Source organism: Neoarius graeffei, chromosome 10, assembly GCF_027579695.1.
Source record: "Neoarius graeffei isolate fNeoGra1 chromosome 10, fNeoGra1.pri, whole genome shotgun sequence".
NCBI lineage: Eukaryota > Metazoa > Chordata > Actinopteri > Siluriformes > Ariidae > Neoarius > Neoarius graeffei.
This window is the reverse complement of record NC_083578.1, coordinates 14,471,525-14,543,613: the sequence shown is the minus strand read 5'-3', so window position 1 is coordinate 14,543,613 and position 72,089 is coordinate 14,471,525. Positions and strand designations below refer to the sequence as shown.

Here is a 72,089-nt window from a genome sequence, read left to right as displayed (position 1 = left end):
AGTTATAGATTGATCCTTTCTTATGCTTTGGGTCCATTGTCTGTCTCTCTCTCTCTTTTTTTGTTTCAGAAAGATGCAGTTGTGGGGCGGCACGGCGGTGTAGTGGTTAGCGCTGTCGCCTCACAGCAAGAAGGTCCGGGTTCGAGCCCCGTGGCCGGTGAGGGCCTTTCTGTGCGGAGTTTGCATGTTCTCCCCGTGTCCGCGTGGGTTTCCTCCGGGTGCTCCGGTTTCCCCCACAGTCCAAAGACATGCAGGTTAGGTTAACTGGTGACTCTAAATTGACCGTAGGTGTGAATGTGAGTGTGAAGGGTTGTCTGTGTCTATGTGTCAGCCCTGTGATGACCTGGCGACTTGTCCAGGGTGTACCCCGCCTTTCGCCTGTAGTCAGCTGGGATAGGCTCCAGCTTGCCTGCGACCCTGTAGAACAGCTAAAGCGGCTACAGATAATGAGATGCGATGAGATGCAGTTGTGTAAAGGATAGTCCAAACGCCATAAGATGATATTTTTATGACTCATAAGATGTTGAAGATAGGATTACAAACATCAGTTTTTTTTAAGATTGCATCATATTCTGATGAAACGAAAGTACATGTCCAACACTGTTGCATGGTGTTGGAGTCAAGACCACCTTAACCAAGACCAAGTAATGACCAAGACCAAAGTGTATCGAGACCAAGACTTTGAGGGGTTGAGATCAAATCAAGACCAAAACCAAGGTATGGCGAGATCGAGTCAAGACCAGGACCAGACCAGTATGTGTGAAGGGGGGTGGGGGAGGGGTGACAGTCATTAACAGGACAAAAAATTTCAAAATTAGCAATGAGTCACGTTATTGGTCGCATTTGAAGCAGGAACTTTTACATCCAATCACAGTAAGGATGTTAATGAATAAATCAGACAATACACAGGCAATTTAGTGAAATCCCTGCAGTTGTGGTTTTGACCAGTCTTGAAATAAAATCCAGAGTCCTCTATGTCTGAGACTGAGATGAGACCAAGTATAAATACTCTCGATTCCAAGATGAGACTGAGACCTTCAAAAAGTGGTCTTGAGACTATTGACACTATTATTATACCATAGAAAGATCATAAAGGGAGGTTAAAATGGGATCTGGGGCGGCACGGTGGTGTAGTGGTTAGCTCTGTCGCCTCACAGCAAGACGGTCCGGGTTCGAGCCCCGTGGCCGGCGAGGGCCTTTCTGTGTGGAGTTTGCATGTTGTGTCCGTGTGGGTTTCCTCCGGGTGCTCCGGTTTCCCCCACAGTCCAAAGACATGCAGGTTAGGTTAACTGGTGACTCTAAATTGACCGTAGGTGTGAATGTGAGTGTGAATGGTTGTCTGTGTCTATGTGTCAGCCCTGTGATGACCTGGCGACTTGTCCAGGGTGAACCCTGCCTTTCGCCCGTAGTCAGCTGGGATAGGCTCCAGCTTGCCTGCGACCCTGTAGTACAGGATAAAGCGGCTAGAAATGTTAAATGGGAACTCAGAAGCAGAGCGAGTTGCTCCTTTGTCTCTAAAAGTCTCTTCTTTTAGACACTTACAGTATCATACTTAGAAAAACAGGTGAGACAAAGGTAGAAGAATAATTAGCCTTTGTTTATGGTTACACCCATCTGCAATTTGTCTTATCTGATAATCAAAGCAATTCTTAGGCAAATTTGTATTTGCGTCATCATTCCAACGAAATGTCACATCAGACTTATTTTAATATGCGAGAACAAGTTGTTAATTGTTTGCAAATCACATACCTTCCTATTACCGTAAGTGTCCTTGATGACCATTCTGAGTTGGCTTGTGCAATATCTTTTGGATTAGCAATGTTGATTATTCAGTTAAACAGATACAGACTAGTGTATACATTTTAAAAAAGGTGTTACTCAACTAAAGAACCTGAATCACCAGATTCAAAGCCAGGAAGCTGCATTGCACTTTATTCATCGACATGTATCTGTTCGTCCAGTCATATCATCATAGACAGTCCAAATTTCAACTTTCATTTCCTGATATTTACATTTAGATGTGATAAATAATGTAGAACATGGCACCTTTGCTGTCAGACAACCCGATTTTTAAGTGAGTAAAAGTATAGGATCAGATTGTCTTAAAATAATTAGCACTTAATATTTGGTTGCATATCCCTTGCAATAACTGCATGAAGCCGATGACATCACGAAACTGTTTTATTCTTCTTCTGTGATGCTTTTGGGTGGCACGGTGGTGTAGTGGTTAGCACAGTCGCCTCACAGCAAGAAGGTTCTGGGTTTGAGCCCAGCGGCCGGCGGGGGCCTTTCTGTATGGAGTTTGCATGTTCTCCCTGTGTCTGCATGGGTTTCCTCCGGGTGCTCCAGTTTCCCTCACAGTTCAAAGACGTGGTTAGGTTAATATGGGACGGCCTTGAGCGAGGCACCTAAATCCCAACTGCTTCCCGGGCACTGTTAGTATGGCTGCCCACTGCTCTGGGTATGTGTGTGTGCTCATTGCTCATGTGTGTGTGTTCACTGCTTCAGATGGGTGAAATGCAGAGAGGAATTTCATAAGTGTGTGATGAATTAAGTTGTTGTTCTTCTTTACCAGGTTTGTAGCACAGCCTCTTTCAGTTGTTGCTTGTTTTGAAGGGAGGTTTCTCCCTCCAGTCTCCTCTTCAGGAGCTGAAATGCTGCTCGGTTGGGTTAAGATCTGGCGATTGACTTGGCCAGTCGAAAACCTTCCATGTCCCCCCGATGAAGTTCTTTGTTGTGTTGGCAGTGTGTTTTGGGTCATTGGCTTGGACCTGCCAGTCACATTTCCATATTTTTGATCACTTGATGTGGTGTAGTAGGTAGCACTATTGCCTCAAAGCAAGAAGGTTCTGGGTTCAAGCAGCTGACGGGGGCCTTCCTGTGTGGAGTTTGCATGTTCTCCCTATGTCTGTGTGGGTTTCCTCCAGGTGCTCCAGGTTTCCCCCACAGTTCAAAGACATGCAGTTAAAGTTAAGGTTAACGTGGAGTGGTGCTGTTAGCATGGCTACCTGCTACTCTGGGTATGTGTGTGTGAAAGCACAACTTTATTCATCACACACTTGTGAAATTCCTCTCTGTATTTAACCCATCTGAAACACATACTTGCCAACCCTCCCGATTTCGGCGGGAGGCTCCTGATTTTAGCCTCCGTCTCCCGCCTCCTGATAGTATTTGTTAAAAACTGGATAATCTCCTGGTTTTGGGAAATCCCTACCGCCAAGTTAAAAATACTCCCGATTATGTCCAATCAGAATCATATGAGAAACACTGCCAACGTCAACTGATTTTTAACCAATCACCGAACAGGACGACAGTCACTTCCGTAATGTAGGATTCACCCAGGCTGTCCAACATTTTTTACAAGCAGTCATTCATCATGGCCACTAAACCCAATACCAAACGGCAAAAATATGAATGCAAATACCAGGTTGCATGGGAGAATGAATTTCCATGGATAAGCAAATGTTCGACCAGCCAGTTACACATTTTAAGGTAAAGATACTGCACCTTAAATCAGAATATAATGGACATTTGAGTGTGAAATTAAACTCGTCTTCCATACCATTTCAGAAACAAACTGTACAACTTCTAAAGTGTTTAGTGAAATTCTGCATGACAGAGAATTTGTTTGGTGAGTGTATTTGAATAGTGTGGTCGTGTCTTAGTGCTATTTTGAATTTATGTTTGAAAGTTTGAAGTGAAAGTTTACAAGTGAATTATCTGGAAAGTGAGTGATTTTGATCGAGTTTTGAGGTTTTAAGTGAAAGATTACTAGTGAGTGTATTTTGGTCGTATTAAAATTTTGCATTTGAGTGAATTTCTTTGCGGAGTATATTTTGATAGTATGGTAGTATTTATAGCGCCATTTTAAAATTTTGTCTGAAAACTTTCAAAGTTTGCAAATGAGCAAATTCCTTTGATGCATTCCGATAGGATTTTGATAGTATTTCTAGTGCTTTTTAAAAATTCTGTTGGAAAGTGTTTAGTGAGAGAGATGCATTTTAGTAGTATTAAGACAGTGCAGTATGTATTTAATTGAGTTGTTACGATTTTGGTTAAATCTTATTAAAATTGTCTCATCTCATTCTCATCTCATTATCTCTAGCCGCTTTATCCTTCTACAGGGTCGCAGGCAAGCTGGAGCCTATCCCAGCTGACTACGGGCGAAAGGCGGGGTACACCCTGGACAAGTCGCCAGGTCATCACAGGGCTGACACATAGACACAGACAACCATTCACACTCACATTCACACCTACGCTCAATTTAGAGTCACCAGTTAACCTAACCTGCATGTCTTTGGACTGTGGGGGAAACCGGAGCACCCGGAGGAAACCCATGCGGACACGGGGAGAACATGCAAACTCCACACAGAAAGGCCCCCATCGGCCACGGGGCTCGAACCTGGACCTTCTTGCTGTGAGGCGACAGCGCTAACCACTACACCACCGTGCCGCCCTTCTTAAATTGTATTTAATTTATATATGATATTATAGTTCTCTGTATTTTTACATGAGCTTACAGAAGGAAAACACATTTGATGCAATCCAATAATACTTTCATTCACTGTGACTATTTTAAGAAATGATAAACATTCTTCTAAAGCATCACTTGTGTTATTTTCTGTGGGTCTCTGTATGGATACGATATTCAGGCATGAGATTTTTCAGCTCAAAATCTGATTTAAGACTTCCCTTTCATTGTTATTATATTAAAATTCAAGACGAGTATTATTTCAGAGCTCTCTCATGCCTGATACATGAATCCCATAACCTATAGTAATTGATAGAACAATATCAACAATTCAAAAACTCTTTAATTGTATAAATTTCAAATGGTTTGCAATTAATTGGGATCCACTGTTTTTATCGTTTCAACCGCGCATCATACCCTCATCCAATTGAAAATGTTGTTCACGCACTTTTCTCCCCCATGAGAATTTTTAAAAGTTGGCAAGTATGGAAACAGTGAGCACACACACATACCCAGAGCAGTGGGCAGCCATACTAACAGTGCCTGGGGAGCAATTGGAAGTTAAGGGCACCTCAGCCCAAAGCTGTCCCATATTAACCTAACCGCATGTCTTTGGGGGAAACCGGAGTACCCGGAGGAAACCTATGCAGACACAGGGAGAACATGCAAACTCCATACAGGAAGGCCCCTGCCGGCCGCTGGGCTCGAACCCAGAACCTTCTTGCTGTGAGGCAACCATGCTAACCACTACACCACCGTGCCACCAGCCATGCTGCCACCGTGTGTGCTCATTGCTCACATGTGTGTTCGCTGCTTTAGACAGGTTAAATGCAGAGAGGAATTTCACAAGTGTACGTGTGATGAATAAAGTACTTCTTGTTCTTCTTGATAAATGGGTGGGTTCAAATAAGAGGTGGCATGTTCTAAACTGTCTAACACATCTAGATGTAAATGTCAGAAAACAAAAGCTGAAATTCCAGTCTATCATCTTGTATTCATCTTTTGATCTCAAACCCAAATGTCTTTATTGTATTGCAAAAACAAAAGTATTGGCCTTGCTGTTCCGAGTCTCTTCTAAAATGGAAATGATCATTTGATTGCTGTGAACGTTCTACTGCTGTATTGCTAGTGCAAATTCTTGCACGGTAACCTTTGCACACATCTCTGCCTTAATGATACTGTGCTATTGCTTTGATTGTCATACACCTAAGGATAGGCCAAAGGCATTTTGCTATACTGAACAATTATGTACAATGTGTAGAATACCAACAAATTATAAGTTTGGCAACAAACCTGAATGACTGATGCTGTTGGTTTGAGTGCAGGTTCTGTTCTTGGTTGCCTGTACACTGTGAGCCTTTCAATTGACTTGAACTCATCTCATCTCATTATCTCTAGCCGCTTTATCTTGTTCTACAGGGTCGCAGGTAAGCTGGAGCCTATCCCAGCTGACTACGGGCGAAAGGCGGGGTACACCCTGGACAAGTCGCAAGGTCATCACAGGGCTGACACATAGACACAGACAACCATTCACACTCACATTCACACCTACGGTCAATTTAGAGTCACCAGTTAACCTAACCTGCATGTCTTTGGACTGTGGGGGAAACCGGAGCACCCGGAGGAAACCCACGCGGACACGGGGAGAACATGCAGACTCCGCACAGAAAGGCCCTCGCTGGCCACGGGGCTCGAACCCGGACCTTCTTGCTGTGAGGCGACAGCGCTAACCACTACACCACCGTGCCGTCCCTGACTTGAACTGATAATTAAAATATTTAACATGGGTTAGGTATGGGGAAGAATTGCTGATAAGGTTCCTTTTTCAAGCCTGAGTTTGGGTTGCCAAAACACTTTTGGGAGGTGGGAGGAAGCTAGAGAACACTGAGTGGCATTTCATATGTTCTGTATGTGCCTATGTGGGTTTCCTCAGTGTCCTCTGGCTTCCTCCCACCTCCCAAAAGTATTTTGGTTGGTGGATTGAACACAGAATTGTGAAAGAGTGTGTGAATGGACTGATGCCATCCAGGGTGTGTTTCCTCGTCACGCCTAGTGTTCCCAGGATAGGCTTAAATTTAAATGTCAAAAAAGTCTTTATTTCAGCACATATATTCCTTCCAGTGGTTTGCTCAAGACTCTCAGTCTTTTTCCATCCACCACTCTCTACTCTCTCGGCTTCCTGATGAATCTCCTTGTCATATCTGTCTTGTTGAAAGGCCCGTAGCAAGACCTGGCTTGTAGACATGGACACAAATTAGTCATGATAAAGTTGACAGTCGAGGTTGTTCAGCAGTCTGTGTGTGTAGCCCTCATTATCTGGTTCTGCCCTCATGTAATTGGTCACTCGTGATGGGGTGAAAGGTCAGTACAGCTGGGATCCTGTCCATGCTCTTCTCTGAGAGGTTCAGCCAGGGTGCATGCTCACACCTCAGCAAACCAGCACAAGTCTGCTTACCTTCACGTGCATGCCACTTTATTGTATTTATGATCGCTCAGTGGTAAGATGTGGAATTTCTATGTTCCTCATCAAAGCTGGGAGAAAATGAATAATGGATGGTTAAAAATGTGTTCATCCTAAGTGCATGTGGGTGCTCTCAGCTCCTATTGTTCACAAGCAATGAGGCAAACAAAGAACTTGTTAGGTGGAGAGGTTAAATAAAATGTTTTGATAAAGTATATTTTTCATAACTTGTCTCCAAGGCATGCAGTAATGTATTTTGGCCAAGTCTAGCATATAAAGGCATTTGCCTTGCAGCATTTCCTGATATGTCAGTCATCCAGGGAGCACTTTCATCAGTCGCCAAAAAGCCCTAGTAGCATTAAGAAGTTGTAATACATTTAGGGCCATTACATATTTAAATGTGTCAGCCCTGTGATGACCTGGCGACTTGTCCAGGGTGTACCCCGCCTTTCGCCTATACACATACTACCATTCAAAAGTTTGGGGTCACTTTGAAATGTCCTTATTTTTGAAAGAAAAGCACTGTTCTTTTCAATGAAGATCACTTTAAACTAATCAGAAATACACTCTATACATTGCTAATATGGTAAATGACTATTCTAGCTGCAAATGTCTGGTTTTTGGTGCAATATCTACATAGGTGTATAGAGGCCCATTTCCAGCAACTATCACTCCAGTGTTCTAATGGTACAATGTGTTTGCTCATTGCCTCAGAAGGCTAATGGATGATTAGAAAACCCTTGTACAATCATGTTAGCACAGCTGAAAACAGTTTAGCTCTTTAGAGAAGCTATAAAACTGACCTTCCTTTGAGCAGATTGAGTTTCTGGAGCATCACATTTGTGGGGTCGATTAAATGCTCAAAATGGCCAGAAAAATGTCTTGACTATATTTTCTATTCATTTTACAACTTATGGTGGTAAATAAAAGTGTGACTTTTCATGGAAAACACAAAATTGTCTGGGTGACCCCAAACTTTTGAACGGTGGTGCCTTGAGCAAGCACTAGCAACCCCTTGCTCCCCCTGGTCAGGGTTATGACCGAAGACTGGACTTGGCAGACTGCATGAAGGAGAGCACCACCTGGTGGTTCAACAGGCAGGAAGGCGGACCTGGCAAAGCATTTGTGGAATGCGATCAAGGCACAGTGCAATACGTAGAACACTGTTAGCCATCCACTGCGTCTCAACCTAGCTCCAGCCATCTTGATTCTGTCTTGACCCTGGACACAGTTAGGTTGGGACGAGAGAGAGTAAGGCTGATGGCTGCGCAACTCTCCCTCATTGTAATCCAAGTCACGCACAAGTCATGACTTCAAATTCAAGTCCTGTGGCGATGGGCAAGTGGCAAAGCAGCAGGTGCAGAAACACTGGAAGCTATAGTTATGAACCTGCACACAGGCGACCCAGAGCATAGGGTCATTCTCTGCTGGAACGAAGCAGCAGTGGAGTTCGGCAGCACCCTGGGTGTCTGAGCAGCCCTGTTTAGCATTTGCTCTGCTCACCTCCCTGGAGGAAGGGGATAGAAAAAGTGTGCCAAACATAGCCTGTTTCACCTCACCCTGGCCAGCACTCAGCGGTCAAAATGCAACAAAAAGATAGTGAAGGCACTCAACCTTGGCACATGGAACGTTGACATGGGCATACCTTCAAAGCCCAGATTGGCCTCATCAGTCACCTCAGGACCCACAACCACCACCGACCAAATTGAAGTCATGGTCATCTTTGACCCCAAAGGAGGAACATCATCATATATAATGAAAGCTTGTTTGTGAACCCTTTAGACTTTTCCATATTTCTGCATAAATATGAACTAAAAACATAATCAGATTTCCCTAAAATTAGATAAAGAGAAACACAATTAAATGGGACAAAATTATACTTGGTCATTAATTTATTGAGGAAAATATTCTCATATTACACATCAGTGACTGGTAAAAGTATGTGAACCTCTAGGATTAGCAGTTAATTTGAAGGTGAAATTCAAGTCAGATGTTTTCAGTCAACGGGGTAACAATCAGGTTTGAGTATTTTCCCTATTTTATTTAAAGAACAGGGTTCTATCTAAGTCTAATCTTCACAACACTTTTGTGGGAATGTAAGGAGTTTTCTAATTCTAATTCTAAGGAGTTCTAAAGAGTTGTTGTTACTCATCAGGCTGGAAAAGATTACAAAACAGTCTAAAGAGTTTGGACTCCACCAATCCACAGTCAGACAGATGGAGGAAATTTAAGATCACTGTTAGTCAAATCAAGTCAAGTCAAGTTTATTTGTACAGCGCTTTTAACAATAAACATTGTCGCAAAGCAGCTTTACAGAATTTGAACGACTTAAAACATGAGCTAATTTTATCCCTAATCTATTCCCAATGAGCAAGCCTGTGGTGACGGTGACAAGGAAAAACTCCCTCAGATGACATGAGGAAGAAACCTCGAGAGGAACCAGACTCAAAAGGGAACCCATCCTCATTTGGGCAACAACAGACAGCATGACTATAACATTAATAGTTTTAACAAGAAGTCAGTTTTGTTGATGTTGTAACTCTTCATTGATGGAAACTTGAGTGCAAAACTGTTCATGACAACTGCAGTCCTAAAGTTAGCAAGTCAACTGTAGTCCTCAGCCATAAAAGCATTACTGTAAGAGTCCAGAGCATCTTCCAAGTGTGACTTTCAACTGTCCTTATGGGGCCGTCCTCCACAGGAGCGATGCGATAAGACTCCAACCAGACACAGGGCACCAGGATGGATCAGGCAGGTCCGAGGAGCAGAAGAGTTCAGCATCTCGATCCCAGGACCGACATGTAACTCAGAGGGACAGATTTGGGGGGAGGGGGAGGGAGGGAGAGAGGGAGAGAAAACACAGGTTGTTAGGTATGGCCAATGTCACCTGAATAAGTAGGAACATTATACATATTACACTGAGTACAAGCAGGGACTCCGGCAACTAACTATGACAGCATAACTAAAAAGGGAGAGCCAGAAGGTAACACAGGCATGAGGGAGCCCCGGGACATAAAGCAGCAGCCACTACACCGTCAACAAACTCGAGTGAGCAAGCGAGTGGGGACTGACAGCATCCATACATCCCCGTTTACCAAAACACTCTATGTCTGAGGACCGTCCAGATCTACACCTTTACCTCAAACACCATTGACTAAACAGATATGTTTTCAGCCTAGACTTAAACACTGAGACTGTGTCTGTTACCCTCCTCAAGAGAGGACGACCAACAATGATCAGTCCAAGAGCAAGGTGTGTGATAGTCCTTGTGGTCACAAAGGAGCCTAGGGTAACTTCTAGGAAACTAAAGGCCTTTCTTACATTGGCTAATGTTTGAGTCCACCATCAGGAGAACACTGAACAATAGCGGTGTGTGTAGCAGGGTTGCAAAGGAAAATCTATTGCTCTCTCCTCTCCAAAAAGTACATTGCTGCCTGTCTACAGTTTGCTAAAGATCACGAGGATAAGCCAGAAGGTTACTGGAAAAATTTTGTGTACAGATGAGACCAAAATACAATTTTTTTTGGTTTAAATCAGAAGTGTTATGTTTGGCGCAAGGAAAACACTGAATTCCAGTAAAAGAACCTTATCTCATCTGTGAAACATGGTGGTGGTAGTATCATGATTTGGGCCTGTTTTGCTGTATCTGGGTCAGCTGGGCCAGGACGGTTTGCCATCATTGATGGAACAATGAATTCTGAATTATTCCAGCGAATTCTAAAGGAAAATGTCAGGACATTTGTACGTGAACTGAATCTCAAGACCTGAAGCACACAAGTCGTTCTACCAAAGAATGGTTAAAGAAGAATAAAGGTAATGATTTGGAATGGCCAAGTCAAAGTCCTGACCTTAAACCAATAGAAATGTTGTGTGAGCAGCTCACGTGAGGAAACACACCAATATCACAGAGCTGAAGCTGTTCTGTTCAGAGGAACGGGCTAAAATTCCTCCAAACCAATGTGCACGATCATCTAATCAACAGTTACTGGAAATGTTTAGTTGCTGTTATTATTGTACAAGGGGATCACAACAGATACGGAAAGCTAAACTTCACACACTTTTGCCACTCACTGATATGCGATACTGGATCATTTTTCTCAATAAATAAATGACAAAGTATAATATTTTTGTTTCACTCATTTAATTGGTTTCTCTTTATCCACTTGTAGGACTTGTGTAAAAATCTGACAAGGTTATATTTATGCAGAAATATAAAACATTCTAAAGGGTTCACAAACTTTCATTTCAAGTACCATTGTATATTTACAGAAGGAGAAATCCTGCATATTTGCCAGAAATTCATCTGCAAAAATGCAATAAGAAAGCATAAAGTGAATAAAGCCGGGATGTCAAATGAACTTCACAGGATTTTTCCCCTACACAATTATTTTTTAGACTAGATTTCATATTTTAATGTATTAAGGGAAACTTCCTGATGAAGGTTCTAGATTTAACTTGTGCCTCGGAGCTACACGTCTCATCGGCTCTCAGCTCATGTACGACTCGATTTCATGGAACAACTGTTTAATATACAGTACTGTGCAAAAGTCTTAGGCACATGTCAAGAAATGCTGTAGTTGTAGACCAAAAATATCTCATCTCCTCTAGCCGCTTTATCCTTCTACAGGGTCGCAGGCAAGCTGGAGCCTATCCCAGCTGACTACGGGCGAAAGGCGGGGTACACCCTGGACAAGTCGCCAGGTCATCACAGGGCTGACACATAGACACAGACAACCATTCACACTCACATTCACACCTATGGTCAATTTAGAGTCACCAGTTAACCTAACCTGCATGTCTTTGGACTGTGGGGGAAACCGGAGCACCCGGAGGAAACCCACGCGGACACGGGGAGAACATGCAAACTCCGCACAGAAAGGCCCTCACCGGCCACGGGGCTCGAACCCAGGACCTTCTTGCTGTGAGGCGACAGCGCTAACCACTACACCACCGTGCCGCCCCTAGACCAAAAATATATCATGCTGAATATAATTCAGTGTTTAATCTTCATTTTGTAAAGAGATTAAACACTGAATTATATTCAGCATGATAAATTTTTTATAAAGATATTGAATTACATTTGTGACCTTTTTTTAAAGGGGAAGAAAGGGCAATATATACGGTTGCTGATGTGACAAAGTAACGTATTCTTAAGTATTCTATCAAATTTATGTACTAGAAAACAACGAAATATCTTGGTAATTGTAAATATACAGTAATAGTCGGTACGCTAAACCGCACAAGAGTCGCCATTTTTAAAAGACCATGACGTCAGCCCTACCCACTGCACTAGGAGAGAAGCGTGTAATTATGCTGTCGGGCGCATCAACTGAAAGCGACAGCTCTGTCGAATCGTACGAAGAGATCCCGCAAGACACACTGCAAGCAGGCTATGGCTTAGAAGGGTACCAGTTTGAACCTAGGAGAGGTACTCTCGACTCCGGTGATGACGAAAGAAGAGAAGAAAGCTCGAACTCGCTTGGTGTTTTTCAGCGGAAACGAGTGAAAAGACATGTCTGGAGGATCGTTATGCTTTCCATCGGTCCTGTTATTACACCTGAAAGCAACACACTGTGGCATTGTGTAGCCGATCACTTACAATTCATCCTACTTTCCGATTCACACGTGCTATTCCCAACCTCAATGAGCCAACACAACTGGGCACATACATACGTCATGAGTGTTACGCAGAGAAAATGAACGTGCATTCTGATTGGATAAAATTAATATCATTGCGGGCTGTTCAAACTGCGAAAATAGTTTGCTCGAGCTACTTTCAAAACACTATAACTTTCCAACCTTAGAACAAAAAACTTTTGTAAGTCTTGATTAAGGTTTGTCAATGTGTGTTTTATTGTTATATTTACTCTATATATTGCCCTTTCTTCCCCTTTAAAGAAAAGCAGTAAAACACCACATTGTGTTCAACATGGTTATTAAAAAACACGGATTTGCATTCAACATGGTCATTTTTATAAAAGAAATTAAACATTATTTAAACTGTTATATATATATATATATATATATATATATATATATATATATATATATATATATATGACAGTTTAAATAGTGTGTGTGTGTGTGTGTGTGTGTGTATATATATATATAGTCTCGTCTTCTTCCGCTTATCCGGAGGCAGCAGTCTGAGCATGGAAGCCCAAATTTCCCTTTCTCCAGATTATATATATATATATATATATATATATATATATATATATATATATATATAAAAAAACAAATCTCCTTCTCACCCCCGGCGGGGGGGTGGTATCCATGTCATCCTCAAGCTCGGGTCCTCTACCAGAGGCCTGGGAGTTTGAGGGTTCTGCGCAGTATCTTCGATGTTCCTAGGACTGGGCTCTTCTGGACTGAGGCTTCAGATGTTGTTCCTGGGATTTGCTGGAGCCACTCTCCCAGTTTGGGGGTTACTGCCCCAAGTGCCCCCACTACCACGGGGACCACGCAACCCTTGACCTTCCACATCCATTCCAGCTGGTCTTTCAACCCTTGATACTTCTCAAGTTTCTCATGTTCCTTCTTCCTGATGTTGGCGTCAGCTGGGATCGCCACATCTATCACCACCACCCTCTTCTGCTCTTTGTCCACCACCACTATGTCCGATTGGTTAGCCAGGATCTGTTTGTCAGTCTGGAAGCTGAAGTCCCACAGAACCTTGGCCCTGTTGTTCTCAGCCACCTTCTGTGGTATGGCCCATTGGGACTTGGGTACTTCTATTCCATACTGGTTGCAAATGTTCCTGTATACTATCCCAGCCACTTGGTTGTGCCTCTCCATGTACGCTGATCCAGCTAGCATCTTACACCCTGCTACTATGTGCTGGACTGTTTCAGGGGCTTCTTTGCACAGTCTGCATCTTGGGTCTGATCTACTCTGGTAGATCCTGGCCTCTATGGCTCTTGTGCTTATGGCCTGTTCTTGTGCTGCCATGATTAGTGCCTCTGTGCTGTCTGCCAGTCCTGCATTATCCAGCCACTGGTAGGATTTCTTGATATCAGCCACTTCCTCTATCTGACGGTGGTACATGCCATGTAGGGGTTTGTCTCTCCAGGTTGTCTGTTCCTCCTCCTCCTCTGCACTCTCATCAGGGTTCTGCTGCCTGAGACATTCACTTAGCAGTTCATCCTTTGGGACCATCTTTCTGATGTATTGTCGGATTTTCGATGTTTCATCCTGGACCGTGGTCTTGACGCTCACTAGCCCTCGGCCTCCCTCTTTCCGCTTAGTGTATAGTCTCAGGGTGCTGGACTTGGGGTGGAACCCTCCATGCATGGTGAGGAGCTTTCTAGTCTTGATATCTGTGGCTTCTATCTCCTCCTTTGGCCAGTTTATGATACCAGCGGGGTATCTGATGACTGGTAGTGCGTACATGTTGATGGCTCGGACCTTGTTCTTACCATTCAGCTGACTTTTCAGGACCTGCCTTACTCTCTGGAGGTATTTGGCTGTGGTTGACTTCCTTGTGGCTTCTTCATGGTTTCCATTAGCCTGTGGGATGCCAAGGTACTTGTAGCTGTCTTGGATATCACCTATGTTGCCCTCTGGTAGGTCAATCCCCTCAGTCCGGATCATCTTGCCTCTCTTTGAGACCATCCGGCCACACTTGTCCAAACCGAATGACATCCCTACGTCATTGCTGTAGGTCCGGGTGGTGTGGATCAGCGAGTCTATTTCTCGCTCGTTCCTGGCATACAGCTTGATGTCATCCATGTAGAGCAGGTGGCTGATTGTTGCCCCACTATGGAATCGGTACCCGTAGCCGCTCTTCGTGATGATCCAACTGAGAGGGTTCAGGCCTATGCAGAACAGCAGTGGTAATAGCGCATCTCCTTGGTATATGCCGCACTCGATGTTGACTTGGGCAATGGGTTTTGAGTTGGCCTCTAGGGTTGTCTTCCACATTTCCATTGAGTTCTGGATGAAGGTCCTTAGGTTCCTGTTGATCTTATACAGTTCCAGACATTCCAGTATCCATGTGTGTGGCATTGAGTCGTAGGCTTTCTTGTAGTCAATCCAGGCAGTGCACAGGTTGGTCTGTCTCTTCTTACAGTCTCGGGCAACTGTTCTATCGACCAGTAGCTGGTGCTTGGCTCCTCTGGTGTTACTGCCAATCCCTTTCTGTGCCTCGCTCATGTATTGAGCCACATGCTTACTCATTTTTGCCGCAATGATGCCTGACAGGGCCTTCCATGTTGTGCAGAGACAGGTAATTGGCCGGTAGTTGGATGGGATGGGTCCCTTCTGGGGGTCCTTCATGATTAGGACTGTCCTGCCTTGGGTTAGCCATTCTGGGTGGGTTCCATCCCTCAGCAGCTGGTTCATCTGTGCTGCTAGGCGTTCATGGAGTGCAGTTAGCTTCTTCAGCCAGTACGTATGGATCATATCGGGGCCTGGTGCTGTCCAGCTCTTCATCTTTGACATTCTTTCTTGGACGTCTGCCATTGAGATGGTTACTGGTTCTTGTTCTGGGAGGTTGCTGTGGTCAGCTCTTAGGTCCACTAACCATTGGTCATCGGTGTTGTGTGATGCCTTTCTTTCACATATGTCTTTCCAGTATTTTTCCACCTCAGCTCTTGGTGGGTGTGACCGGTTGTTGTTCCCCTGCCACTGAGAGTACACCTTGGCTGGTTCAGTGGAGAACAGCTTGTTTATTCTTCTGGCCTCTCCCTCCTTGGTGTATCTCTTCAACCGGGTGGCCAGAGCTGTTAGTCGCTGTTTGGCAGTTTCGAGTGCCTCTGGTATGGAGAGTGAGTTGTACTTCCTGGGTTCCTCTTTATTCACCATGTTCCCTTTCTGTAGTTCAGCTAGCTGGCTAACTTCTCTCCGTGCTGCCTTTATCTTGGCCTCTAATCGTCTCTTCCATGGTGGATACTGTTTATGTCCCGAGCCCACCTTGTGTCCAAGCATCTCCATGATTACTGTTGCTGTACTGTGTATCAGCTTGTTGGTCTCAGTGATGGTTCTTGTGGAGATTGTCTTAAGAGCAGCATTCACATCTACTAGTAGATCTTCTGAAGGTACTTGGCAACTCAGCTTCGGTATTCGTCGGGGGCTCCAGGTTTCCAGTTGGGTCACGATCTTCCTTCTCAGGTCAGCAGCTCTTGTGTTGAACTCGTGTTTTATATATATATATATATATATATATATATATATATATATATATATATAGTGATTATTTTTTAAGAATTAAACACTGGTTTGTGTTTGAGAAGATGTTTTCAAAGAAATTAAACATGAATGATTCTGAACATAATAATTTTTAAAAGAAAATAAGAGTGACTGATTATTTTATACAGTATTGTGCAAACATGTTAGGCCCTCTATTTTTTTTTAAATACAAACTTTGTGATAGATTTCTATTTTATGACTTCTACATTATCGAGTCGGTACAAAAACATTTTAGTGTTCTAAACGTTCATTTTCCAGCACAAAATTAAATGCCACAGAAAAAAAACGCTTGTATCCGAGAAGCATATTACATCACAAGAGAGCACTTTTCAGATTAAAAAAGAAAACGTAATGAAGGTTACTGGGTTTTGCGGCAAAATGAAGAAGCGAGTGTGACAGTCAAAGTGTCCAGAAGAACTGTGGCTGGTTCTGTAAGACGCTCAGTAAAACCTACAGCTCATTTCCGCATAAAACTGCACTCATTGGACCTGAGACTACTTTTTTCTTTTTTTTTTTTTTTTTTAAAGCAAAGGGTCATCTCACACCAAATATTGACTTTGTTTCATTTATTATGGCTTACTGCGTACTGTTTATAGTATTTTTTTTTAATGTTGAAACATTTCATTTAATTATTTTTAAGCCATTGTTGCTCTACAGCATTTCTTTACATGTGCCTAAGACTTTTGCACAGAACTGTATATTAAACAGTTATTTCATGAAATCGAGTCGTACATGAGCTGATAGCCAATGAGGCGCATAGCTCCAAGTTGTCTATAAGCCATGTATGATGAGATTGAGTGTAATAACTGTTTGATTCTCTCCACATTCACTGGATTTTAAGAAATAGAGCATTTTTATTTTTTGCAAATTCAATAAATAAATACTTTATCCAAAACGTCCAACAAAATAATTTCCGCTGAGAATGTAAACAAACCGGCGAAATGACAGGAGCAATTTGTGAAAAATGCTGTAATAATAATAATAATAATAATAATAATTCTTGAAAAATTAAAAGATACATTCTTACCATCAAATACTTTCATTCCATATTAAGTTGCTTTTATTTTTGTATTTTTTGGGGTTTTGTTTTTGAGTAGAGTTTTTATTTCGTCCTTGGTTGGTTCAGCAACACGCTCCGACATTTTGTTTCTCTCTACTCATGGTATATGAGCTGATATCCTAGAATAGTCAATCAGGGCGCACGATTGCTCATATCCAGTGAATGTGGATAGAATAATACTATACTATTTTGATGTGCAACATGACATTTTTTTTTAATTTACAAATTAAACATTATTTCAGTTGTTGAAAATGATTATTTAAAAAAAATTAAACACTGAATTATATTCAACATGATAATTTTTCATGAAAAAGTGTTCAACACTATAATTTGTTTAAAAAGAAATTAAACTCCGGTTTATTTTCAACACGATCATTTTTGAATCTATTAAGCTCTGATTTGTGTTCAAGAAAATCATTTTTCAAAAATCATTCACTGTATTACTCTCAAAATGAACCGTTTTCATCAAGTCATTATCTCGTAATCTTAGCATTTCCTATCACAGCCCTGTCGTTAGTCACTTACAAACAAATGCCAAACTGGTTCTAGACGATCACCTGTTTTACACTTTATGCTGCCACTGAAGAGAACAGAATCAAAGGCCTGGCTGTGATTCCGTCACTTCTGCTCCAATAAACACACCCATTACCTCAATGCCGTTTTTGTCATGCTGAGGTGAGGCATCCCTTCATTTTTTCCTATGCTGTAAATCAGATATCAGGACCTGATTGTCTGCATACTGTCACCAGCCCACACACTACTGTCTATGGTACTCAGTGTCCAAGTTTGCATGCAGATAATTTGAGATAAAACCCTTATGACACTTGACATGCTCACGACCATATATTAGACACATGATTTCTTACTTGAGTTCATTTGAGTGTGCTTGTTTACTCTTTTCATTTTTCCAGAAGGGTATTTATCCTCCATTTGCTTGATGGCCTCGACCCGTGGCACTGTCTTGTTCCTCTGACCTGCTCCTACACTCATATCAATCAATGGATTTACAGGATTCGGTGTTCATTCTTCAGTCTGAACATGTACACTGTCTCTCCTGCTACGGGTATTCAAACACACACACACACACACACACACACACACACACACACACACACACACTCGCCTGTGAATGAGACTGACGTTTTATTTTACGCAGAATAATTTACAGAGTACTGAGAAATATGTAACATGACATAAAAATCTTTCTTTCTTTAATAAACCGTGCCTTGCATACAGTAAGTATTGGCTCCGCCGACCTTTTCCACACTGCCTATCATGATACCGTATTTACAGTTATAATGTCTATCATTAATCTACACAAAAGAGCCCATAATACTGAAATGGGATTGCATAAGTATTATAATTACATTGCATTGCATAAATACCCCCCTCCCCTTTTTTTTTTTGGTGCTATTAAACAACAAAGGGAGATCTGGAGCAACTAGTTGCTATCATAATTAATTTAATTGGCTCACTTGTATGCAAATAAAATGTGATATCATATGTTGTCACGTATAACTGCACTTGCCCTACTGAGTTTGTTGGATAACATACAACATGGAGAACAAAACAAGTCAAAGTGCTGGAACAGTATCAGTCAGAGTTTGGTTTAAAAAAAAAAAACTATGAAAAATTCCTGTGGCACTGCATTCAATCTGTTATGAAAATACAGAAATAATCAATTTTACTTTATCTTTTAGGTGGCACAATGGTGTAGTGGTTAGCGCTGTTGCCTCACAGCAAGAAGGTCCGGGTTCGAGCCCCGTGGCCGGCGAGGGCCTTTCTGTGCAGAGTTTGCATGTTCTCCCCGTGTCGGCGTGGGTTTCCTCTGGGTGCTCCGGTTTCCCCCACAGTCCAAAGACATGCAGGTTAGGTTAACTGGTGACTCTAAATTGACCGTAGGTGTGAATGTGAGTGTGAATGGTTGTCTGTGTCTATGTGTCAGCCCTGTAATGACCTGGCGACTTGTCCAGGGTGTACCCTGCCTTTCGCCCGTAGTCAGCTGGGATTGGCTCCAGCTTGCCTGCGGCCCTGTAGAACAGGATAAACGGCTACAGATAATGAGATGAGACTCTATCTTTTAAGCCAGGATTACAAAGTCTTTTACAATTAATATTTTGATGATTGATTTGACATTAAAATGTGATGAAGGGTGCAGTAGTTAGCACTGTCGCCTCACAGCAAGCAGGTTCTAGGTTTGAGCCTGCTGCTCAACCATGACCTTTCTGTGTGGAGTTTGTGTTCTCATCATGCCTATGTGGGTTTCCTCTGGGTGCTCTGGTTTCCTCCGACAGTCCAAAGACATGTGGATTTGGTCACCTGGTGACTCTAAATTGCAGAGGGGAACTGTCAGGGCCTTCTAGGCCTTCAGAGATGGCCCAGACATATCAGCATTTCAAATGTTATATTTAATTTCTTTCATTCTTTAATTTCTTTCATAATTTCATTATAATTATTCTCTTCCAATTTTCATGTGGCCTCATTTTCTATCAAAGTTGCTTCAGAAATGAAAGGGTTACTGTCCTGAAAACATTAAAATAGAGTTATCCACTTAGATTTTTTGTTTGTTGTGTCTATGCTGAGAAGGGTTTAGAGCTGGCTCACTCGTTGGTTAGGACTTCATTGCCGGGACAGAAGGCCATGGCAGTGTATGTTTATGTAGGAAGTGACAGATGAATTAACCAATCAGATTTTGATTTATAGTGGGAGGGACCAAAAATTTATTGCCCTAGACCTTCTGGAAGGCCAATGCTAGCTTAGCCGTGAGTCGGCACTGTCGGCGCAGCAATGAAGTCACCTTCCAGCCGGTGTAGCGGTCATCAGTAGTGTTAGCAAATGCTAATAAAGCAGTCAAGCCAGTGCTATCGATCGAGAGCAAGTAGCACAGGCTAATGACCGAGAAACTAATATTTCTATCTTCAGACTCTTCTTCCATGCACACATGCTCGCCACAATATTTTTCACTCATACTTAAATATTCATTTTCCTGTGTAATTTACTTTTAAAATCAACATCGACAGCTACACACAATGGAGCAACCTGGTAGCCTGTCGCTAATCCCTTGCAAAATCCTTTGCCCTGTTGCTGTTTTGGTGTGTCTGGCTAAGTTTTGGCTAAGCTCAAGTCCCAGTTTGCCAGTGCTAAATTGCTCATAGGTGTGAATGTGAGTGTAACTGTCTGTCTGTCTGTATTAGCCCTGTGATAGATTGGCGACCTGTCCAGGGTGAACCCCACCTCTCGCCCACTGTGAGCTATGATTGGCTCACCCATGACCTGCAATGGATAAACGGTATAGAAAATGAATGAACGAATGTTATAAAGAGCTATGAAGTAATACTGGTAAAGACAGCAACATCACAAATATAGACTCAAACCTGTTGAATTCTCATACCATCATTTTTCATATTATTACAACCCTAATGTACACCTTCAGTCAGCAGGATCACTTCATTAAAAAAAAAGATGGCTTTGATTTTTTTGAATTTTTGGATTTCATTTTTAACACCAGACAAGGGACATCACTCAAAGCTGAAATGGCTGGATATTAAGGACTTTGGTAACAACGACAACAACAACAAAAGATGTTCTATTCCCCTCTTGGAACTCATTTCATTGCTCAGATAATGACTCTATGTAAAAGTCCACTTGATTCAAACAGGAGCTGTCTCTCTATCAGTGATTTGGACTCTGCTAATCCTTTAATGATGGAGCCAAAGTGGCTGAGACGCCGTATCAGTTAGAGCTGGCAGCTTTAATCTTCTTTTGGGCTAAACTCAAGACTCCAGCAAACTGCCCTCTGGGATCTGTCTCAAAGAACATTGCAAGGAAAAATAATTGGGCTTCATATCGTAAACATATGCAGAGGGCAATAGTGGAATGGTCTGTACAGAGCCATGAAGTGTCCTTGAGTTTAAAAAAACCTTGCTTTTGTTTGCTAATAAATGTAGTTTTCAACATTTGAGTAATTAACATTAATTTAAAATTGGCAAAATGGGTTGATAGACTGAATTGTTCCATAAGAAATACCAAATTCCTTGTCTCTTCTGATTTTGGGACAACAGAGACGTTAGTAGGTTTGAATGAAGTAAATTGCACTGATTTCTCATAGAAAGGTAATAATTAGTGTTTTTACATAAAAAGATCCATCAATTATCCTTAACCGCTCATCTTGTGCAGGATCATGGGCAAGCTGGAGCCTAGCCCAGCTGACTATGGGCGAGAGGTGGGGTACACCCTGGACAAGTTACCAGGTCATCACAGGGCTGACACATAGAGATAAACAACTGTTCACACTCACATTTAAAGCCACCAATTAGCCTAACCTGCATGTCTTTGGACTGTGGGGGAAAACGGAGCACCCAGAGGAAACCCACACAGACACGGGGAGAACATGCAAACTCCACACAGAAAGGCCCCCATTGGCCACTGGGCTCGAACCCAGAACCTTCTTGCTGTAAGGCAACAGTGCTAACCACCGTGCCGCCCCACACCGAAACAAGATATCGTGATATTGCATCATCACCAGAAATGGTCTTTTTTCCTTTAGGCATTATCTTTTGGCCTGAAACTTTGATGACCAGAAAATAGCATGAATAACTGCTGAATAATTCTTGCAACACTTGAACATCATTCCACTGACTTTGTCTCACTGCTTTTGTTGTTTTTATAGCTGTGTTTGCATGAGAGTGAAGTTTAGATTGCAAACAGGTGTGAAGAGGTGTTCGGTGAGTTTTTTTTTCCTCAGGATAACCTGTTCTACCATGTGGCACATTGCATATATAGAGCGTGGAAACACTAGAGTTGTAGCAGAGGGTAATAAATTTCACAGAGACCCTTGTCGAGCTTCATCCTGAGTTCACATGACTCAGTTCAATCAGTAAAACAAATAACCATTCTAGATTTACAGAAGTATCATTAAATAAAGATTGGATTAGTTTTTTCCCCAAAATAATTCTGAGAAATTTGGCAAAACTCTTGTCTATTTAAGTGTATCTCAACATTTTTGGAATGCAAACACAAACCCTATTTCAGACTAAGATTAGTTCTTCAAAAGCTGCTTTGACATTATGGGAGTCCAATAATAAATTGACTTGTCCTTAGAAACAAAATGCCTGAAGGTAACATCTATTTTGGAAAATATTTGACCCAATCATGTAATGCAATGTATTTGTAAGAAGATCATTAATTCAATACTGGATGCCATTAGAAGCTAAGAGTAGGCTAATCTTTATTCTGATTGGTCAGAAGGCGTGGATAAATTTTCACAAATTTACGGTTCTTTGCAAAAGTCTTAGGCATCCTATTTTTTTCATACAAACTTTGTTAGATTTCTATTTTATGATTTCTACATTATCGAGTCAGTACAAAGACATTTTAGAGTTCCAAACGTTCGTTCATTTTCCAGGACAAAATTAAATGTTACAGAAAAAAGGTTTGCATCTGATCAGCATATTACATTACAAGACACCACTTTTCAGATTAAAAAGAAAACATAATGAAGGCTACTGGGTTTTGGTGCAAAAGGGTAATTCCGCCCCAAATCACCAGATTTAGAAAAATGTTCACCACTGACCATCTCAGATTTGCTTCATACTTTCTGAAAATATTGTCAGTGTGCCCAATAAATAGTGTACAAAATTTTAAGCTTGTACCTTCATTAGTTTCTGAGATATAAGGGCTTTAAAAAAGGGGCGTGGCCCCAATTTCATTGTTGAAACGTGTGCTACAGAAAACGGACCTAACTTCCATAAGTCATTACTTTTAAATTATTCATGCAAGATACATGAAATTTTCAAGGATTGTTCTTCAGAACGAGACACCTTTAAATACTAAAACAGAAATTTCACAGTTCAATATTTGCCAAGTTATGGCTTGCTGAAAATCATAAAAAAATGTCTTCTATCGTGCTTTGGAGCAAATTTGAAGCCCCATATCTCCACATTAAAGCAATCCAGATCATTCAATTTTTTTTATTTATCACTCATGTTATAATACTCTTTAGACAACTAGGTATGTGTTCAAAAGAAATCAAACTTTCTGATTTATTAGGCTTTAAAAAAAAACATTTTGTGCCTATAATTCAAATGCAAATTACAAATGTATGACAAGGTCTACCATAAAAACAATCATACCAATGGAAAGAGCTTCTTTTGATTAGCAAATGCACAAAATATGAAGTTGGTACCCTAAATCAAACTATAAATATTAAGTTATCAATTACGGCATGTTTTACGATAGACGGAAATGCTGTTTTAAGGCATATTACAATACAATTACAAACCTACAGTGTAGAAAAAATAACAACCTTAAAAATACTTTATTTGAAGAGCTTAAACAGTGTATTGATTTGCTTTTCCACATCAGATGGAAGTTTATACTGCCTGCCAGTTGATGTAAGTGGGGCATCAATGATTTTCATGACATGCACCAGAGGGACCCAACAGTTATCCTCTCTCCTGGGCCAGCTGTAAGTCTGAGAGGGACCATGAGGATGCATAAATGTTACTTGTACATCTTGTCCCTCCTCTGATGATGCACGAATGTTGCCTATCCACCACTGTCTGTCATACAAGCATACAACATATTTACCTGGAATTGTATCTGCCAGAGAGACTGCTGATTTAACAGGGGTTTTATGCATTACTTGTGGCCAATTCCCACTCATATCCACAATGAAGCTAGGACCACCTGACACCCTGCTGACCTGCAGCTGGTTGGGCATGATTGGAACGAATGAGTGGTTGTCTCTTGTTCCAGGAATAGTAGCTGATCTTGAAAATCTTGTCTCCAATGCTTTTTCACTCTCATTAACTTCCCCTGTACCAACCCAGATGAAATGGATGTTCTTGATATGTTTTTCTGCCCACAAAAACAGATCAGATGGGGTTAGTATGTGATCACTCGTGACTGCCTGTAAGCTAACATTTGCTGACCACTTTACAGTGCCTCCAATACCATCACAGGGTGATTTACCATGAGAAGTGGCAAAGAAATGTCATTCTGCCAAAAGTCCAAAATCGTCTGCATGCTTTATTAGATTTGTGAAATTTTTATAGTTTTTGTATTGGGCTGCTGATCCGTCACTGAAGTAAATGACCTTTTTCAGCTGGGGATGTACAACCCCGATTCCAAAAAAGTTGGGACAAAGTACAAATTGTAAATAAAAATGGAATGCAATTATGTGGAAGTTTCAAAATTCCATATTTTATTCAGAATAGAACATAGATGACATATCAAATGTTTAAACTGAGAAAATTTATAATATAAAGAGAAAAATTAGGTGATTTTAAATTTCATGACAACAACACATCTGAAAAAAGTTGGGACAAGGCCATGTTCACCACTGTGAGACTTCCCCTTTTCTCTTTACAACAGTCTGTAAATGTCTGGGGACTGAGGAGACAAGTTGCTCAAGTTTAGGGATAGGAATGTTAACCCATTCTTGTCTAATGTAGGATTCTAGTTGCTCAACTGTCTTAGGTCTTTTTTGTCGTATCTTCCGTTTTATGATGCGCCAAATGTTTTCAATGGGTGAAAGATCTGGACTGCAGGCTGGCCAGTTCAGTACCCAGACCCTTCTTCTACGCAGCCATGATGCTGTAATTGATGCAGTATGTGGTTTGGCATTGTCATGTTGGAAAATGCAAGGTCTTCCCTGAAAGAGATGTCGTCTGGATGGTAGCATATGTTGGTCTAGAACCTGGATATACCTTTCAGCATTGATGGTGTCTTTCCAGATGTGTAAGCTGCCCATGCCACACGCACTAATGCAACCCCATACCATCAGAGATGCAGGCTTCTGAACTGAGTGCTGATAACAACTTGGGTTGTCCTTCTCCTCTTTAGTCCGAATGACATGGCGTCCCTGATTTCCATAAAGAACTTCAAATTTTGATTCGTCTGACCACAGAACAGTTTTCCACTTTGCCACAGTCCATTTTAAATGAGCCTTGGCCCAGAGAAGACGTCTGCGCTTCTGGATCATGTTTAGATACGGCTTCTTCTTTGAACTATAGCGTTTTAGCTGGCAACGGCGGATGGCACGGTGAATTGTGTTCACAGATAATGTTCTCTGGAAATATTCCTGAGCCCATTTTGTGATTTCCAATACAGAAGCATGCCTGTATGTGATGCAGTGCCGTTTAAGGGCTCGAAGATCATGGGCACCCAGTATGGTTTTCTGGCCTTGACCCTTACGCACAGAGATTCTTCCAGATTCTCTGAATCTTTTGATGATATTATGCACTGTAAATGATATGTTCAAACTCTTTGCAATTTTACACTGTCGAACTCCTTTCTGATATTGCTCCACTATTTGTCGGCGCAGAATTAGGGGGATTGGTGATCCTCTTCCCATCTTTACTTCTGAGAGCCGCTGCCACTCCAAGATGCTCTTTTTATACCCAGTCATGTTAATGACCTATTGCCAATTGACCTAATGAGTTGCAATTTGGTCCTCCAGCTGTTCCTTTTTTGTACCTTTAACTTTTCCAGCCTCTTATTGCCCCTGTCCCAACTTTTTTGAGATGTGTTGCTGTCATGAAATTTCAAATGAGCCAATATTTGGCATGAAATTTCAAAATGTCTCACTGTCGACATTTGATATGTTGTCTATGTTCTATTGTGAATACAATATCAGTTTTTGAGATTTGTAAATTATTGCATTCCGTTTTTATTTACAATTTGTACTTTGTCCCAACTTTTTTGGAATCGGGGTTGTAAATGGCATACATATGGTAAAGCCTTTTTTAAGAATGCATGCACGGCCACTGTATCAGGCTTAAGGCAGTCACTTATTATGCAGATAGAGATGTATTTTGTTACTTTTGTACCATCTTCATTCTTTGCTCTAATGTACACTGCAAATGGATGAAGAGTGCATTGGCTGTTGTCCCAGTGGTATCCCTGGGCAGAATCCTGTACACAGAATGAATAGTTTTTGGCAAAATCCAAAAGCATAATACATTCATCCTCTGACAGATTTTCCTCCAAATTCTTCAAATATCCACTCTGGTTTTTGGCAATGAAATGATGTTCTGCTAGTTTGTCTGCTTTTTCAGTTAGAGTTTCAATAAATTCCCGTGGAGTTGCAATATGATCTGTCAATGTAGTTCTATCTGTAGATACTCACTGCTTGTACTTGATGTGATCGACCTCATCACTGATTTTACTCTCAAGGAACTCTTCTAGACTGGCTGTACCTGGGCAATTCTCACATCTGTGTAGCATGCATGCACTACTATCTGTAGAACAAACCAGCTGTTTCAAAAGATCATGACAAGTCAAGTCAAGTGACGGCTCAGCAGCCCAATACAAAAACTATAACAATTTCACAAATCTAATAAAGCATGCAGATGATTTTGGACTTTTGGCAGAATGGCATTTCTTTGCCACTTCTCATGGTAAATCACCCTGTGATCCAGTGGCGGCTGGTAGTCTTTCAAACAGGGGAGGCTGGTCGGTTACGATATTTCCAGATTTTAAAAGAAAAAAGAAAAAACACATCAATTTTGCCCATCCTCTTGCCTCTGATCTGGCTGATTGTTGGCAGGGTCACAAACTGTGAAATAACAGGTTCTTTTGGCCCATTAGCCTACTGTCCAATATACATGATGGTGGTGTTGGGGGGTATATTTTAACATTTTATATTTTAAAATTGTGGCATGTTGTTTAAAAATTGATCATTATTGAAAGCAGCTCTTTGTCAGGAACCTCAGCAGTAACAGCAGAGTGTTCTGGAATAGGCACAAGCACTGACTTTGGGGAGCCAAACATAGAGCTGGGTGCCACACATTTCATTCAATGACACTTTCCCTATATTTTACTTATTTTGACTGAGAAATGTTTTATTGACAATTTTGATAACCCTTCACTTTTAATCCAGGTCTGTAGTGTGAAATGTTCTCGGCTGTGTTTTTGTTTAAAAATGTTTTCCAAATTGTAGCTGTGTTTAATTCATATCCAGAAAAATATATATTCCAATATAATATACTCAGCATAAACATTTTAAGTAGATTCTATATTTTTGGTCCATCCATGACATATTACTAAAGTAGCCTATTTACTGTTGTTGATGTGGGTCACTTGCTGTTAGCCAATTCACTTTCTCGTACCAGGAGAGCTGAAAGGAACGAGGAGTATTCCCTACCTTTTTCACCAAGTCAATTTGAGGCGTTGGTCTACCCTGCTCTTTAATTTTAATTTTTTCTTCGAAAGGAAGACTGGCAAATGGCTTCGCCAAAATTAAATCAGCAATGCTTGGCATCCATGCGCAGCTTTCTTGCTAGCTGACTAGCCCCCTCAAGTTCAAGTTCAGTCACTCAAATAAACGAAATTTCTGGAACTAAGATAGCAAACTTGACAAGACTATATTTACACTTTATTTACAATGAAAATATATACAAACTAAAAAAGCTGGTAGAAACCATATGTAATGAATGAAATCGAAATGTAAGCTGATCTCTTACAATACACCACAGCACTTGCGAATCTGCATGGGACTGAACTGAGATTCACTGCTGCCTGTCTATATTTGAAACGAGCTGTCAATCAAAGAAAATATCCGGCCGCTTTCAACAATCACTAGTCTCCTCGCGGAAAGCTTTGCCATGTCCCTCCCACTGTGAGTCTGGGAGTCCGTGGGCGGGCATTTTCGCAGTATTTGTCCAATAACCATCTTGCATTTTGATATTGAAAAGCGCATAGCTCCCAAATGCCATTGAAGTCCACTGAGGCTGGGAGTCAGGTGGGCGGGCGTTTTCGCAGTATTTGTCCAATAATTGTCTTTCATTTTGATATTGAAAAGTGCATAGCTCCCAAATTCCATTGAAGTCCACTGAGGCTGGGCTGCATCGCATTGTCATGAGGGGGAAAAACTCACGCACGCATTAGGCAAACTGGGGAAAGTTATAACGGAATGATTTCGCACTGTAGTTGGGTTGAGCACATATATATTTCTATGATTCTGGATCTGAAATAGCAATGTTATAAGGCCGGCTATAACATAAGCCTAGCGCAATTCACCCTACACGATGTTCGTCATTTTTAGAGGAGGCTGAGCCTCCCTCGTTGTCTTAGAGCAATTGCCTGTGCTGTGATGGTATTGGAGGCACTGTAAAGCAGTCAGCAGCTCGAGCTAGCTTACAGGCAGTCACGAGTGATCACATACTAACCCCATCTGATCTGTTTTTGTGGGCAGAAAAACATATCAAGAACATCCATTTCATCTGGGTTGTTACAGGGGAAGTTATGGAGACAAGATTTTCAAGATCAGCTACTATTCCTGGAACAAGAGACAACCACTCATTCATTCCAATCATGTCCAACCAGCTGCAGGTCAGCAGGGTGTCAGGTGGTCCTAGCTTCATTGTGGATATGAGTGGGAATTGGCCACAAGTAATGCATAAAACCCCTGTTAAATCAACAGTCTCTCTGGCAGATACAATTCCTGGTAAATATGTTGTATGCTTGTATGACAGACAGTGGTGGATAGGCAACATTTGTGCATCATCAGAGGAGGAACAAGACATACAAGTAACATTTATGCATCCTCATGGTCCCTCTCAGACTTACAGCTGGCCCAGGAGAGGATAACTGTTGGGTCCCTCTGGTGCATGTCATGAAAATCATTGATGCCCCACTTGCATCAACTGGTAGGCAGTATAAACTTCCATCTGATGTGGGAAAGCAAATCAATACACTGTTTAAGCTCTTCAAATAAAGTATTTTTAAGGTTGTTATTTTTCCTACAGGGCGGCATGGTGGTGTAGTGGTTAGCGCTGTCGCCTCACAGCAAGAAGATCTGGGTTTGAGCCCCGTGGCCAACGAGGGCCTTTCTGTGCGGAGTTTGCATGTACTCCCAGTGTCCGCGTGGGTTTCCTCCGGGTGCTCCGGTTTCCCCCACAGTCCAAAGACATGCAGGTTAGGTTAACTGGTGACTCTAAATTGACCGTAGGTGTGAGTGTGAATGGTTCTATGTGTCAGCCCTGTGATGACCTGGCGACTTGTCCAGGGTGTACCCCGCCTTTTGCCTGTAGTCAGCTGGGATAGGTTCCAGCTTGCCTGCGACCCTGTAGAACAGGATAAAGCAGCTAGAGATAATGAGATGAGATTTTTCCTACACTGTAGGTTTGTAATTGTATTGTAATATGCCTTAAAACAGCATTTCTGTCTATTGTAAAACATGCCGTACTTGATACCTTAATATTTATAGTTTGGTTTAGGGTACCAACTTCATATTTTGTGCATTTGCTAATCAGAACAAGCTCTGTCCAGTGGTATAATTGTTTTTATGGTAGACCTTGTCATACATTTGCAATATGCATTTCAATTATAAGCGCAAAATGTTTTTTAAATTTTTAAAGCCTAATAAATCAGAAAGTTTGATTTCTTTTGAACACATACCTAGTTGCCTAAAGAGTACTATAACATGAGTAATAAATAAGAAAATTTGAAAGATTTGGTGTGCTTTATTGTGGAGATATGGGGCTTCAAATTTGCTCCAAAGCACGATAGAAGACATTTTTTTATGATTTTCAGCAAGCCATGACTTGGCAAATATTGAACTGTGAAATTTCTATTTTAGTATTTAAAGGTGTCTGGCATTGAAGAACAATCCTTGAAAATTTCATGTATCTTGCATGAATAGTTTAAAAGTATGACTTATGGAATTTAGGTCCGTTTTCTCTAGCACACGTTTCAACAGTGAAATTGGGGCCACACCCATTTTTTAAGCCCCTATATCTCAGAAACTAATGAAGGTACAAGCCTAAAATTTTGTACGCTATTTATTGGGCACACTGACAATATTTACAGAAAGTATGAAGCAAATCTGAGATGGTCAGTTTCGAGGCCTCTGTTGATTTCACATGGATTGACCCAGAATTAAGAAACGAGTGTCACAGTCAAATTGTCCAGAAGAACTGTGGCTGGTTCTGGAAGATGCTCAGTAAAACCTACAGCTCATTTCCTTATAAAACTGCACTCATTGGACCTGAGACTACTTTTTTTTTTAAAGCAAAGGGTCGTCTCACACCAAAAATTGACTTTGTTTAATTTATTATGGTGTACTGCTGTTTATAGTGGGTTTTTTTTAATGTTGAAACATTTCATTTCATTATTTTTTCAACCATTTTTGGTTGACAGCATTTCTTTTGCACAGTACTGTATATAAATGCACTTGTATGGCAACATGCTAGACATCATCTAAAGCCACTAATAAACAGAATTTTTTTTAAAAAAGTGTTATTTAACAAAGACATATAGCAGGGGACTTGTCCAGGGTGTACCCCACCTCTCGCCCATAGTCAGCTAGGATAGGCTCCAGCTTGCCCGTGACCCTGCACAGGATAAGCGATTATGGATGATGGATGGCTGGATATGGCAGAAGTTTCCACTGTCAGAGCTCTGTACCAGTAAATACCTTTACTATTTATTATTATTATTATTCTCATCTCATCTCATTATCTGTAGCTGCTTTATCCTGTCCTACAGGGTCACAGGCAAGCTGGAGCCTATCCAGCTGACTACGGGCGAAAGGCGGGGTACACCCTGGACAAGTCGCCAGGTCATCACAGGGCTGACACATAGACACAGACAACCATTCACACCTACGGTCAATTTAGAGTCACCAGTTAACCTAACCTGCATGTCTTTGGACTGTGGGGGAAACCGGAGCACCCGGAGGAAACCCACGCAGACACGGGGAGAACATGCAAACTCCGCACAGAAAGGCCCTCGCCGGCCACGGGGCTCGAACCCGGACCTTCTTGCTGTGAGGCGACAGCGCTAACCACTACACCACCGTGCCGCCCATTATTATTATTATTATTATTATTATTATTATTATTATGCTCTTAATGTCAAGAAAGAGAAAAAAATGAAAAATGAGAGGCTGGTGAGGAAGTGGCTCTTAATAGCTGTCATAAGTGATAACAGAAACTGGCTCATGTTCCACACCTTCAGTGTAACTAGAAATGGATAAAATGACAGTCATTCATTAAAGCTATACTACCTTTCAGATTTTTCAAGTCTAGGTCATAAAAAGGATTTTCCCTGACACCCAATTATTTTTGTTTAGTGGACCGAAATCTACTGAATTTGAATTACAGACTTCCAATTTTATTAGTTTTTTTTTTACTAGAATAATTAATGAATTTAGGGCCATGTGTCCCTAAATTCTCCGCTATTTTTTTCCTGCTTCACTATGACACAATACAAGATACTACATTATGCATCACGTGGTGGGCTTTCCCCATTTGCGCAAGGCATTGTGGAATGCAACGTGAAAGACCGACTACACTAACTGAAAGCAAGAAGAAAAGACGTTATGTTATATACGAAGGAAAGGAAACACAGGACCAAACTAATAAATATCGGTGGTGAGCGAGCACCTCGGTGTGATCAGCTGTTCATTTAGCGACAGAATAATGGAACTGTCAGTGCACGGTCAAAGGTAAACCTGCGCATGCGCACACAGGCTTCCTCTGTCTGCTTGACTGCGCAAAGCGAGCGATTTCATGCACATTATTTGCTCGGGAATCACCTCAAATTAAATAACTTCCAGCCACAGGATGGCTGGGTTTCTTCCTCATGTCATCTGAGGGAGTTTTTCCTTGCCACTGTTGCCACAGGTTTGCTCATTGGGGATAAATTAGGGATAAAATTAGCTCATGTTTAAAGTCATTAAAATTCTGTAAAGTTGCTTTGCAACAATGTCTGTTATTAAAAGTGCTATAAAAATAAACTTGACTTGACTTCAATGGCCTGATATTTTGTGAGATATTACAGAAATAAACATATATCACAATGACCAAATTTCTGAGGGAACTAAATTTCACCGATTTTATGAAATCGAAAGGCTGCCTACTTTTAATAAACTAAAAATTGTAATTGAAGGAAAATCATTGTGGCATAAGAGGAAAAAAATGTGGCTTGTCCTATTATTGGAAAATACCATGAGTTGGTCTAGTGATTAGCGTGTCTACCTCTTGACTGGGAGATTGTGAGTTCTACTAGTGGTTGGGTCATACTAAACACCATCATAAAAATGGTACCTACTGCCGTCTGGCAAGACATGCTGCAATGCAGATGCGAGTTGGGACTCAAACTCTCATGGTTACCAGAGGACCAGTCCTCCACTGTAACCCTAGCTACACGTATATAATCGGCGAAAGGCTGAGGGCTACGGAAACAGACATCAGCGCCACACCCATGTGCCTCAAGAGCTGGTGAATACTAGGATAGGAGACTTCCTGGGAAGACCAGATCCTGGTGTGGGAGGGACTTTGACTTTTGATTACTGGAAAATAATATAAGCACGTATATTGGTACTGATATATTTGTGCTTTCTTAGTATAGCAGTGACACTGTATGTGGAATTATAGTTTTAGTAATCATAAAATTGACAGTATGAGTGTATCGGGCATAGAAACATTGCATCAAACACCTCAATATTGCTATAAATATCCAGCAAATAACAGTGCTGGGATGAAAAACTGATACTGTGACACATATATATGTCATGGAAAAAAAGAGAAGCCACAAACAAAACACTTGCAAGCTACACACCTACTATGTCAGCGTCACCCTATAGTGTTGTACTGAGATTGATCCACCACACAAATTCCATCTAGTCAGTGAAGGATTTAAGAGTGATCATTATCTAACATATATGAATAAAACAATTCGTAATCCACCAACAACAAAGACTTTATCAATGCACCAGTTCCTTGAAGTGCCAAGCACATGATCTGCATGAGAGAGAGAGAGAGCTTTGGATCCAGGCCAAATGGCTGGCATTCCACCGTCCACTTTCCACCAGGGAGCCAGCATATCTCTATCTTCAACTTACCTCCCAAAACGAACACAATGTCACCGCACAGATTGTTGTTATTAAGTGGTATGAAGGCTGAAGGCTGAGATGGCAATTATGTGGCTGCCCTGGTTAGGTAAGTCTATTCACTGCACTTCTACTCAACTGAGTGAGTGAACTCTTGTGCATCAAGATCAGCAATGTCTTTTTTGTCAGAAGCACGCTCATTGTTCTTCTTGTTCTCCTTCTTATCCATCAGACACACACAGTCAAGACCAAACGAGACATGGTGGTGTTGTCATTCTTGTTTAATGGCACCGGGGCACTTATTCATACTTGCAATGGTTCTTAAGTACATATCCACATTTTGTTAACGTTTGAAGTGTGTTTACATTTTACATACTTCGAAAGACTTAGAGGCCTTTGAAAGAACTTACTCATACTGTTATTGGTTGTTATTTTTTTTTTACTTTTTAGTGCCTGATTCATTATCTCTCCCAGAGGTCATTTGATGACACATGACCTAAAGAATTTAGTAAATCAAGTGAAGCACGTTGAAGATTAAACTCACACATCTGTCATCTATAAATGGAGTACTTTATTAGATATGGACTCGACATATCTTGTTTCAAAACAATTTCATGTACTGTAAATAAGGTCATCTGTTTATAGCCGAGCTCGGTTTCCTGCACCACCGATATATCGGTGAACACATGCCCGCCCAAGCCAGTCTGTCAAGTCCATCACAATGCTAAATTTGACCAAAGTTGAACAGGATGATATGGGTGCTCATGATTGCTATCTGTTGCAGCAATCTTGAACCTCTGTGTTTAGAAAGCCCACATGCTTCAGCCAAAGCGCCCATATCTACTCTTATCAGCATCCACCATTTGGGACTGTTATAAAGGTTTAAGCTCAGTCTGACTCATTGTTAAATGGAGGACAAGAAGAAAATGGAATTATTTATACTTGTGTAAGAGCATATCCACCTTGAGGAAGTACGGCTTAATTCGAAGAGTTTTTTTTTTTTTTTCGAGTCTGATGACATGATATATAGGTTGGAGCTGTAGAGTGACTGAGCACCAAGGTATTTTGTAATGTGGCTAATATTTATATTGGCTGGGATGCTTTTAATAGTTTTTAATCATGTCTGGTAAGGATATGCAAAACACACCAGTGGGTGCGTACAAGATTCCAGATATAAAAACACACGCCTACATATTAGTGTGCACCAGTGTCAACATGCACCATGTTGGTCTAAAATGGACGCACATGTTTTATGTGGGGCGGCATGGTGGTGTAGTGGTTAGCGCTGTCGCCTCACAGCAAGAAGGTCCTGGGTTTGAGCCCCGGGGCCGGCGAGGGCCTTTCTGTGCGAAGTTTGCATGTTGTCCGCGTGGGTTTCCTCCGGGTGCTCCGGTTTCCCCCACAGTCCAAAGACATGCAGGTTAGGTTAACTGGTGACTCTAAATTGACCGTAGGTGTGAATGTGAGTGTGAATGGTTGTCTGTGTCTGTGTCAGCCCTGTGATGACCTGGCGACTTGTCCAGGGTGTACCCCGCCTTTCGCCCATATTCAGCTGGGATAGGCTCCAGCTTGCCTGCGACCCTGTAGAAGGATAAAGCGGCTAGAGATAATGAGATGAGATGTTTTATGTGCTACTGTATTTTAAGAATAAGAGTCATTCAGGGTTCATTGGGTGTGTGTTGTAGCCTCCTGCATGCGAGTTCACAAATGAAACCTGGATTAAAGAGTGCTGGAGTGGAACACAATGTTAAAGCGAGCAATGTTCAAATCAGCTAAATAAATAAATGTTTTTATTCTATCCACATTCACCGGATATGAGCAAAGTGCGCTCTGATTGGCTTCTCTACTACTATGATATCAGCTTATATACCGTGAGTAGAGAAAAACAAAATGGCGGAGCATGTTGCTGAACCAACCGAGGATGAAATAAAAACTCTACTCGACAACAAACCCTCCAAAATTACAAAAAAAAAAACCAGCAACAAAATAAGGAATGAAAGTATTTGATGGTATGAATGTATCTTTTAAAAAAAATTTTTTTCAAGAATTATTATTATTATTATTATTATAACATTTTCCACAAATTGCTCCTGTCATTTCACCGGTTTGTTTACATTCTAAACGGAAATTATTTTGTTGGACGTTTTGGATAAAGTTTTTATTTATCGAATTTGCAAAAAATAAAAATGCTCTGATTATGGGTAGCACGGTGGTGTAGTGGCTAGCACTGTCGCCTCACAGCGAGAAGGTCCTGGGTTTGAGCCCAGCAGCCGACGAGGGCCTTTCCGTGTGGAGTTTGCATGTTCTCCCCATGAAAATGGGTGCTCTGGTTTCCCCTCCAGTCCAAAGGCATGCAAGTTAGGCTAACTGGTGGCTCTAAATTGACTGTAGGCATGAATGTGAGTGTGAATGATTATGTGTGTCAACCCTGCGATGACCTGGCGACTTGTCCAGGGTGCCTATAGTCAGCTGGGATAGGCTCCAGCTTGCCTGTGACCCTGTAGGACAGGATAAGCGACTACAGATAATGGATGGATGCTCTGATTCTTAAAATCCAGTGAATGTGGAGAGAATAAAAGAGTTATTCCACTCAATCTTGTCATAAACGGCTTATAGCCGACTTGGTGCTACGCGCCTCATCGGGTATCATCTCATCTCATCTCATTATCTCTAGCCACTTTATCCTGTTCTACAGGGTCACAGGCAAGCTGGAGCCTATCCCAGCTGACTACGGGCGAAAAGCGGGGTACACCCTGGACAAGTCGCCAGGTCATCACAGGGCTGACACATAGACACAGACAACCATTCACACTCACGGTCAATTTAGAGTCACCAGTTAGCTTAACCCGCATGTCTTTGGGGGAAACCGGAGGAAACCCACGTGGACAACATGCAAACTCCGCACAGAAAGACCCTCGCCAGCCACAGGGCTCGAACCTGGACGTTCTTGCTGTGAGACAACAGCGCTAACCACTACACCACCATCAGCTCATGTACAAGTCGATTTTGTGGAATGACTGTTAAATATTGCAGAATCACTGACCATGGTGAGTGATATGGCAAAAGAAAAGAAAATCACATCACTTGTTAACATAAGGCCAGAAACAGACAATAATAATAATAATAATAATAATAATAATAAATCTTCGTGTAACCTGTTTTTTTTTAAATAATTATAACATAATATATACACTACCGTTCAAAAGTTTGGGGTCACTTTGAAATTTCCTTATTTTTGAAAGAAAAGCACTGTTCTTTTCAATGAAGATCACTTTAAACTAGTGCTGTCAAGCGATTAAAATATTTAATCGTGATTAATGTCGCGACTGTCATAGTTAACTCGCGATTAATCGCAATTTAATCGCACATTTTTGTCACATGAAAAACCATTGTAATTCTCTTATCAGCATAAAAAAGTGAATGGGCTTGCTTTGTACCAATTTTTTTTTTTTATTGCAGAGCATAACACATCTTGTCACAGCCACTGACATCCATAACTTCCATATTAGATGAGAAAACCAAGGGATGAAAAATAAAGTGCATATCACTGTGAAAATAAAAAATGTTTTATTTTACTCTTCATTAGTTTCTTTTGAAGAGAAGTATTTGCCATAAAAGAAGAAAAAAACATAAAAATAAAAACATTCATCATACGTTCAAAAACGTTCATCATAGTGTGGCACTGTATTCTCTAATTCTCACTGCTTATAACTCTACACCTACCCGGTGGAGATGAGCTGGGAAACTGAAGACTGAAGGAACAGTATTGAAAAGTATTTTTCCAGTCTCACCTGTGAAAGGTAATCCCATGTGATCTCGTTTGGACGGTAAACCTGTTGGTACAGTTAAACGCAGCACATGAATGAGGCATCTTTATTCTCGGCTACTGTCTAGACGCTATACCAGAGACGGTTGAAGAATCTCCACTTTGCCCCATCCAATATGGCAGCGAGGATGTTTATATGTCTATGCCTTTCTCCATCACTCACACGTACTCTTATTGAAGCAGCGTGCGACAAGCCTCAACAGGAACTACGGGTGACTCGCAGGGCCAAATTAGAATTTGCGTTAACGGCACTATTTTTTTAATCGCGTTAAATTGAGATCGTGTTATTATCGCGTTAACTTTGACAGCACTACTTTAAACCAATCAGAAATCCACTCTATACATTGCTAATGTGGTAAATGACTATTCTAGCTGCAAATGTCTGGTTTTTGGTGCAATATCTCCATAGGTGTATAGAGGCCCATTTCCAACAGCTCTCACTCCAGTGTTCTAATGGTACAATGTGTTTGCTCATTGCCTCAGAAGGCTAATGGATGATTAGAAAACCCTTGTACAATCATGTTAGCACAGCCGAAAACAGTTGAGCTCTTTAGAGAAGCTATAAAACTGACCTTCCTTTGAGCAGATTGAGTTTCTGGAGCATCACATTTGTGGGGTCGATTAAATGCTCAAAATGGCCAGAAAAATGTCTTGACTCATTCTCATCTCATCTCATTATCTCTAGCCACTTTATCCTTCTACAGGGTCGCAGGCAAGCTGGAGCCTATCCCAGCTGACTACGGGCGAAAGGCGGGGTACACCCTGGACAAGTCGCCAGGTCATCACAGGGCTGACACATAGACACAGACAACCATTCACACTCACACCTACGGTCAATTTAGAGTCACCAGTTAACCTAACCTGCATGTCTTTGGACTGTGGGGGAAACCGGAGCACCCGGAGGAAACCCACGCGGACAACATGCAAACTCCGCACAGAAAGGCCCTCGCCGGCCACGGGGCTCGAACCCGGACCTTCTTGCTGTGAGGCGACAGCGCTAACCACTACACCACCGTGCCGCCCAATGTCTTAACTATATTTTCTATTCATTTTACAACTTAGGGTGGTAAATAAAAGTGTGACTTTTCATGGAGGGCGGCACGGTGGTGTAGTGGTTAGCGCTGTCGCCTCACAGCAAGAAGGTCCTGGGTTCGAGCCCCGGGGTCGGCGAGGGCCTTTCTGTGCGGAGTTTGCATGTTCTCCCCGTGTCCGCGTGGGTTTCCTCCGGGTGCTCCGGTTTCCCCCACAGTCCAAAGACATGCAGGTTAGGTTAACTGGTGACTCTAAATTGAGCGTAGGTGTGAATGTGAGTGTGAATGGTTGTCTGTGTCTATGTGTCAGCCCTGTGATGACCTGGCGACTTGTCCAGGGTGTACCCCGCCTTTCGCCCGTAGTCAGCTGGGATAGGCTCCAGCTTGCCTGCGACCCTGTAGAAGGATAAAGCGGCTAGAGATAATGAGATGAGATGAGATGAGACTTTTCATGGAAAACACAAAATTGTCTGGGTGACCCCAAACTTTTGAACGGTAGTGTATACATACATATACACATATATATATAAAATTTACAAAATCACAAGTTTATTTATGGATACAAAGCTGTACAAGATATAATAAAAACACACATTAGCTACATGAGCAGGTTTAATTTAAAGCCTCCCCCGGTGTCCAGGTCACCACACCGTCGGCCTCCAGGCGCCCAGTCCGTGTGGCTCGTACACGCACGGCCGGTACGGATAGCACGTGTACATGGTGGTGAGCAGCGACGCTCTGATCAAGTCCTCTTCCACCACAGCACCGTTTCCCTCCGACTTCCGGTAATAATCCAGCTGCTGCTTCCGCTTGGTTTTGTAGCGCCGGTTCTGGAACCAGATCTTCACCTGGGTCTCGGTGAGGCGCAGTGCGGCGGCCAGGTGCGCGCGCTCCAGTGCGGACAGGTAGCGCTGGCGGCTGAACTTCTTCTCCAGCTCGAGCACCTGCAGGTGCGTGAAGGCGGCGCGCGAGCGCTTCTGCTTCTGAGTCAGAGCGCGCGCGTGGCTCGGCGGCTCGTCGGCGTCGGTCGTCGCTTCTGTCGGAGAGTTTGTCCTTTCCGCCAGACACGACTCGTCAGGTGAAGCTGGGAAAAGGTAACAATGTTAATTATTAATAAAACTTTAAAGTTTTTTTTTTCCCCCCCAAGGCTTGATACCTTTCCAGTCCAGTATACAGCAGCTCAGACGAAACGCGCCTGAAGCTTCAAAAGGTTTCAAAGTTACCACAGGATGAAAGGGAAGGAAAAAAAAAAAAACCTGACTACAATTTTTTTTTTTTTTTTACTAATAAATGTTCCCAGACCTAGTAGTAAAAAAAAAAAAAGTGTGTGGCTAAATGTTAGCAGAAAACTTAATGTCTTTGTGAAGAAAGATGCTTCCTAACTCACCAGGTCTTGTAGCTAACGCGGCTATGAACAGGGCGTCGTGGTTTTCTCCTCCGTCTTTACAACACCGTGAGCTTCCAGCTAAACTTCCCCTCGTCTCTTCTCCACTCTTGTCTTCTCTCACAGACAGAATGTCTTCAATGAAGAAGGACGTCAGCTGCCTGTTTGAGGACGCCATGTCGACTGGCAGGAACCAGACAGCAGGTAAACCTCAGTCCTGAGCAGTGTGTGTGAGAGAGAGAGAGAGAGAGAGAGAGGGGTAAAGCAGATCTGTGACAGTTTCTCTTTCTCACTCCTACTGGAGTCTCTTCACTTATACAGCTGACTCCTGGTGTGACGTCACGAGGTGCATGATGGCAAAACCAGATTTCGCTCCATCCCTCTCTTTCCCTATTTTTGAAAGATAAAACAGATCAACAAAACATTTCTGGATTTCATATGGAGAAATAAACCTCATAAATTGAAGAAGGAAGTGCTGACTGATTGTAAAGCCAATGGAAGTCTAGATTTCTTACACTACGTTCACACTGCAGGCTGAAGTGACTCAAATCCGATCTTTTCGCCCATATGTGACCTGTATCCGATCTTTTATTGACAATATGAACGACACAGATCCGATTTTTTTCAAATCCGACCCAGGCCGTTTGGATATGTGGTCCTAATTCCGATTCCTATCCGAGCTTTTCATATGCGACTTCAGTCTGAACCGCCAGGTCGCATTCATCCGACTTACACGTCATGAACAAGCCACAAACGTCATTATTCTGTGCTGAAGTAGGCGGCGGGTCTCTCAAAAAAAGTTACAACAACATGGCGCATGACATCAGTGCAACTCCGCACCCACACGTTCCTTTGAACGGAGGTTGCAGTCACTACCCCGCAGAACGCCTGAGCCAAAACCCTTGCCCTCTTCCTTCTCAACCTCCTCCTTAACATCAGGCTATTGTGCATGTTCTGGCTCTGTCGCAACAACAACTGCATCATCGCCAGGTACTCCATGCTGGCTACTGTCATACACAGGAAACTTTAGGTTACTTCCGTAAACACTGGCCATGCTCACTGCGTGTGACGTCGTCGTATCCTGCAATGCGCATGCGGAACACTTTTAGGTCGCTTTTCGTTCATACTGAGGATCACATACAAGTCGCATATATTTGTTAATGTGAACGACCTCACAAAAAAATCGGATTTCACAAAAAAATCGGAATTGAGCATTAAGCCTTGCAGTGTGAACGTAGTGTTAGACTTCTCTAACACAATTGATTCCTTCAGGATTAATAATAATAATAATAAGTTAAATTTATATAGCACCTTTCAAAAAACCCAAGGACGCTTTACAATTATAAACAAAAGAAAAAATAGATAATAAATAAATAAATAAATAAAAAGTCCACCAAGTAGGGGTCAGGATGTAATTCCCGTGGTGTAGCAGCCACAGTCCCATCAAAAGGCGCACGAAAACAAGTCCCACATCTCCAGCACTGCCGCCGTGACGCCGCCAGCAACACCGCTCAACACCACGCCATGGATCCACAAAGCGAGCAGAGAAGCTCCGCCACGCAGAGCACTGGTGTGTCCCAAACCGCCTGCACAGCTGCCGCGACACCACTGAGCAGCATCGCTCGGAACATCACGCCGAGCATCAAAGCGCAGAGCGCTGGACAACCACGATGTAAAATGAGCAACGAGCTCACTGCAGTCCACAGCTGGGAGCGCAGGCATCACCCATGGCGAACCAAGGCCTGGAGGGAACTGACGCCCAAACTAGATCCGGAGCTACACCACAACCGGCGGACAAAACACTCAAACAAACATCAAACTACACAAACACACAGAAAAAAAATAGAAAAAGAAATAAAATAAAATAAAGAAGCTCCGGTGAGAAGCGGCAGCCAGAACGCGCACGACGTACTCTCAACCGGAAACGGAAAAAATGGATGGATGGATGGATGGATGGATGGATTCGAAGATGCCTTTTACAACCTAACTCACTGTGGTTTTTTATCCCTAATCACATATTCAATAAATTAGGTGGTCTTTCTTTTATTCTTAAGTGCAACTTCGTCCCATCTAAATTACCTATTAAACTTTCTAATTTCCATAGGCAATGCCTACTTGTCTGGAGAATGTGCTTTGTTCATAACTTCTCCCCCCATAAAGTCGTTATCTGGAACAATTCTGACATTACTGTGAGAAACAAAACTTTATTTTACCCTAAATGGTTTGAACCTGGTATATGTGATGTTATTTTTTTGTTTGATAATTCTGGCACTTTGCTGACATATGAGCAATTTTTGTCACGTTATTACTTCCCTATACCCTTTCGTCAATTTAACACAGTAATCAAAGCAATCCCTCAAGGATTAGCTCTTCTTATTAAAAGTCACTTGTCATATCATTTACCTATTAATACTCCTTCTCCTTCTTCAGAAATTGTCTTGAACGGCATTAATATATTTGATAAAAAAGAATCTAATCTAATCTAATCTAATCTAATCTAATCCATCCATCCATCCAGTTTCACCGCATTTTCAGAAGCACTTTCCGTACACAGATGACGAAGGACTTTTGTTCAAAATGTCATGTCTCTCAAAGAAACTTTGTCCTCACTGAACTTGTACTACATTTGCAGTAATGTCAAGTCAAGTTTATTTTTAGAGCACTTTTAACAGTAGACATTGTTGCAAAGCAGCTTTACATAATTTGAACGACTTAAAAAATGAGCTAATTTTATCTCTAATCTATCCCCAATGAACACACCTGTGGCAAGGAAAAACTCCCTCAGACGACATGAGGAAGAAACCTCGAGAGGAACCAGACTCAAAAGGGAACCCATCCTCATTTGGGTGATAACAGACAACGTGATTATAACATTAACAGTTTTAACATGAAGTCAGTTTCGTTGATGCTCTAACTCTTCATTGATGGAAACTTGAGTGCAAAACTGTTCTGCAGTCCTAAAGTTAGCAAGTTAATTGTAGTCCTCAACCATAAAAGCATTACTGTAAGTGTCCAGAGCATCTTCCAAGTGTGACTTTCAACTGTCTATATGGGGCCGTCCTCCACAGGAGCAATGTGATGAGACTCCAACAGACGTACGGCATCAGGATGGATCAGGCAGGTCCGAGGAGCAGAAGAGGTCAGCATCTCGATCTCAGGATTGACATGTAACTCAGAGGGACAGATGGGGGGAGGGGGCAGAGAAAGGGGGGGAGAGATAGAAAGAGAAATATCTATCTATCTATCTATCTATCTATCTATCTATCTATCTATCTATCTATCTATCTATCTATCTATCTATCTAATACTTTCTTATCTCTTCTTTTCAGTCATTAATGAATTTCTTATACACCTGCAGAAATAACATGATAAAATAAAAATAACAATAAAATGGACCAAGATATGTATTTTTAAAATCTGAATTTAGGACTTAGAATTTGAATGTTTAGGGCATAAGAAAAGCATCTTCTATTATTATTATTATTATTATTATTATTATTATTAGTGTGTGTTTAGATTTTTGTTTTCACTTTTATAATACTGTTAGGAGTTTGTTCCAATGGACTCATGCTCTGTAACAATTCACAATTTGCATGAAAAGTTATTTTGGCTTAGGGACGGGGTTAGTGTTTGTCATGTTTCTTAAAACCCATTTTTTTAAAAAATCAAGCATCACTTTTGCTGGAATTTGTACAAATTGTTGTTCCTGACATTAGTCACAACTGTAAGCAGTAAATAACTCTACATTTGAACCACATTAGCATTAAAAGATCTACTTTAGTCACGTCTTAGATGAACCTAATCTTCAGGTGTTTCTCATTTGCGTTATTCCTACTCTTCAGTCTCGCCCACAGTGAGGAGCTGAGGAGATTTATTATGAAACTGGAGATGAGGACTTTCCTGCCGTCTCTGGGCATCAGGCTTCGGGTGAACACCAGGGGAAATGTGCAGAGCGGCTCCGTGGTCAGGCAGGGTGAAGGTGGGTGGCCCCCTCTTTACTGTGTTAATGCGTTTAACATATTGAGATGCGGCTCCTGCTCCTGACACACACGTCGTTGGATGCCTGTTTGTTTGTCGTGCCCTCTCTACGCTTCCGTTTAACCCTGCAATGTAAAGCAGAGAGGCGAGAGAGAGAGAGAGATTTGCAGAGAAACAGAGAGGGAGAGAGGGGGTAAAGGGCACATCGGCCCCATGAGAGTGAGGAGTCAGCTTGGGATAATACATGATGCAAGAGTGACAAATGGGGCCATTGTCCCCCTGGCATGACCTCCCACCACCGTCCCCTAAAATACTGTCTCTAGTCAGATCAGTTAACACTTCCTGCTGGCTTTATTAAGGGCAAGACTAGTCCCACATGTTCATTCCATACAAGGTGTCCTGGAAGTGAGAGAGCAGTCAGTTTTCACATTTAAGCAGATTTTTTTTTTTGTGCCGTATATGTCCAAAACAGAAGGGCATTACAAAAATGACTCCAAGGTCTCTACATTCCTGTCAGTACATTTATACCACAGTGTAACACACCTTTCAGTACAAATCAATATTAATTTTCAACATTTTGAAATAATAATAATAATTTTAAAAAAATAATACACCAATTTTCTATACTGTTTATTTGTCAGGATCACGGAGGAAGCTGGAGCCAATCTCAGCTGACTTCGGATGAGAGATGGGGTACACCCTGGGTGGGTCACCAATTAGAGTCGCCAGTTGACCACATGCACATGTATTTGGATTATGGGAGGAAACCAGAGCACCCAGAGGAAACCCATGAAGGCACAGGGAGAACATGCAAACTCCACACAGAAAGGCCCCAATCATCTGGCAGGTTTGAACCCGGAACCTTCTTGCTGTGAGGCGACAATGTTAACCACTGCACCACTGTGACATCGTCATCATCATCTCATCTCATCTCATTATCTGTAGCCGCTTTATCCTGTTCTACAGGGTCGCAGGCAAGCTGGAGCCTATCCCAGCTGACTATGAGCGAAAGGCGGGGTACACCCTGGACAAGTCGCCAGGTCATCACAGGGCTGACACATAGACACAGACAACCATTCACACTCACATTCACACCTACGCTCAATTTAGAGTCACCAGTTAACCTAACCTGCATGTCTTTGGACTGTGGGGGAAACCGGAGCACCTGGAGGAAACCCACGTGGACACGGGGAGAACATGCAAACTCTGCACAGAAAGGCCCTCGCCGGCCACGGGGCTCGAACCCGGACCTTCTTGCTGTGAGGCGACAGCGCTAACCACTACACCACCGTGCCGCCCCATCATCATCATTATTATTATTATTATTATTATTATTACTACTGGAGCGGCATGGTGGTGTAGTGGTAAGCACTGTCACCTCACAGCAAGAAGGTTCTGGGTTTGAGCCCAGTGGCTGAGGAGGGCCTTTCTGTGTGGAGTTTGCATGTTCTCCCTTCGTCTGCGTGGGTTTGCTCCAGTTTTCCCCACAGTCCAAAAACATGCAGGTTAGGTTAATTGGTGGCTCTAAATTGACTGTAGGTGTGAATGTGAGTGTGAATAGTTGTTTGTTTCTATGTGTCAGCCCTGCGATGACCTGGTGACTTGTCCAGGGTGTACCCCGCCTTTCGCCCGTAGTCAGCTGGGATAGGCTCCAGCTTGCCCGTGACCCTGCACAGGATAAGTGGTTATAGATAATGGATGGATGGACAACTACTACTTCTGGGTAATGCTAAACCAAAAGTGTTTTCTTCCCATCATGACTGAAATTATTAACAAAATGTCCAAACAATCATAAATTGATTTTGTGTTCCAGGGTTCCAGGGTTTCTCTTGTTTGCAAGAGAGAGTCGAACAAAAAAAAAAGACTAAATTGTGTTTTAGATGTAGAAAACACTGACTAATATATTGCACTGAGATAGGCCTGTATTCCATCTTTTCCTTAAATTTAGCATCATTATTTAAGAGAGATCACTTTCTTATGAAATGTGACCTAAACAAGACTATAATCTCATTCTTTGGCATTGATCTCATGATCTGTGTGGTACACAAACTTAAGCTGTGTTTTTTTTTTTTTTCTTCCAATTAAGGTTTTTTTTTTTTTTTTTAGATTTTACCTCATTTAATTTGTCATGTCCTGTAAACTTAGTGTTTTAGATGTTTTATATGATAGTGTTCACCTTGAGTAATCTTTCTGTCCTCTTTCTTACATACACAGAACAGACTGCCTGCATAGTGCATCTTTATCCCTCAGGTCTTTGATGAAGACTTTTTCCTGTTTTGTATATCTCCCGATGCCTATCTTAATTGCACAAGCACACAATTCAGCCTTCTCTGCCTCAGTCAATGAGTGTGTCATCCTGTGGTCATGCTGAACAAGTAGCTGTAATCGGACAAGCATTTTTTACTGCTTGTGTAAAGCTACTCCTCATTTCTCCCCTGACCCTTGACCACTACACTAACACCACAGGGAGGGGAGGTATGGCACCGGTTGCTTGTCCTAGGCCAGATGTGAGCTAGTTAGAATCTGACCCCATTTGCAGGAAGCTGTATGTCATATTCACTTGATGGCTGGACGACTCACTAAGAACAACTGTGTTCTTAGGCAGGCATCCATGTTTCATCCAGTAGTTCGTTTATCATATTTTCTTGTCAAGAAACCTTTACATACATGAAACTAAGTTATAGTTGTTTTTTTTTTTTTTTTGCAGTTTGTTGTGTTGCTTTCTGCCAGCTTCTGGGATTTCAATCCTGAGCTCAGTTTCTGTCTCACTATGTCCGTATGGGCTTCCTCTGGGTTCTGCGGTTTCCTCCTTGTTTCAAAAAGCTTGCCACTGGCTATGATAAATTGCCCCTAGGTGTGAATGTATGCGTGTGATGACCTATGATGAACTGGTGTCCCATCCATGGTGTGTTCCTGCCTCACACGCAGCGTTCCTGGCACAGGCTTTGATTCCACCCCAACCCTGACCAGGATAAAGTGCTAACTGAAAGCAAGTGAGTCATTACAACTTACTGTGCAACTTTAGTTCGAATGTAATTGTACGTATATGAATTTTTGCATAAACAAATAATGGCATTTGTTTACTTCTGTACATTTCACATTTTAAAGATATACTTGCAAACAAATTTTTTTCTTTTTTTCTTTACTGAAACCACACCTGCTTTGGAAAGTGCTGAAGAAGCAAGAGTAGAAAGCTGGTGCCCTCTAATGGTGAGGAATTACTCCTTTCCCTGATTTTTCACTCATCTCCAGGGATTGGTCCACCTACTAGCATGTTTGTTTTTTTGGCAGGTGTAAGGAAATCAGAGAACCCAGAGAAAATGCATAGGGGGAACATATGAAACTCCACACAGACAGTAACCCAAGATCAGGATTGAATCAGGGACCATGGAACTGTGAGATGGACAAAATTATGCAAGTAAGTGGATTGGCTATGCGAAATTAACTCATAGTGTTTGTGTGCCCCATGATGAACTGACCTCCTATTCAGGGTCCATCCCCGTGACCCTACAGTGGTTATTTAAGATAAATTAATGGATGATTGAGAAAATTATCAGCAAGAACATGTTAGAGATGATGTATTTAATATACCAGGCTGTTTCATATATATCAGTGTAGTTCCAATGTCCTAATGTCCCAGTGTATCTCACCGTGCTGTTGAATTCTGGAATCTGATTGGTTAGCACCTCAGATTGTAGTTCTGTCTGCAAATCAAATGAAAGGTTTATATTAATGCACTTATAGTTACATATAACTGTTTCAATAGGAACAACTAATTCACAGGGGCTTGTATTGGCAGAAGGTCTAGACAAAGACTAATTGGGGTCCAAGCAGAAAAGTTGCATGGGCACCCATTGTGTTTCTACTTTTTCTTACATTACATTAACGGCGGCGGCACAGTGGTGTAGTGGTTAGCGCTGTTGCCTCACAGCAAGAAGGTCCGGGTTTGAGCCCCGTGGCCGGCGAGGGCCTTTCTGTGCGGAGTTTGCATGTTCTTCCTGTGTCCGCGTGGGTTTCCTCTGGGTGCTCCGGTTTCCCCCACAGTCCAAAGACATGCAGGTTAGGTTAACTGGTGACTCTAAATTGACCGTAGGTGTGAATGTGAGTGTGAATGGTTGTCTGTGTCTATGTGTCAGCCCTGTGACGACCTGGCGACTTGTCCAGGGTGTACCCCGCCTTTCGCCCGTAGTCAGCTGGGATAGGCTCCAGCTTGCCTGCGACCCTGTAGAACAGGATAAGCGGCTAGAGATAATGAGATGAGATGAAACATTAACAGCATTTAGTAGACAGTCTTATCCAGAGTAATAGACAACATACCCAGAGCAGCAGGTGGGGGTTAGGTGCCTTGCTCAAGGTCACTTCAGCCATTCCTGCTGGTCTAGAGAATCAAACCAGTGACCTTTTGGTCCCAGAGCTGCTTCTCAAACCATTAGACCAGGGCTTCTTAGTCATCATAATCTTTTTCTTCTTCTTCAGTCTGGCTAGGATATCTGTGGCAGCCCCTAAAACCATATGGTAAAACGTTTTGAAATTTGGCACACTAATTTGGGACAGTCCCCTGATTCCTTTCATCAAGTTTCATGTTTGCACCCTGAATGCTTTAGTGCCACCAATGGGGCAAAACCTTGGAGGTGCTTTTATACATGCAACTTTTGAATCGTATGCCCAATTATCAGAAATGAGGACCATTGGATTCCTTGGCTCAAGCTGAGTTCAGTACAACCCATGATGTCAATTTCTGTCATATTGGATTGATCTTCAGACAAAGCATCACGAGAATTATCAGACAGATTTTTTTTTTTATTTTCAAAATCATTTGTCTGTTACAGTCTATGGAATTCAGCGGCAGCAAAGCAAAAAAAAAAAACAGAAAGTGAGTCACCAACCAGGATGTGAGTCTTGGCCAATCTTTGGTCAACTGACATGAAATTTGCTGTGAGTGCATACAGCCATGTCCTTGACAAAATGATATGAAGTTTCCACAGCAACTATGCCCTGCTGGCATACTTGGCCCCCTCATTGCTGCTTGCAGCTGTATTAATACGTAGATTAAAAAAAAACAAAACATTATTTAAAAAAGAGAAAACACATAATAATTTATGTGAAGTTTACCATATGTCCATCACTGGAAAATCTTCAGGACAGAAACACTACAACTGGGGGAAGTCCTAGCCTAATGGTTAGAGAAGCAGCTTTGGGACCAAAACGTTGCTGGTTTGATTCCCTGGACCAGCAGGAATGCCTGAAGTGCCCTTGTGCAAGGCACCTGCTCCCCAGGCTGCTCTGGATATGTTGTATGTCGCTCTGGATAAGAGCATCTGCTAAATGCCATTGACGTAATGTAATGCTGGTGAGAATGTTTTAGCCTCTAGGACTCTCGACTGCTGCAGTGATTGTGGAATCCTCTCCATCCTCTTTAGGATGATGAAATTTTTAGCTTGAATACTTTTATCGTTGCTATTTAGCTCTGCACTGAACAACACTGAGACATCATCTGATGTTAAAGAGGGTCTGTTCACCATGATGTTTAATGTGCATTAATTGTTTTGACACACCAAGGAATCTTTCTTGGTGATGTAGGCCAAGTTTACATTAGACCGTATCTGTCTCGTTTTCTTCGCGGATGCACTGTCCATTTACATTAAAACGCCTGGAAACGCCGGGAAACGGGAATCCGCCAGTGTCCACGTATTCAATCCAGATCGTGTCTGGTCCGGTGCTGTGTAAACATTGAGAATACGCGGATACGCTGTGCTGAGCTCTAGCTGGCGTCGTCATTGGACAACGTCACTGTGACATCCACCTTCCTGATTCGCTGGCATTGGTCATGTGACGCGACTGCTGAAAAACGGTGCGGACTTCCGCCTTGTATCACCTTTCATTAAAGAGTATAAAAGTATGAAAATACTGCAAATACTGATGCAAATACTGCCCATTGTGTAGTTATGATTGTCTTTAGGCTTGCCATCCTTCCACTTGCAAGTGGTAAGTGATATGCTCTGGGATCACACACACAGCGGCTCAGTCCCGAATCACTGCTCGTGCGCTATACTCGCGCGCTCTGTGAGCTGCGCAGGGCCGGAGTGTGCACCCTCCAGAGGGCACTCGCTGTTCAGGGCGGAGTGATTTGGAGCGCAGGATGCCTGCGGAGCCGAGCATATCCGTGTATTGGTGTTGCTGTGTGCACGCGAATCGTGTATTGGTGTTGCTGTGTGCACACTAATCATTTTAAAAACGTTAATCTGATGATCCGCTGATACGGTCTAATGTAAACCCCACCGTAGTCTCCACGGTGTACATTCATACAGAACCCGTTACTCTACAGTACTAGTCATAAGTTTGGACACGCCTTCTAATTCAATGTTTTTTCTTTATTTTTATTAATTAAAATACACTTCATGTCACTTCTATTTACTTAGTTGAGTGGTTCTTGACATAGATTAGTACAGTTTTGGAACAGGGCTACTTACTGTACTTTTATTATTTACAATTTACTGTTTGATCTCAGGGGTGGCACGGTGGTGTAGTGGTTAGCACTGTCACCTCACAGCAAGAAGATTCTGGGTTCGAGCCCAGTGGCCGACGGGGGCCTTTCTGTGTGGAGTTTGCATGTTCTCCCCGTGTCTGCGTGGGTTTCCCCCACAGTCCAAAGACATGCAGGTTAGGCTAATTGGTGGCTCTAAATTGACCATATGTGAGTGTGAATGGTTGTCTGTATCTCTATGTGTCAGCCCTGCGATGACCTGGTGACTTGTCCAGGGTGTACCCCGCCTCTCGCCCATAGTCAGCTGGGATTGGCTCCAGCTCGCCCGCGACCCTGCACAGGATAAGTGGCTACGGATAATGGATGGATGTTTGATCTCAAACACATTAAGAAGGCAAGAAATTCCACTAATTAACCTTTGATGAGACACACCTATTAATTGAAAAGCATTCATGAAGCTGGTTAAGATGATGCCAGTAGTGTGCAAGTAGCGTCATCAAGGTAAATGGTGGCTACTTTGAAGAATCTAAAATCATCTCATTATCTCTAGCTGCTTTATCCTTCTACAGGGTCGCAGGCAAGCTGGAGCCTATCCCAGCTGACTACGGGCAAAAGGCAGGGTACACCCTGGACAAGTCGCCAGGTCATCACAGGGCTGACACATAGACACAGACAACCATTCACACTCACATTCACACCTACGGTCAATTTAGAGTCACCAGTTAACCTAACCTGCATGTCTTTGGACTGTGGGGGAAACCGGAGCACCCGGAGGAAACCCACGCGGACACGGGGAGAACATGCAAACTCCACACAGAAAGGCCCTCACCGGCCCCGGGGCTCGAACCCAGGACCTTCTTGCTGTGAGGCGACAGCGCTAACCACTACACCACCGTGCCGCCCCGCCCCAAGAATCTAAAATATGAAAAGTATTTTGTTAACACTGTATTTTGTTAACATAAGTGTTTTGTTAACACATGTACATAGCTTTTTGTTTTTGTCTACGCTTTTTATCTGTTTGTACTAAGAGAGCTAAGTCAAACCGGAGTCAAATTCCTCGTGTGTGTTCACATAACTGGCAAATAAAGTTTTGATACTTCTTTGTCTACTACATAAGCAAGTCCAAATCTGTTCCATATGTTATTTCATAGTTTTGATGTCTTCAGTATTGTTCTGCAATGTAGAAAATAGTGTCTAAGCTTTTGACTGGTTCTATGAATACAGATCTAAGCTCAGACACCTCATTTGTGTAAATGGATTTTGTCACCGTTATTAGAAGACGAGACTGATCCTCTGAAAGACATGAATATGAGGCGTGATCTTTGTTTACTCAGAAGATCATGGTCACCATGGTAGTAAAGCAGTAAATATCTTATTTCACAAAAGATCTTTAATAGCGCTAAACAGGGCTTAACTGATGTCTGTCAGCACGCCACAAAAAGGCAGTACTCAGGCAGGTAATTGTGTTCGGTCATGACATGGGATTGGTTTGTTTTGGCTGACTGGTTCTTACATACGTAAGTGACAGAGGATCTTCTCACTGCTTGCACTCGCAAGTCCATGTTCAGAAATTACACACTGTCTGTGAAAGATTGTGTGATACAACACTTTCAGTATGATGATGTGTCTTTTTAGTGCATTGTTGGATAGAGATTGGTGCACTTCCAGTGTGTAAACAGTAGAGGGAACTGCGTGGCAACATTTCAATACACACACTGCACATGTTTTAATTTGCATGCTGTACAGTATAGGCTTTCACATGGCTTTAATATGATCTGTGCAAATATATACTTTTCTGCTAATTCAGTTTTTTTGTTCTCGGTATGTTTCAGTAAGCCTCAAGGACATCTATCTGAATAGCATGATGTGGGGTTTTTTTGAGACAAGCAGCTCTTATAAGGTAAGACTCACAAGAGCTTGTTTTAAAAGTGACATCCGAGTGGTTGAGGCAGAAATGTTGGTGTTTCAGACAGATGAAGTACACACAAAGCCTGAGTGACAGAACATCTTCATTCACCGAATAAACAGCTCTTGGGTATCAGAGCTTCTGCACAGGTGCGCTCTCTCTCTCTCTCTCACACACACACACATGAAGAGCACATGCTTTAATTATTAAATCCATTATCCTAAAGCAGTGTTACGACATAATGTGTTTGTTTCATTTTGAAGGCATTCCAAGCAGCCTTATACCACCCTAATGAGATCATTTGATTTCAAATCCCAATTCCAATAGCGTTTCAAGTCATATCAAATTGCAAAGTGTCTCAAGGCCTGCACATGCATACATCATGTGACCTTTCTGGAAGAATACAGACCTGTATTCACAAGATGGTTGGTCTGACTGTGCCTGAGATGCTGAATCGGTATCTGTTCTCCACCTTGCCTTTCCTGAGCACCATAGATCTTGATTTGGCTGGTTTAAAAAACATCCTGGCCCACCTGACCAGTTGTTCCAGCCCCTGTAAAATCCACCGACACAACAACGACAGGTGCTGAAGCCATCAGTGCAGGACTTAATTTGGCCAAGGGGTGCAAACCCTCCAAGAAGACCATCGCCTTTGTCAGAGCGGGAGAGCAGCCCAATCCTACCAAAAGAACAGCATCAGCAGGCATCCTTACCTCGGCATGGGACTGGCAGCTGGTGGTTGACATTGGACGACAGCTGAAGTTCCCCAGCCACATCGCAGCCACCACCATGCGACCAGACATCGTCCTAATGTCTGAGTCAACCAAGCAAGCTGTGATGCTGCTGGAGCTGACAGTTCCATGGGAAGATCGCTTGGAAGAAGCTTTTGAAAGGAAGCTCTCAAAGTACGTGGAGCTGGTTAACACTTGTCAGCAGGCTGGATAGAGAGCAAGGTGTCTTCCAGTGGAAGAAGGGTGCAGAGGATTTGCAGCTTGTTCCCTAGTCAGAGCCTTTAGCAATCTGGGCATCATAGGAGAGAGGAAAAGGAGAGCCATCTGCAGTATTAAGATGGCTGTGGCTCAAAAGAGGAGAGCCGTGGAGCCAGTAGCTAGCCACCTGGACACAAGCTGGGGTCTGATCAGCCCTGGCTGGGTCACCTGGAGGAGGGTGTATGATGTCGAAAGACCCGAAACACCCAATGATTCCAGGAACATCACTGAGGATGTGTCCAGAGGCAGCATCGGAAGATGTACGGTATGTTTACAACTGTGACCTTTCTGGAAGAACGCAGACCTGTATTCACAAGATATTAAAGATATCATTAAATCTATATTACAGACAAGATATCAGTGTTATTACGTGACTTACTGTGTAATGTGACGCATGTTTGTAGGAGTATAACATATTCAAACGCTGAATTTGTAGAAAGATTTAATATTGAAATTGAACAGAGAACCATGTAGGAGTTTGAGTGAGATCTTCACACCTTACAGCGTTATTACGGTTCAGTTCTGATTTGCATTGAATGTCTCAAAATTAAGTATCAGTTTATGTCTTTGGATCCAAATGATGATGGATCTGTTTTTCAGTCTGACTCATGGCTAGTGTTATAAACGTCACAGAAACGTCACATGATGAAATTTACGTGGTTTATAGACACTTTACATGTTATGATTCAAACATTTTTGACATTTAGCGCATGTGATTTTTTTTTTTATTCATGCATTTTTCACAAATGATTGTATACACAAATTTTTTTCACACATTATTATTATTATTAAAAAATATCCATTTTTCATGCCATTTTTGCCTGATTCATTTATTGTCACTTGATCTGTTTTTCACAACTGATTTTATTCCACAAGATTTGTTTCTCAAATGTGATTGTTTTACAAATCATTTATTTTCACAGCTGTTTTTTTTTTTCACATAATTAATTTTTCACGTGATTCCCCCCCCCCCCCCCCCCCACCTGATTCTTTTATATTGACGTGATATTATTCAGGTGATTTATGTACAGTATTTTCACACGATTCTTTTTCACATGATTCATTTATATTCACATGATTAAAAATAACCACACACACATACACATTATTTTTCACATGTACTTTTTCACTTGATTCATATATAAATATAACATTATCTTTTTTGCCTATTCATTTATTTTTCACTTGTAATCTTTTCTCACGGGCGGCACGGTGGTGTAGTGGTTAGCGCTGTCACCTCACAGCAAGAAGGTCCGGGTTCGAGCCCCGTGGCTGGCGAGGGCCTTTCTGTGCGGAGTTTGCATGTTCTCCCCGTGTCCGCGTGGGTTTCCTCCGGGTGCTCCGGTTTCCCCCACAGTCCAAAGACATGCAGGTTAGGTTAACTGGTGACTCTAAATTGACCGTAGGTGTGAATGTGAGTGTGAATGGTTGTCTGTGTCTATGTGTCAGCCCTGTGATGACCTGGCGACTTGTCCAGGGTGTACCCCGCCTTTCGCCCGTAGTCAGCTGGGATAGGCTCCAGCTTGCCTGCGACCCTGTAGGACAGGATAAAGCGGCTAGAGATAATGAGATGAGATGAGATCTTTTCTCACATTATACTTTTATTTTCACATGATTCTTTTATATTCATATATGATGGGCTTTTTCATGAGTCATTCATTTTTCACAATTGATCACATGATTTCACGTGTTACTTGAGTTCACTTGTGGGCATTTCAAGGCAAAAAGTCAGGGTGATCACATGCAAAAACAAACTAACACATGAAATATTTAATAGTTATTCCACGAAATCGAGTCGTACATGAGCTGATAGCCGACAAGCCGCGTAGCACCGAGTCGGCTATAAGCCATGTACGACGAGCTTGATTAGAATGACTGTTTTATTCTATCCACATTCACTGGATTTTGAAAAACAGAGCATTTTTATTTTTTGCGAATTTGATAAATAAAAATGTTATACAAAACGTCCAACAAAATCATTTCCGCGTAAAATGTAAACTCACCAGCGAAATGACAGGAGCAATTTGTGGAAAATGTGATAATTCTTGAAAAATAAAAAAAGATACGTTCTTACCATCAAATACTTTTATTCCATATTTTGTTGCTTTTTATATATATATATTTATTTATATTTATTTTGGGGGTTTTGTTTTCAAGGAGAGTTTTTATTTCATCCTTGGTTGGTTCAGCAACATGCTCTGCCATTTGGTTTTTCCTCTACTCACAGTATATGAGCTGATAGCCTAGTAGTAGAGTAGCCAATCAGAGCGTGCGATTCCTCATATCCAGTGAATGTGGATAAAATAATCACCGATATTCACTGAGCCTGGGGTGGATCGTTGTTTTAGTATAAATACACAGGTGATTTTTTTTTAAAATCATATTTTAAAAAATTATTTCAAACTTCAAAAGCAGCACGCAAATGTAATAAAGGCGCAGCACAGACTTATCACTTATCTATGCCAAGTCACATAAAATCCTTTGTTTTTGAAATTGATAAAATAAATCACAATTCCTCATTACCTTTGAATAGTTTTAGACCAAACTTTGTATCACCTTTAGTGCTTTTAGGAACAGCATTTTCTTTCATCATTTTGTAATTCTTCCTTGCTTACGGTGACGAAGCGATCGGCCGCCATTTTGCCAAAACATTTGAGGTGATTATCGAGAAATAGTCTGAATTTTTTCGACCAATCAGCATGTGATTTCCTATAATCACCTCCGTATTTATAACTTCTTATAATAACACTCCTCAAAGTGTTTCACTCCTTATATTAGCTTTAAAGATATCTCCTCAATGTTCTTATTTTTCTTTCCATAAGTAAATATAATGAACCTTTGAAGGCATGTTCAGTTGCTCACATGTTTATTAAATACACGCTCTGACATTTTGTTTTTCTCTACTCATGGTATATGAGCTGATAGCCTAGTAGTAGAGGGGCCAATCAGAGCGCACGATTGCTCATACTGTATCCAGTGAATGTGGATAGAATAATTGTGAATGGTTCATGAGGGATACACTTAGAACTCAGATCAACCAAATTTCGCACTATAATGTTTGGTAAGAATGAATCACTTGCTCATGGGCAGTTATCATTGGCAGGCCTTCTCTGTGGCATTGTATTTTTCATCTCTGTTTGTCTAATTTAGAAAAAAAATCAGTTCTCTCTCCGCACAAACATCATAAGCCTAAATAAGTTCATATGAGGAATGTACTTATTCACCCTTATGACCTAGTTAGCTGGATGCATTTTGTTTTGTGGTTGGACAGAAGTGTGTTTATAATTTCAAGTTCTTTTCCGTAAGTTATTGCTCAGAGACAGAACTTGAGCTCTGCTTTTGAAAAACATTATTACAACACAATGTAAACTATGTTTGAATCTATTAAAATGAAAAGTTACATTGTTATCGACTGACTCTGCAATGTACACAAATCTGTGTCTGGTCAGGACTGAACTTTAGAAGGAGAAGATTGCAAATTACAGTCCGTTCCTGATGAAGCAAGAAAGGTCAGGCGAAAGGAAGTGGCTTTTCGGCATTGAGGTCGTTAACAATGTCGTCTTGCCAGTATTCTGCTAAGTTTAAGCATGTTTGGCCAGAGGACAAGAGTGTGTTTATAGATGGAGGACAGTTGAGTGATGCATCGTAAGTGCAGACAGATGTGTGATGTCAGCTTTGACAGGGCCCAAGTGTCTCTTTTTGGACATCCAGTCTTTTTTCGTCCAAAGGTTTGTAACATTTTATTTTGTTTTGGATGTGAGGAAGAGAGTCTTCTATATGAGTCATTAAATGTGTGCAGTGTTTTTCTAGGGCTGCAGTTTTGTCTTCTTATGGATACAAATGTTATGTCTGTTTAGAAGCTGCCATTCTTCCTCTCTAGTTGGTAAACTCATGGGCTCCAAGAAGCTTTATTGGTAGCGTCAAACATGGGCATGGAAATTTGATCTACTGGTTATTTCAACATCATGGACTGAAAATATATTGTATGTAATAATAATAATAAATAATAATAAGTTAAATTTATATAGCGCCTTTCAAGAAACCCAAGGACGCTTTACAATAGTAGACAAAGAAAGAAAAAAAATATATATAATAAGAAAAAAAATAAAAAGTAAAAAGTCCGCCAAGTAGGGGTCAGGATGTAATTCCCGTGGTGTAGCAGCCACAGTCCCACCAAAAGGCGCACGAAAACAAGTCCCACATCTCCAGCACTGCCGCCACGACGCCATCAGCAACATCGCTCAGAACATCACGCCATGGATCCACAAAGCGAGCAGAGAAGCTCTGCCATGCAAAGCGCTGGTGTGTCCCAAACCGCCTGCACAGCTGCCGCGACACCACCGAGCAACATCGCTCGGAACATCACGCCAAGCGTTAAAGTGCAGAGCACTGGACAACCATGATGAAAATGAGCAACGAACTCACTGCAGTCCACAGCTGGGAGCGCAGGCATCACCCACGGCGAACCAAGGCCTGGAGGGAACCGACACCCAAAACTAGGTCTGGAGCTACACCACCACCGGTGGAGAAAACACTCAAACAAACATCAAACTACACAAACACACAGAAAAAAAAATAGAAAAAGAAATAAAATAAAACAAAAAAGCTGTATACTGTTGTATACTGTATAATCCCAATTATCTGATTTACAGACAGAACTAAAATTCTCAAGGTTGATGGTGCCTTCGTTAAACATTTCTATTGTTGCACACTGGTACAGATCACTGTTTTGTAAATAATATGTAAAGAATTAAAAAAAAATATATATAACAGGCGTCTTATTATAGGCTGTTTTTGGAAGTAAGCCACCCAACACTAAAAGTTCCCAAAGCAGATTATATGGATTATACAGCACTGTGCAAAAGTCTTAGGCACCCACTTTTTTTTTTACATACAAACCTTATTATAGATTTCTATTTTATGAATTCTACATTATCAAGTCAGTACAAAAACATTTTCGAGTTCCAAACGTTTGTTCATTTTTCCAACACAAAATTAAATGTTACCAAAAAAAAAAAGTTTGTATCTGAGCAGCATATTACATCACAAGAGAACATTTTTCAGATTAAAAAAAGAAAACATAATGAAGGCTGCTGGGTTTTGGTGCAAAATTAAGAAGAAAGTCTGACAGTCAAAGTGTCCAGAAGAACTGTGGCTGGTTCTGGAAGATGCTCAGTAAAACCTACAGCTCATTTCTGCATAAAACTGCACTCACTGGACCCGAGACTACTTTTTTTTTTTTAAAGCGAAGGGTCGTCTCACACCAAATATTGACTTTGTTTCATTTATTATGGCTTACTGCGTACTGTTTATAGTATTTTTTTAAATGTTGAAACATTTCATTGCATTATTTTAAAGCCATTTTTGGTTGACAGCATTTCTTTACTTGTGCCTACGACTTTTGCACAGTACTGTATATACGTATACAGTATATAGACATTATTATCAAGAGAAGAATAATTTTAAAGGTTTTTTTTCCAATATGCATTGTATTTTGGCACAATAGTGTGTCTTAGTGTGTGTGTCTAGGCTTGCATCTCTCTGAGAGCCGAGAGAGTGCAGAGATGAACCAGACCTCTATTGTCTTAGCCTGTCTGTCACTGACAGACTGATTTTGTCCCAGATCACATCTCTTCCTGTAGACCTGCCCCGTGGCTTGTGTTGAATGTTGCTTCCGACACACACACACACACACACACACTTAGACACATGATCCATCACTCATTCACTTACACACACACACACACACACATACATATTTGTACTTCTTTGTGGGGACACTCCAATACATTCCCTAGCCCCTTACCTTACCCTTAACTATCACAACTAAATGCCTTACCCTAACCCGAACCCTAACCTCATTCTAACCTGAACACTCAAACTAAACCTGAACCCTCAAGTAGCCCTGTGAAGAAGTGAGGATCAGCCAAAAGGTCCTCACTTCCCAAAAATGTCCGAACTCTGTTGGTACAAAATGTATTCCGGTCCTCAATATGTAGCATGCACACCCACCCACCCACACACATACACACACACACACTTAACATACTATCCTTGTGAGCACCTTCCACTGATATAATTATTAATGTTGCTAATTAATTCTATTCTACACCCGGTTAAGGTGTACCTTCACCTTAACCTCAGGAACCAGAAGGAAATATTTTGGCTGTCTTGGTTTTTCAAATAAAAGCTGTAGTTTATTGTACGGGGACCAGCAAATGTCTCAACAACATCAAAACTGCCCCATTCCTTTGCCTGTAGGTGCCTACAAAGATATAACGCGCACACACACAATCCCAAACTCAACACAGAGTCTTACACTTATGTGTTCCATACACACATTCTACATTCTTACCAAAACACACACACACACACACACACACACACACAGCTTATCTGATCTCTTCAAGTGGCTGCAGTCTCCACTCTGTCTGCCCGCTGCCAAATACTGCTCTTAGCTGCGTAGATGTGTCTTATCAGTCTGCTAAATATTGCTCCAAGCCATATAGGCATCTTTTTTCCTTATCTGGCTTCAACCCTAATGAGACTTTTGAGAGTATTTCTGTCTCCACCCTGATCCTCACCACAGAGAAACCCACAAGTCAGATTTCAGATTTAACTAGGACATAATTTAGTCATCAAGAAAGCACTTCAGTTTCACTTTCCATAATGTGAAGCAAGACTCCTTTTTTTTTTTTTTGACTGTGCGATTTATCACTGGTGTAATTAGCATGAATAGATGCACAATATAAATGATAAACAGGCTAATTGTTTTCAGACACTGAATATATTTTAAACTGTTAAGTGAATCCTAATACATTACATTAAGGACATTTAGTGGACGCACTTATCCAGACAGATGTACAACATACCCATTGCAGCCTGAGGAGCAGTTAGGGGTTAGGTACCTTACTCAAGGGCACTTCAGCCATTCCTGCTAGTCCAGGGAATTGAATCGGCAACCTTCTGGTCCTAAAGCTGCTTCTCTAACCATTAGGCCATGGCTTCCCTAATAATGAAGACAAAGACACAACTCACTTTTCAAAACTTTCCAATTTTCCATCATGATTAATATTTAATCATTAATTCTGCGAGATGTGTATTTTATTATGGTAGAGCAATATGGCAAAAAAACAACAACAACTTTGTATGTGGCGGCATGGTGGTGTAGTGGTTAGCGCTGTTGCCTCACAGCAAGAAGGTCCTGGGTTCGAGCCCCGTGGCCGGCGAGGGCCTTTCTGTGTGGAGTTTGCATGTTCTCCCCGTGTCCGCGTGGGTTTCCTCCGGGTGCTCCGGTTTCCCCCACAGTCCAAAGACATGCAGGTTAGGTTAACTGGTGACTCTAAATTGACCGTAGGTGTGAATGTGAGTGTGAATGGTTGTCTGTGTCTATGTGTCAGCCCTGTGATGACCTGGCGACTTGTCCAGGGTGTACCCCGCCTTTCGCCCGTAGTCAGCTGGGATAGGCTCCAGCTTGCCTGCAACCCTGTAGAAGGATAAAGCGGCTAGAGATAATGAGAATGAGAACTTTGTATGTCAGAATACATAGCATCAACAGAGACACCTTAAAATCAGTGAAAACTTTTTCGAAATTGAATTGTATGTATAAGCTGATATACTAATTATTTGTTGTTAAAAGGCTCTCTATGATTGGTTTAAATCTTTCTTAGCAAGCGAAACGCAATGTTTTGTGTTCTAGACCTAGTACAGATAGATAGTGTTCAGTAATTACTACAGGCTGTTAGTGTTCTAGAATCATTAGAGTTAGTGTCAGGCAGCCATGGCCTAAGAGTTGGAGAAGCAGCCTTGGGCCCAAAGGATCGCTGGTTCGATTCTATGAGCAAGGCACTTAACCCCCAGGTGCTGTGTGTGTTTGTACGTTGCTCTGGATAAGAGCGTCTGCTAAATGCCTGTAATGTAGAACCACTAGAGTTTTGTTTGACTGCTACAACTAGTCAGTGTTTTAGAATTATTAATATTAGTCAGTGTTCAAGAGCTACTACAACTAGTTAGTGGCATAGAGTTACTAAACCTAGTTGGTGTTCTAGAGCTACTACAGTTAGCTAACATCTTAAAGTATTAGTCAGTGTTCTAGGGTTACTACAGCTAGTTTGTGTCTTAGAATTACTAAAGGTAGTCAGGGTTCTAGAACTATGACAACTGGCTAATGTCTTAAGGTGATGATACACTGGGTAAATTTTGCGCAGTGTTGTTGGGCAATTGCGCTTCGACACTTTCCCATTGAGACTGGGCAACATCATTTCTATCTGAACGATTGTGATCATTTTGGGCAACTTTTTAAGATCATCCAATCAGAGTGCTAGGTGTGAATCATGTGACCACCTGAGAGCTTCTGAAACTTTTAACAAAGATGGCGGCATCTCAATGGCAGTGGAGTGAAGAAAAAGAGGGACAACTTGTATCTTTTTATGCCAGTAAGTTGTTATGTGTAAACCCAAAGTGGTGAATTTACCTCGTCAAATGCTTAGAAAACCAAGATACATATATTTTTATGTGCTCAGGTTGTAATTAAGACATCGATTTTTTTCAGCTAAATGTAAACTGCTGTTAGCTAACCACCACTCCAGAGAGACTGAATGGGATTTAGCTAACTAGTGGTGCTTTTTGCTGACATAGTTAGCTGAAGGTTTTTGCTAGCTACACTACCGTTCAAAAGTTTGGGGTCACCCAGACAATTTTGTGTTTTCCATGAAAAGTCACACTTTTATTTACCACCATAAGTTGTAAAATGAATAGAAAATATAGTCAAGACATTTTTCTGGCCATTTTGAGCATTAAATCGACCCCACAAATGTGATGCTCCAGAAACTCAGTCTGCTCAAAGGAAGGTCAGTTTTATAGCTTCTCTAAAGAGCTAAACTGTTTTCAGCTGTGCTAACATGATTGTACAAGGGTTTTCTAATCATCCATTAGCCTTCTGAGGCAATGAGCAAACACATTGTACCATTAGAACACTGGAGTGAGAGTTGCTGGAAATGGGCCTCTATACACCTATGGAGATATTGCACCAAAAACCAGACATTTGCAGCTAGAATAGTCATTTACCACATTAGCAATGTATAGAGTGGATTTCTGATTAGTTTAAAGTGATCTTCATTGAAAAGAACAGTGCTTTTCTTTCAAAAATAAGGACATTTCAAAGTGACCCCAAACTTTTGAACAGTAGTGTATGTCTCTATTAGCTTAGCACATCTAGCCACTGGGATTTTTGCCCATTCCTCAAGGCAAAACTGCTCCAACTCCTTCAAGTTAGATGGGTTGTGTTGGTGTACAGCAATCTTCAAGTTATGCCACAGATTCTCAATTGGATTGAGGTCTGGGCTTTGATGAGGCCATTCCAAGACATTTAAATGTTTCCCTTTAAACCACTCCAGTGACACTTTAGCAGTATGCTTAGGGTCATTGTCCTGCTGGAACGTGAATCTTCATCCCAGTCTCAAACCTCTGGCTGACTCAAACAGGTTTTCCTCCAGAATAGATAGTTTTCACTGACGTCACAGCATTCCGGGGAACGCCCCCCAGCTGCCATCTTGGAGGGCAAACAAAACGGACCATCGCCACTACCGGCTACGTTATCTCAGACAAATTTATGAAGTTATATAGTCAGTTTTCTAAAATAAAGATCAATGTCGGCAAAATCAAGCAAACAGAAGTATATAGATACATTAGACGACATCTCACGACAACGGTATGCAGCCAAACTGGCCTTGATTGGGGGAATTGACCCCTACGAAGTGGACAAAGATGCATTTTCAAGTGACTATGCAGGGCTGCCAAAGCCTGAAACTGCCAAAGCCTGCTCCAAAGCCTGAAACTGACTTCATCAAACTTTAAAGGCTGTCTGATATATACAACTTTATATATTCACAGCGCGCCTTTTGGCGGATGCCGCCTGAATTGCGCAGATCCGGGTTTTTTTTTTTTAGGGGGGCGTTGGGAGTGTCTGATTGTAATTTCAAAGTAAATTCTGTATTAAAATTACTAAATAAGCAAATCCGTTACAGTCCATGAAACAGGAAGTATAAGGATGAGAAAAAAAACAGTTTAAATCGGGAAGCTGCGCACATTTGCGCAGTCCTGCACACCGCTCAGGCTGCACAAATGCGCGCAGCTTCCCGATTTAAACTGTTTTTTTCTCATCCTTATACTTCCTGTTTCATGGACTGTAACGGATTTGCTTATTTAGTAATTTTAATACAGAATTTACTTTGAAATTACAATCAGACACTCCAACGCCCCCCCTAAAAAAAAAAACACCGGATCTGCGCGATTCAGGCGGCATCCGCCAAAAGGCGCGCTGTTTGCATCCCAAACACAAATGAAATCATACAGAATAGACCTAAAATGTTTTTCAAAAATGACCCTTGCGTGAGTGAAGTGACAAGTGTCAAATAGAAACGTGACAAACGAGCGATATTAAGTGTACATTACAATGTAAACGTACACTCAGCGGTTCCAGTTAGGCATCCTCCAGAGATTGTTCACATGATGTTTTGGTTTCCAAAAACAAACTTAAACACAATTGATTGTTTATTTAAACAACTTACCACTTATAAAATGATCGGAGCAGACTTTGCTGTGTTTGGAAGGCTGATAATCCTTGCGGTTGATTCTCGCAAGCCATAGATTTCTCCTTTGTATGCTGAGTTTGTTTGCTGCCTTAGTACTCCCGTACAGTGGGAATTCCATAAAAGCTCCGCTTGACTTCATCATCTGACCTATTACGACAGCCGTGAATACAACAGGTGTGCACCATCGCTAGCTTTAAATAGTAGTAATGTAACTATAAATGCAAATAATATATAAATGAATGTAACTTGCGTGCTACAATGTGTGCTCAGTGACCCGTACGGTAAGCTAGCCCTCCAAGATGGCCGCCACCAGGGAATCCCCGACTCTGTGACGTCATGTGAAAACTATCTATTGCCCTGTATTTAGTGCCATCCATCTTTCCTTCAGTCCTGACCAGCTTTCCTGTCCCTGCAGATGAAAAACATCCCCACAGCATGATGCTGCCACCATCATGCTTCACTGTAGGAATGGCGTTCTCAGGGTGTTGGGTTTGTGCCGCACATGGCATTTCCCATGATGGCCAAAAAGATCAATTTTAGTCTCATTTGACCAGAGAATCTTCTTCCATGTGTTTGGAGAGTCTGCCACATGCTGTTGGGCAAACTCCAAACGTATTTTCTTTTTTTTTTCTTTAAGCAGTGACTTTTTTCTGGCCACTCTTCCATAAAGCCCCACTCTGTGGAGTGTACGGCTTAAAGTAGCCCTATGGACAGATACTCCCATCTCTGCTGTGGATCTTTGCAGCTCCTTCAGTGTTATCTTTGGTGTCTTTTTTGCATCTCTGATTAATGCCCTCATTGCCCGGTCTGTGAGTTTTGGTGGGCGGCCTTCTCTTGTCAGGTTTGTAGTGGTGCCATATTCTTTCTATTTTATTATCATGGATGTAATGGTGCTCCATGGGATATTCAAAGTTTGGGATATTTTTTATAACCCAACCCTGATCTATACGTCTCCACAACTTTGTCTCTGACCTGTTTGGAGGCTCCTTGGTTTTCATGTTGCTTGCTTAGTCGTGTTGCAGAGTCAGGGTCCTTCCAGAACAGGTTGATTTATACAGACATCATGTGACAGATCATGTGACACTTTGACTGCACACAGGTGGATCTTAATCAAATAATTATGTGACTTATGAAGCGAATTGGTTGGACCAGCTCTTATTTAGGGGTTTCATACGAAAAGGGATGAATACCTATGCACACTCTAGATTTCTGTTTTTTTTTTTCATTTTAATTCCTGTTTGTGTCACAATAAAACAACAATTTGCACCTTTAAAGGTGTAGGCATGTTGTGTAAATCAAATGGTCCTAACCCTCCAAAAATCCATTTTAATTCCAGCTTTTAATGCAACAAAACAGGACAAACACCAAGGGGGTGTGGGTGTGTGTGTGTGAATACTTTTGCAAGACACTGTAGCTGCAGATAGTCAGTGTTTTAGAATTGCAGTACTAGTTCTGTCTGAAAGTGGAGTTTAAGGGTGACGTTTTATAGACTTTTTACAGCACTGATTTTTAAAAAATATTTATTTTTATTATAGGTATAAGCCTAAGTGAATGGTCACTTGAAGTGAATTGATTTAAAATTATGCTCCATTTTAGTGTTGAACTGTTTGGTGTGGTGTTCTGCTTTTGGTGGGCTTGTGTGGGATGGAAATTCAGGAATAATACAGGGTGTTTAAAAAAATGGTATATAATTTCACAATCTAATAACTTTGCCAATTCTCGTTCAATTGACCTGAAATTTTAACAGCAGGTGTGGAAACAGGTCAAAATTTTACGTTGAATGTTTTTTGTTTTTATCTTTTTAGGTATAGAAATGCCATTCATTGGAAAAGAAAAGGCGTTGTGTGCGTTAGAGTACGCTCAAACAGTCGAACAAGACTGTGCAGCGTGCATTTATGAGAAAATTCTCTAAAAATGCACCATCTGCAATGCAGATTTGGACACGGCACAAAAAGTTCAAAGAGGAAGGCTGTCTGTGTGTCAGGCGGCGCACATATTGAAAATTTGTGAAATCATTCATGGAATCCACATACCTTTTGTATTTCTTGTTCAAATTTTGAGGGATAAATCTTATTGCTCAACATTAAAGGAGAACTGAAGTCATTTTTAAACTTGCTTTATTTCTTAATTAACATGTTATTCAATTATGTTTTGGGTTTTAGTAACCTTATATCATGACTTGTATTGGCAGCTAATTGCAATTAAATATACTTATCGGCCTATTCGGTTTTTATCCATGTTGAATTTAGTTCGTTTGGTTCACGGCAGGTGTCACTTATCTGACACTTGTGTGAGACTTCGAAACGTTAAGTGTCAGCCAGGTGTCAGTGCCGCCATTTTGAAAACTGTTTTCCAAATGAAATATTGCACAAAAACAAGTTTAAATGATGATTACTGCCTACTTTTTTCAAACTTTCCTGATTGCTATCAAAACAAACAAAACTTCCGGCTTGATTACATCAGCATTCGAAAGATGGGCGCACACATCTTTTAACAATGTTAGCAGAGGTTGGTCACTTTGATTTCCGCTGTACGCTTTACTTCCGTCCTACGATGTCTCACACAGGTCTCAACGAATCTCATTTACGGCCATCGCTTTGACATATGGACTGATGTATTACATAGCATATTTCATCCATCCATCCATTATCTGTAGCCACTTATCCTGTTCTACAGGGTTGTAGGCAAGCTTGAGCCTATCCCAGCTGACTATGGGCGAGAGGCGGGGTACACCCTGGACAAGTCGCCAGGTCATCGGTCACAGAGACAAACAACCATTCACACTCACATACGGTCAATTTAGAGCCACCAATTAGCCTAACCTGCATGTCTTTGGACTGTGGGGGAAACTGGAGCACCCGGAGGAAACCCACGCAGACACGGTGAGAACATGCAAACTCCACACAGAAAGGTCCTTGCCAGCTGCTGGGCTTGAACCCAGGACCTTCTTGCTGTGAAGCGACAGTGCTAACCACTACACCACCGTGCCGCCCCCATAGCACTCATAACTTGCTATAGCAGTGACAAAATCTCATCTCATCTCATTATCTCTAGCCGCTTTATCCTGTTCTACAGGGTCGCAGGCAAGCTGGAGCCTATCCCAGCTGACTACGGGCGAAAGGCGGGGTACACCCTGGACAAGTCGCCAGGTCATCACAGGGCTGACACATAGACACAGACAACCATTCACACTCACATTCACACCTACGGTCAATTTAGAGTCACCAGTTAACCTAACCTGCATGTCTTTGGACTGTGGGGGAAACCGGAGCACCCGGAGGAAACCCACGCGGACACGGGGAGAACATGCAAACTCCGCACAGAAAGGCCCTCGTTGGCCACGGGGCTCGAACCCGGACCTTCTTGCTGTGAGGCGACAGCGCTAACCACTACACCACCGTCCCGCCAAAATGCATTCCTATATTTAATAAAATGAGATGAATAGAATTTGATAATTTAAAAAATTTGCCTTCAGTTCCCCTTTGAGCCTGTTCAGTTTCATTTGCCGATATGGGATATTTCCATCTCAAATATCTTTTAACACCCTGTATTTGGCGAGGTATTTATGGGTTCAGCACTTGGACTGATCTAAAATTAGGACTGCACGAACTGAAATGTGTCCATGAATGTTTGCAAAACATTTTGAGACCCCCTGGACTGGACGCGTTACAGTAAGTGTTCTGGGGTGATAACGGGGTTATCAGAGGAACACTGAGAGAGTGGATTAAACACAAAACCAGTGATGCGTAAAACTGAGCTGTTTTATAAAGTGTGCAGGTGAGGAGACTCAGGCTAGTGTGTGTGTGTGTGTGTGTGTGAGAGAGAGAGAGAGAGAGAGAGAGAGATGTGGTGGCTGCCTGCGGTGTGTCCGGTGTTGTGATCCATGCAGTGCCGGTGTGTCTGCTCTTCTGTTTACTCTCAGGCCTTTTCTGTCTTATCAGCCCAAAGCTCCCGCGTTATCTGTTTGCCTAATGGGACTCCAATGACAAGCTCATCGAGCCGCATTAAGATGGAGAAGATTAGACCGAACTGAACTGATACCATTAGATGTTCTACAGTGCGCATCGCCAACTAATCTGTCAGCAACTAACCCGCTTTATTGGGTTATTAGGTCTGTAAGTGTTGCAAACACCTATGGTCCAGATTACAGGTGTTGGGCCGAGAGAGAGAGCGAGAGAGAGAATTCAACTTTTTTTTACGTTAAAAAAAATCCAATAAAAACCTATAATTTAATGAAACTAAAATACTTCAACGAACATCAAGACATCTTTAGAAAATGTATCAAAACATATGGCATTTATTATTATTATTATTATTATTATTATGGCTCACGGAGCCGAGTCCATCCCTTGGACTTTGGGCTACCATGAGGGTGTGATGGATCAGGTCTTGATCGAGCAGGTCCTCCTTAATATGTGAACAGTCCCGAGGAGTACGAGCTTCTGAATTTCTTGCATCAGTTGATGTTCCCAGGGATTTTGTTGGTGTATTTTTCAGTCCCTTTCTTGACCAGACCGAGAGCACCTATTACCACTGGTATGGTTGTGGCCTTCATACCCCACATTCTCTCAATTTCTATTTGCATTTGGAGAGGGTTTTTTTTTCTGTCGTTTTTAGAGAAGTGTTTCTTTCGGTGGGGACAGACATATCACTGAGCAGACAAACTCTTTACTTCTTTGTCCTTCACAACTACATTTGGTCTTAATAATAATAATAATAATAATAATAATAAATTATTATAAAATTATTATTATTATTATTATTATTATTATTATTATTATTAAATAAACTGTACTTGCCTGAGATCATTGAAACTCAAGTAGTGAATTATGTCAGGCTGAATAGCAAAGCTACAAAGAAAATAAAAAAGAATAAAGAATATAAGTATAATTTGTTTAACTGCAACAGAGCTGTATAAATTGCCCCTTTTTTTGTGAATATAATTTTCGTGTCATTTGACTACAAAACAGGAAAATCTGTTGGTCTATTTTTCTTTTCATTGTCATCGATTATTATTCATGTTAAAACAAAACCATTCAGCACAGTGTGCCTATTAATATGCAGTACATCCTCAGTTATTTTATTTGATAAAATCAATTTGTTTTTAGTTTGATATTAATAATAATTGATTATTTGTTTTAAACATATTATTATTATTATTATTATTATTATTATTATTATTATTACATTTATAGTTATTTGGTAATGAAAGGCATACTTGAATCCATTACTTATAATTTAGGCCTACTTCATTATATCATAAAAAATCTAAAAAAAGTTAATCTGCCAAATTAACTCATCAGCAGTGGCATTATTATTATTATTATTATTATTATTATTATTATTATGTCAATAAAAATGTCATGTCATTGCTGTAAACTATACATATCTGCACAGTATAGAATATCTACACCCAAAACTCTCTCTCTCTCTCTAATTCCTAATTGGTTATCTTAATTAATGTAAAGGTCTATAACTTGAGCTTTAATTATTATAGTGTTAGAATTATATTCCTCTAGATTCTCACACATGAATGTTAGTTTTTATGTTTCTCTAAAATAAATAAATAAATAAATAAATAAATAAAAAGACTAGTTTTATAAATTGCTGTAACTTCTTGACCTGTGAACATTTGATTTATTGAAATATCTTCTGACAGGAGAAATGATCAGAATTTCTGTAGCCCAGGACCAAGTAATTCTCCAAAAAAAAAAAATCAAAAACAGTGATTGATTTACTTTTTACCTCTGTGTAAATACACACCCGTGTGTGAGCAAGCCGGATTATATTTATAGCTAAGAAATCAGGATGGGTCATGTATGTAAACACAAACATGTATAATAATATTAGTCTTAATAAGAAGTACATTTTATTATTATTATTATTTTTAAAAAAAAGTTTATACGTAAAATTTCAAACACACAAAATATTTCCACATAAAAACAGCGGTGCAGTTCAGGTCAAATTTTCCAAAAACAAATAATCTTAGAGTGACTGTCTTTAAGTGATACACAGAAAAATCCCTGGTATTAAATTAACGCACACAGACACACAGAATTGACTGATCTCATACAGTGTTAAACTGGTCATTACTGTTTTAAATGGTGTGTTAGAATATTAATTTATGTCCTTTTGGAAACACCAGGGATTTTGTTGTAGACTGTCTATTTGCCATGATTTCTGGGATATGTTGGGGAGAGCAGGGAGACTTAGGACAGTTTGTATTCCATAAATTAATTTCAACCAACCAGGTTTTAGATTACATCAGAAGTTAGGCTTTGGCCTTTAGAGTAACTGACTTCCTTTAGAACCACAAAGCTGGACACTGCAGTAAGGTCTGTACAGTTCAATATTTTTATCAACCAAACCTTGTATTTTCTACTTTGCCTCCAACTCCATTCTATGGTGTAATGTACGCTGGTGAATTCGGGGTTTATTAGGAATTAAAGCATGCAGCCTGGAGTTACCAGATATAGTATTATTCTATTCACTGGATATGAGCAATCGCGTGCTCTGATTGCCTTCTCTACTACTAGGATATCAGCTCATATACCATGCGTAGAGAAAAACAAAATGATGGAGCGTCTTGCTGAACCAACTGAGGATGAAATAAAAACTCTACTCGAAAACAAAATCCCAAAAATATATACAAAAAGTGCAACAAAATATGGAATAAAAGTATTTGATGGTAAGAACATTTTTTTTATTTTTCAAGAATTATTATTATTATAGCATTTTTTCACAAATTGCTACTGACATTTTGCAGGTTTGTTTACATTCTAAGCGGAAATTATTTTGTTGGATGTTTTGTACAAAGTTTTTATTTATCAAATTTGCAAAAAATAAAAATGCTCTGTTTCACAAAGTCCAGTAGCTGCGAACAGAATAAAAGAGTTATTCCACTCAATCTTGTTGTAAATGGCTCATAGCCGTCTCGGTGCTATGTGCCTCGTCAGCTATCAGCTTATGTACAAGTCGATTTCATGGAATAACTGAATTATTTATTAAACTGAAATTCTGGGGAAAGACATTTTTTTCCCAAAATGGTCAGATTGGGAGAGTTAGGACAGTTCATCATGTTACAAATATTTTCTTGTGGTTTACAAATATAACATTGTTTAAAATTTGTTTGTTAAAAATGTGAGCATATCCCTGCATGAGGATTAAACTTATTTCATTCCTTCTTGAGAATTAACTGTTTTGTCGAGTCAGGTTTTCGGTAAACTGACATTTTCTCTGTCACTGTACCAGCATTGTGTTGATATGTTCCAGTACAAGTTTTGATCATAAATAAAAATGAAACTTGTAGGCCTATAGGGATTTTATTCTTGTCCCATGTCTCCCAACATAATGTCCCATCATGTCTCCCTTCAATGTCTCATGTCTGTGTGCAAAAAATAACAGAAAAAGTGAAGCCTGAAGGCCAGTTTATGTGACAAGCTAAGAGGGTACAGTCAATACTCTGTAATGCAATATGAATGTGATGCACGCTGCAAATAATTTCATTTAAAAAAAAAATAGTCCCAAGTAGGGGCGGCACGGTGGTGTAGTGGTTAGCACTGTCGCCTCACAGCAAGAAGGTCCTGGGTTTGAGCCTAGCGGCCGGCGAGGGCCTTTCTGTATGGAGTTTGCATGTTCTCTCCTTGTCTGTGTGGGTTTCCTCCAGGTGCTCCGGTTTCCCCTACAGTCCAAAGACATGCAGGTTAGGCTAACTGGTGGCTCTAAATTGACCGTGAGTGTGAATGGTTGTGTCTACAGTATATGTGTCAGCCCTGCGATGACCTGGCGACTTGTCCAGGGTGTACCCCGCCTTTCGCCCGTAGTCAGCTGGGATAGGCTCCAGGATAAGTGGCTACAGATAATGGATGTATGGATGTATGGATGGATAGTCCCAAGTGTCCCCGGTCTCCCCGACAATGCATATTTTTGGAGAGGAAACTCTCCCAGCTCAGTCTTATCCCAGTGTCAGGTTCAAGTCTTTGTTGTTTTCCTCCCAGTCTCTTCACCACGCTCTGATTCCGGTTAACGTGGTGTGAAACGGTCCTTGCTGGCCCAGAGCTCCATCAGCACTCCCCATGCTGAGGTTCATATCCACTATGTGATTAGGGATTTGTGTGCTGGTGCTGAACGATGGCATCCCGGTAAAGTTACACGCGTAAGGGTTATTTCCATAACTGTTATAGTAGTTGTTGTACGGATACGAGCCCACTGCGACGTTATAAGGCGCTCCGTGGCTTCCGTCTCGCACGAGACACGGCTTTCCGTCTCGCACGAGCACCGGGACGGCGACTCTGCGCGGAGGCAGCGGGTGGCCGGCCAGCTCCAAGCTCTTGTCCTGCCGCTGCCGCTTGCACTTGTACCTCCGGTTCTGAAACCAGATCTTGACCTGTGTGGAGGTGAGCTTGAGCAGGGCGGCGAGCTGCTCTCTCTCCGGCGCGGACAGGTAGCGCTGCTGCTTAAAGCGCCGCTCCAGCTCGAACACCTGAGTCTGCGAGAAGAGCACGCGCGGTTTCCGGCGAGAGCGCGGCTTTGGCCTGTCTCCCGGTGCTTCTTCCGGTTTCCCATCGGTGCAGCTCGACTCCTCGAATTCGCATGTACCTGTTTTATGAAAGAGAAAACACACACATGTGTTCATGATGTTTGTTTCTGTAGAATTCACACCTGCACCATAGGGTGGTCCCCAAATTTTTATTTTTTTTAGGATTTTGTTACGAACACCTCATTATCTGTAGCCGCTTTATCCTTCTACAGGGTTGCAGGCAAGCTGGAGCCTATCCCAGCTGACTACGGGCGAAAGGCGGGGTACACCCTGGACAAGTCGCCAGGTCATCACAGGGCTGACACATAGACACAGACAACCATTCACACTCACATTCGCAC

General features: G+C 41.5%; 2 protein-coding genes and 2 long non-coding RNA genes across 6 annotated transcripts in view; 2 read left to right on the top strand and 2 right to left on the bottom strand.

The window, feature by feature from the left end:
• Nucleotides 1-38,403: 38,403 nt before the first annotated feature.
• nkx3-1 (NK3 homeobox 1) lies at nt 38,404-39,541 on the bottom strand. The gene is made up of 2 exons (XM_060930694.1): nt 39,264-39,541; nt 38,404-38,960 (listed from the first exon to the last, which is right to left on the bottom strand). The coding sequence occupies exons 1-2, from the start codon at nt 39,436-39,438 to the stop codon at nt 38,518-38,520; spliced, it is 618 nt and encodes a 205-aa protein (XP_060786677.1). The 5' UTR covers nt 39,439-39,541; the 3' UTR covers nt 38,404-38,517.
• On the top strand, nt 38,667-44,219 carry LOC132892426 (uncharacterized). Of its 3 annotated transcripts, none has more exons than XR_009655431.1 (5): nt 38,667-38,970; nt 39,387-39,464; nt 42,329-42,399; nt 43,115-43,239; nt 43,880-44,219. It is a non-coding gene; the product is annotated as an uncharacterized LOC132892426 (long non-coding RNA). The 3 variants fall into 3 exon arrangements; XR_009655429.1 differs by having other exon boundaries at nt 43,103-43,239; XR_009655430.1 differs by lacking the exon at nt 42,329-42,399 and having other exon boundaries at nt 38,669-38,970; nt 43,103-43,239.
• Nucleotides 44,220-45,338: 1,119 nt separating this feature from the next.
• LOC132892423 (uncharacterized) lies at nt 45,339-53,381 on the top strand. Its single transcript, XR_009655428.1, has 6 exons — nt 45,339-46,231; nt 46,409-46,448; nt 46,530-46,656; nt 51,555-51,622; nt 51,692-51,777; nt 51,892-53,381. It is a non-coding gene; the product is annotated as an uncharacterized LOC132892423 (long non-coding RNA).
• A 16,611-nt stretch (nt 53,382-69,992) lies between these two features.
• nkx2.7 (NK2 transcription factor related 7) overlaps nt 69,993-72,089 on the bottom strand; it is a 5,745-nt gene continuing 3,648 nt past the window's right edge. Inside the window, exon 2 of the mRNA XM_060930693.1 lies at nt 69,993-71,807. Coding sequence (XP_060786676.1) covers nt 71,212-71,807 — 596 coding nt within the window. The 3' untranslated portion in view covers nt 69,993-71,211. The remainder of the gene's footprint in view (nt 71,808-72,089) is intronic.

What these genes read in the sequence shown, in the direction of transcription:
- nkx3-1 (XM_060930694.1), bottom strand. Translation starts at nt 39,438, where the DNA reads ATGGCGTCCTCAAACAGGCAGCTGACGTCCTTCTTCATTGAAGACATT. An exon ending in CGCGTTAGCTACAAGACCTG is followed by an intron (nt 38,961 to 39,263) that starts GTGAGTTAGGAA and finishes ACCTTTTCCCAG; the next exon opens with CTTCACCTGACGAGTCGTGT.